This window comes from Sus scrofa, chromosome 1, assembly GCF_000003025.6.
Source record: "Sus scrofa isolate TJ Tabasco breed Duroc chromosome 1, Sscrofa11.1, whole genome shotgun sequence".
In the NCBI taxonomy this organism is placed as follows: domain Eukaryota; kingdom Metazoa; phylum Chordata; class Mammalia; order Artiodactyla; family Suidae; genus Sus; species Sus scrofa.
Window position 1 is genome coordinate 92,513,348 of NC_010443.5, and position 72,089 is coordinate 92,585,436.

Here is a 72,089-nt window from a genome sequence, read left to right on the forward strand (position 1 = left end):
ATTTTTTGAAATAGTTCCAGAAGGGTAAGTGCTAGCTCTTGTCTAAATGTTTGATAGAATTCACCTGTGAAGCCATCTGGTCCTGGACTTTTGTTTGTTGGAAGTTTTTTAATCACAGTTTCAATTTAAGTTCTTGTGATTGGTCCATTCATCTTTTCTATTTCATCTTGGTTTAGTCTTGGAAGATTGTACTTTTCTAAGAATTTTTCCATTTCTTCTAGGTTTTTCATTTTATTGGTGTATAGTTGCATTAGTAGTCTCTTATGATCCTTTATATTTCTGTGATGTCCTTTGTTACTTCTCCTTTTCATTTCTAATTTTATTGATTTGGGTCCTCTCTCTTTTTTGCCTAATTAGTCTGGCTAGGGGTTTATCAATTTTGTTGATCTTTTCAGAGAACCAGCTTTTCATTTCATTGATCTTATGGTTTTCTTTTTTTTCTATTTCATTGATTTCTTCTCTGATATTTCTGATTTCTTTCCTTATGCTAACTTTAGGTCTTGTTTGTTCTTCCCTCTCTAGTTGATGTAGATGTAACATTAGGTTGTTTTTTTAAGGTGTTTCTTATATCCTGAGGTAGGCTTGTATTGCTGTAAACTTCCCTCTTAGAACTACTTTTGCTGCATCCCATAGGTTTTGGGTTGTTGTGTATTTTGTTTTCATTTGTTTCTAGGAATTTTTAATTTTCCTCTGATTTCTTCAGTGATCCATTGGTTGTTTAGTAGCATGTTGTTTAGTCTCCACGTGTTTGTGTTTTTTGCAATTTTTCATTGTTGATTTCCAATTATATAGCATTTTCGTCAGAGAAGATGCTTGGTATGATTTACATTTTCTTAAAATTACCAAACCTTGATTTGTAGCCCAGAATGTGATCAATCCTAGAGGATGTTCCATGTGCACTTGAGAAGAATGTGTATTCTGCTACTTTTGGGTGGAATGTCCTATGAATGTCTATTAAGTCCACTGCTCTAATATATCAGTTATGGCCTGTGTTTCCTTGTTAATTTTCTGTCTGGAAGATCCATCCATTTTTGTAAGTGGGGTGTTAATGTCCCCCACTATGATTGTGTTATTGTTGATTTGTCCTTTTAATGTTGTTAGCAGTTGCCTTATATGTTTAGGTGATCCTATGTGCGTGCATATATATTTACAATTGTTATATCATTTTCTTCGATTGATCCTTTGATCATTAAGGAATATCCTTCTTCGTCTCCTATAATATTCTTTATTTTAAGGTCTATTTTGTCTGATATAGGTGTTGCTATTCCATCTTTCTTTTTATTTCCATTTGTACGGAATATTTTCTTCCACCCTCTCACTTTCAATTTCTATGTGTCCTTAGAAGTGAAGTGGGTCTCTTGAAGACAGCATATACATGGTTCTTATTTTTTTATCCGTGCAGCCAGCCTATGTCTTTTGGTTGGGGTATTTAGTCCATTTACATTTAAGGTAATTATTGTTATGTATGTTCTCATTGCCATTTTATTATCTGTTTTGGATTTGTTTTTGTTGCTCTTTTTTCTTCCCTTCTTCCCTTGTATTTTGATGACTATCTTTAGTGTTGTATTTTAGTTGCTTTTTCTTATTTGTATGTGTTTCTATCATAGATTTTTGGTTTACAGTTACCCTGAAGTTTTGACATTGGAGTCTGTGTACATACAATATTGTTATAAGCTGTTGTCTCTTAATTGCAAGTGCATCTTCAGTATCTTGCATTTGTAGTCCTATCTTCTCCTGATTCCCGATTTTGGTAACATACTCATATGCAGATGTTTTCCTACTTTTCCTATATGCATGCCTTTACTGGTGAGTCCTGTCGTTTGTAATATTTTCATTTCTAGTTGTGGTCTTTTCTTTTCCACCTAGAGAAGTTCCTTTAGTATTTGTTTAGTGGTTGTTTAGCTGGTTTACTGTTGCTGAATTCTCTTAGCTTTTGATTGTCTGTAAAGCTTTTGATTTCTCCTCCAAATCTGAATGAGAGTCTTGCTGGGTAGAGTAATCTTTGTTGGAGTTTTTTTTCCTTTCATCACTTTGAGTATATCATGCCTCTCCTTCTGGCCTGCAGAGTTTCTGCTGAAAAATCTGCTGATAACCTTATTTGGGTTCCCTGTATGTTATTTGTTTCTTTTCTTCTGGCTGCTTTCAGTATTTTTTCTTTGTCTTTAATTTTGGTCATTTGATTAATTAAATCGATTGAAAGTATTCTTCCTTGGGTTTATTATATATAGTACTTGTGCTTCCTGGATTTGAGTGAATGAGTCCTTTCCCTCTTAGGGAAGTTTTCAGCTATTATCTCTTCAAATATTTTTTTCTGGCCCTTTCTGTCTCTCTTCTCCTTCTGACACCCCTATAATATGGATGCTGGTGTGTTTAACATTGTCCCAGAATTATCTTAGACTGTCTTTTCAATCTTTTTTTCTCTTTTCTGTTCTGCATCAGTGATTTCCACTACTTTGTCCTCCACTTCACTTATTTGTTCTTTTGCCTCCTGTATACTGCTGTTGGTTGCTTCTAATGAATTTTTTTTTTTTTTTTTTTTTTTTTTTTTTTTTCTAATTAGTTTCCACCACAGTTCTTTGACAATTTGCAATCCCAGGTTTTTTTTGTTTTGTCTTTTTGCTATTTCTTTGGCCGCTCCCGTGGCATATGGAGGTTCCCAGGCTAGGGTTGAATCGGAGCTGTAGCCACCGGCCTACGCCAGAGCCACAGCAACTCGGATCCGAGCCGCGTCTGCAACCTACACCACAGCTCACAGCAACGCTGGACCGTTACCACTGAGCAAGGCAGGACCGAACCCGCAACCTCATGGTTCCTAGTCAGATTCGTTAACCACTGCGCCACGATGGGAACTCCTGCTTCTAATGAATTTTTAAATTCAGTTAGTGTATTTTTCATCTCTGCTTGCTTAATCCTTAACTCTTGTATTTCTTTGCTCATTGTTTCTTGTAATTTATCAGTCTTTTCCTCCAGCTTATTTCCAATGTCTTGAATCATCTTCACTATCATCAGTATAAAGTCTTTTTCATGGAGGATGGTAATCACCATATCACTTAGCTGTTTTTCTGGGGATTTTTCTTGCTCCCTTATCCTAGTCATAATTCTCTGCCTTTTCATTTTGTGTAGATTTTTGGTATGGGCTCCTTTTTGCAGACAATAGAGTTGTAGTCTCTCTTGCTTCTGATGTCCGCCCCCCTTGTGGCTGAGGTCGGTACAGGGGCTTGCTGTAGGCTTCCTGATGGGAAGTGGTAGGTGAAGCTCATTCTTATCCCTCTGGTGGGTGGGGCTTTGTCTGGGTGAGATTAGAGGTGGCTGTGCACCTGGGGGGTCTTTAGACAGCCTGTTTGCTGGTGGGTGGGGCTGCAATCCCACCTGGATTATTGTTTGGCCTGGGGCTTCTCAGCCCTGATGGGTTGGGATTGATTTTTCCAAAATGGCCACCTCTAGAAGAGAGCATGCTGATGATTATTTCAGAGAACTTTACCTCCAATGTCCTTCCCCCACAATGAGCCACATTCACTCCCTGGTTTCCCAGGAGATCCTCCAAGAACTGCAGTCAGGTCCAACTCAGTTTTCTATGGAGTCTCTGCTTTGCCCTGGGCCCCAGTGCACATGAAAGCCTGTGTGTGCCTTTCAATAATGGGGTCTCCAATTCCCCCATCCCATGGAGCTCCTGCCCATAAGCCCTACTTGCCTTCAATGTCAAATGCTCTGGGGGCTCCTTCTCCCAATGCCAGATCCCCAGGTGTGGGGACCTGCCATGGGGCTCAGAACTTTCATGCCCATAGGTGAGTCTCTGTGAAACAGTTACTTTCCAGTCTGTGGGCTGCCCATCTGTTGGGTATAGGGTTGCTTATATCATGTAATTGCCCCTCCAGCTGTCTCAATGTGCCCTCCTCTTTGTCTTCTGGAGTAGGAGATCTTTTTTGATAGTCTGCAATCTATTTGGTTTAAAGTTGTTCAGCAGTTGGTTGTAATTTTGTTGCTTTGATGATAGAAGGTGAGCTCCAGTCCTTCTGTGCTATCTTAATCCCAGCTCTAGCCCCCAGAACTCTATTTTCTAATTTATTAATTTCTGCTTTTACCTTTCTTTCCTTTCTGGTCTATTATTACAAAAATGAATAATGTAAAATTAGGTAATGAGAGCCTAAATATATACAAATACGTAAATATAAGGAACAGAAAACTGCACACAAAGCTATAAGGGAAATTAGGAGAATGTGATTTGTCAAAGAAGGATTCATGGAAATGAATTTACCTATGATTTATATTCGCATGAAAGCATAGCCTAAAATGTAAAAAGCTGTTGCATATTTTAGACCCATGAAATCCTTTTATATTTCAAAGTAGGTTAAGTATTAATTAAATATACTCTGTTAAAAATAAGGAATTTTAAAAAAGAAAATTACCAGATAAAGGGCTATTGAGAAAGATCAGCTTGTCCGTTTTTTTTTTTTTTGATCTTTTTTAGGGCGGCACCTGCTGAATATGGAGGTTCCCATGCTAGGGCCTGTAGATGCTGGCCTACACCACAGCCACAGCAATGCTAGATCCAAGCCACATCTGTGACTTACATCCAGCTCATGGCAATGCGGATCCTTAACCCATTGAGGAAGGCCAGGGATCAAACCTGTGTCCTCATTGATATTAGATTTGCCATGATGGGAACTCCCCAGCTTGTCTTCTTTATCATAGGAAAAGATTTATTGTGTTAACAGCATCTTTTTCACTGCCAAGACAACACTGCACAAGACTTTTTTTTTTTTTTTTTTTTTTTTTTTTTTAAGGACTGCACCTGTAGCCTAGGTTAGGGGTCAAATTGGAATTGCAGTTGCCAGCCTATACCACAGCCACAGAAAGTCCAGATCCAAGCCTTATCTGCCACCTTCATTGAATGCTTGCCTCATTGCCAGGTCCTTAACACACTGAATGAGGCTAGGGATCAAACTGACATCCTCATGGAAACTAGTCAGGTTCTTAATCCACTGAGCCACAACAGGAATTCCCACAAATAACTTTAAACCCTTTAAAGACTGACTTTGGTACAGCAACATTAGAGGAGACAAAAAAATTGCTTTTGTTTCTTTAAATAAAAAGAGTAAAAAGAGAAAATTTAATGCTATAATCCTTAAGATCTATACAAAAGATAGCATGTATGGGAAGTTCTTTAGAAAGTATTGGTTAGAGTTTTCTGGTGGCCTAGCAGTTAAGGATTTAGTATTGTCACTGCTGTGGCTTGGGACTGATCCCTGGCCTGGGACACTCCACATGCTATGGGCACGGCCAGAAGAAGAAAAAAGTGTTGGCTGGGAAGGAAGTAGAAAAATGGGCAAGTGTGGGAAGGCAGAAGATGCAGTATCAAAGGAGATGTTTTATTTATTTATTTATTTATTTATTTATTTATTTATTTATTTTATTTTGCCATGCCTGGGGATGTGGACATTCCTGGGCCAGGGACTGAACCTGCAGCACAGCTGTAACAAGAGTCATGGCAGTGACAACACCAGATCCTTAAACAGTTGAGCCACAAAATAACCTTGTAGGTGTCCTGTAGACAGAGACACTACATCCCTTTTTGTGTAGATAGGAGTGATCCAGGGAGAGGGGGACTACTGATGCAGGAGAGGGAATGACTGAAAGAGAAAGGTGCCTGAGAAGGTGAGCAGGAAGGGATCCAGGGACCATGTGCAGGGGTGGCCTTTGAAAGGGGGGGGAGGATGTGACCTAGGTGGCAATAAAATGAAAGGAAAAGATGATGGATAGGAGGTGGGTGGGTATGTGGATTTAGTGACAAGAAAGTGAGGGTATGCTTTAGGATTTTCTCCACGGTGCTCTGTCTTCTCTCTCATGATGTTTCCTTCTAGAAGTCTTATCTGGGAGGGGTCTTTAACTCCTGCTTGTACACCCTAAATCTCAAAGCCAGTATCTCTCATCTAGAGGCCTTTCCCAAGTTTCTTTTTTTAAATTTTAAGCATAGTGATTTACAATGTCATGTTAGTACAGCAAAGTGATTCAGTTATATATGTATACATATATATATGTATAAAATCTTTATCACATTATTTACCATTGTTTATCACAGGATATTGAATATAGCTCCCTGTCCAATACTGATTTATTGTATATGTAGTAGTTTGCTAATCCCAAACTCCCTTCTCAACTCCCTTTCTGCTCTGGTAGTGTAACCAAGCAGGGCCCTGTGAGGCTCCTGGGCATGCAAACCTTTCTGTGTCCTCCATTTCTTGTTTTTAGGGAATAGCCTCAGCCTCCAAGAAATTCCCTGAGCCCCAAAGGGCAGGTGCTAATCAGGGAGGCGAAAGGATGCAGAGACCAGGGAGGAGTAGTCAAGAGACAAGACTGCAGTCTTGGGAAGGGTCCTGGTTCTTCCTCAGGAAATATACATAACAATATCTTTGAGCATTTCTGAAGAACTGAAACCCCCAACAAATGGAAGAACTACTTGATGAAGGATTCTTCATTCTGGGAAGAAGGGGGACCATCAGAACCAGTCCCGGGGACACTAGAGACTCTCATACTAAGTGAGTTAAGTCAGAAGAAGAAAGACAAATATCATATAATACCATATATCTGGAATCTAATACATGGCACAAATGAACCTTTCCACAGAAAAGAAAATCATGGACTTGGAGAATAGACTTGTGGTTGCCAAGGGGGAGGGGGAAGAAGTGGGATAAATTGGGAGCTTGGGGTTAATAGATACAGACTACTGCCTTTGGAATGGATTAGCAATGAGATCCTACTGTGTAGCACAGGAAACACTGTCTAGTCACTTATGATGGACCATGATAATGTGAGAAAAAAGAATGTATACATGTATGTGTAAATGGGTTACCATACTGTACAGTAGGAAAAAAAATGAGAGGGAGGCAAGATGGTGGAAGAGTAAGAGGACACACTCACCTTCTCCCACAAACACATCAAAAAACCACATCTACATGTGAAACAACTCACACAGGACATCAGAAGAACTTAAACCTCCAAAGAGGGCAAGAAACTATTGACATAATGGGATAGAACAAAAGAAGGAGAGAGAGAGAAGGAATCAGGATGGGACTAGCATTACCGAGAGGGAGCTGTGAAGGAGAAAGGGAACCCACACCCTGGGAAGCCTCAGAAGCTGCATAACTGATGGAAAGAGCAGCCAAGCGAGAGGGACCTCCAAGGCATGGAGAAAAGCACAACAGCAGGTCTGAGAATGGAAAAGCAGAGTGAGAGATGCACAGATCATCTGAGCTACTGGCACAGACACCACAGCCTGAGGCACTCAGATTGGGGCTGGGTGCTGAGACATAGGCTCTGGAGGTCTTTGCTTCTATTGACAGCCCAATGATCAGGCACTGACTGCTGGCCCTACCCATTGCCTCCTTCTCCCTGAAAACACACTGAACATTCTGGGGTAACAGCCTGCTCACACCAAAGAAAGAGACAACAAAGACTCAAACTCCCACACCAAAAATAAAGAGTAACCCCCCCAAAAAATACAAAGGGGTATTCTTGCATAGAAATAGACTTACAAGACTACAGTTTGTCCTTCCCAAACTCACAGAAGAAACACAAGCAAGATGAAGAAGCTCAGAAACCATTCCCAGTTAAAGCAACAGGAGAATTCACCTAAAGCAGTCAACGATGAAACAGACCTCTGCAGTCTGGCAGGCTTTGAGTTCAAAGGGAGATAGTGAAAATACTGAAGGAATTAAGAAAGGATTTGAACAGTAATGCAGATTCCCTCAGAAAGGAACTAGAAAACATAAGGAGGAGCCAAGATAAACTCGAAAATTCATTTGCAGAGATACAAACTGAGCTAAAGGCAATAAAGACCAGAGTAAGTGAATTAGGGACACGGAAGATAGAATAGTGGAAATCACCCAAACAGGACAGCAGACACAAAACCAAATGAAAAAATATGAAAGCAATATAAGAGATCCGTGCGATAATATAAAGCAGGGCAATCTATGCAAAATAAGAATTCCAGAAGGAGAAGAAAAACAAAAGGGGATTGAAAATATATTTGAAGAAATTATGGCTCAAAACTTTCCCTATCTAAAGGATACCGACATCACAATACAGGAAGCACAGAGGGCTCCAAACAAGTTGAACCCAAACAGACCCACACCAAGACATATTATAATAAAAATGGCAAAAGCTGATAAAGAGAGGATTCTAAAGGCAGCGAGAGAAAAGCAAAGCATTAATTATAAGGGAATCCCAATAAGGCTTATCAGCCGATTTCTCTACAGAAACACTACAGGCCAGGAGGGAGTGACAAGATATATTTAAAGCACTGAAAGGAAAAAAAATATGCAACCTAGACTACTCTATCCAGCAAGAATATCATTTAAAATAGAAGGGGAAGTAAAGAATGTCTCCAACAAACAAAAGCTGAAAGACTACAGCAATATGAAACCCATTCTAAAAGAAATATTGAAAGGGCTTCTCTAAATTAAAAAAAAAAAAAAAGAAGGAAAAACTAGGATGGAGGAAACCACAATTGGAAAGCAATCACTTAAATAAGCCAGCATGCAGATCTAAACATGAAGATGTTATAAGAAAAAAGACTTCAAACTCATGCAATGTGGGCAAGGGAAGTAAGAAAAAAATAGATTCTTCTGTTAACGTTAATGATGTGTTTGAGCCTATGGGACTATCAGGCTAAAGCAAGCAGATATAGGAAGGAGTTAACATACTTAAAAAACAGGGCAGCCGCACATCAAAACCAAACATCGCATTCACAAAAACTGAAAAGAAATATACTCAAGTATAAATTAAATGGAAACCATCCAACCAAAAAAAGAAAAGAAGATAAGAGAAACAAAGAGTCAACTGGAAAACAAGATTTATAGTGGCAATGAATAAACATCTATCAATAATCACCTTAAATGTCAATGGACTGGATGCCCCAGTCAAAAGACACTGAGCGGCAGATGGGATAAAAAAGCAAAAACCTTCAATCTTCTGCCTGCAAGAAACTCACCTTAGGACAAAGGACACTTATAGATTGAAAGTGAGGGGATGTGAAAAGGTATTTCATGCCAGTGGACCAGACAGGAAAGCAGGAGTTCCAATACTCATATCAGACAATATAGACTTTAAAACGAAGGCCATAAAGAAAGACAAGGACACTATTTAATGGTTAAAGGATCCATTTAAGAAGAGGATATTACAATAATCAATGTATAAACCCCTAATATAGGAGCACCCGGATACCTACAACAAATACTAACAGACATAAAAAGAGAAATTGACGGGAATACAATCATAGGAGGAGACTTTAACACCCCACTCACACCAATGGACAGGTCCTCAATAAAGCATCAGAGATCCTAAAGGACGCAATAGAAAAGTTATACTTAATGAACATTTTCAGGACATTACATCCCCAAAAATCAGAATATGCATTCTTCTCAAGTGCACATGGAACATTCTCAAGAATTGACCACATATTGGGGCACGAAGCTAACCTCAACAAATTTAAGAGTATAGAAATTATTTCAAGTATCTTCTCTGACCACAATGGCATGAAACTAGAAATCAACCACAGGAAAAGAAATGAAAAGAAAATGACTACATGGAGATTAAACAACATGCTACTGAAAAACAAATGGGTCAATGAGGAAATCAAGAAGGAAATTAAAAAAATACGCCAAGACAAATGATAATGAAGACACAACCACTCAAAATCTATGGGACAATGCAAAAGCAGTGCTCAGAGGGAAGTTTGTAGCAATACAGGCCTTCCTCAAAAAAAAAAAAAAAAAAAAAAAAGAGAGAGAAGAAAAAGAAAAATCTCAAACAAACAAACAAAAAGCTAAAGTCAGCAGAAGGAAGGAAATCATAAAGATCAAAGAGGAAATCAATGAAACAGAGATTCAAAAAACAATAGACAAAATCAATCAAACCAAGAGCTGGCTCTTTGAAAAGGTAAACAAAATTGACAAACCTCTGATTAGACTCACCAAGAAGAGGAGAGAAAAAACCCAAATAAACAAAATAAGAAATGAAAAAGGAGAAGTCACAACAGATCTGACCGAAATTCAAAAAACTATGAGAGAACACTATCAACAATTATATACCAACAAATTTGACAACCTAGAAGACATGGACATCTTTCTAGAGACCTACAGCCTGTCAAAACTGAAACAAGAAGAAATAGATCAACTGAACAGACTGATCACTAAAAATGAAATTGAATATCTCATAAAAACACTCCCTACAAATAAAAGTCCAGGACCAGAGGGCTTCACAGGTGAGTTCTACCAAACATTCAAAGAAGAACATATACCTCTCCTCCTTTAAATTTTCCAAAAGGTTGAAGAAGAAGGAACACTCCCAAAGACATTCTATGATGCCACCATCACCCTAATTCCAAAACCAGACAAAGATACCAGGAAAAAAGAAAACTATAGACCAATGTCTTTGATGAACATAGATGCAAAAATTCTCAACAAAATTTTAGCCAACCGAATCCATCATCATGTCAAAAAGATCATACACCACGACCAGGTGGGATCCATCCCAGGTACACAAGGATGGTTCAATATAACCAAATCAATCAACGTCGTACACCACATTAACCAAAGAAAAGTCAAAAACCACATGATCATCTCGATAGATGCAGAGAAAGCATTTGACAAAGTCCAACATCCCTTCATGAACAAAACTCTTACCAAAGTGGGTACAGAGGGAACATTCCTTAACATAATCAAAGCCACTTATGACAAACCCACAGCAAATATAATACTCAATGGAGAAAAGCTGAAAGCCTTCCCACTAAAATCTGGAATGAGACAGGGATGCCCACTCTCACCACTGTTATTCAACATAGTATTGGAAGTCCTAGCCACAGCAATCAGACAAACAAAAGAAATAAAAGGCATCCACATAGGAAGAGAAGTGATAAAACTGTCACTGTATGCAGATAACATGATACTATACATAGAAAACCCTAAGGACTCAATCCAAAAACTCCTTGAACTGATCAACAAATTCAGCCAAGTAGCAGGATATTAGATTAACATTCAGAAATCAGTCACATTTCTGTATACTAACAATGAAATATTAGAAAAGGAATATAAAAATACAATACTTTTTAAAATTGCACCCCAAAAAATCAAATACCTGGGCATACACCTGACCAAGGAAGTAAAGGACTTATATGCCAAGAACTATTAAACATTAATCAAGGAAATTAAAGAAGATGTAAAGAAATGGAAAGATATTCCATGTTCCTGGGTTGGAAAAATTAACTTTGTAAAAATGGCCATCCTACCCAAAGCAAGCTACAGATTCAATGCAATCCCTATCAAATTACCCACGACATTTTCCTCAGAACTAGAACAAACAATCCAAACATTTATATGGAACCACAAAAGACCCAGAATTGCCAAAGCAATTCTGAGGAGCAAAAACCAAGCAGGAGGCACAACTTTCCCAGACTTCAGGCAATATTACAAAGCCACAGTCATCAAGACAGTGTGGTACTGGTACTAAAACAGACAGACCAATGGAACAGAATAGAGAACCTGGAAATAAACCCTGACACCTATGGTCAATTAATCTTTGACAAAGGAGGCCAGAACCTAAAATGGGAAAAAGACAGTCTTTTCAGCAAGCGGTGCTGGGAAACCTGGACAGCAGCATGCAAATCAATGAAACCAGAACACACCCTTACACCATGCACAAAAATAAATGCAAAATCTCTGAAAGACTTAAACATAAGACAAGACACCATCAAACTCCTGGAAGAGAACACAGGCAAAACATTCTCTGACATCAACCTTAAGAATATCTTCTCAGGTCAGTCTCCCAAAGCAACAGAAATAAAAGCAAAAATAAATCACACTGACAAGCTCCTGCACAGCAAAGGAAACCAAGAAGAAACCAAAAGGACAACTTACAGAATGGGAGAAAATAGTGTCAAATGATGCAACTGACAAGGGCCTAATCTCTAGAATATACAAACAACATATACAACTCCACAGCAAAAAAGCCAACAACCCAATGGACAAATGGGCAAAAGGCCTGAATAGACATTTTTCCAAGGAAGACGTACAGATGGCCAACAAGCACATGAAAAAAAAATGCTAAACATCCCTGATTATTGGAGAAATGCCATTCAAAACTACCATGAGTTACCACCTCATACCAGTCAGAATGGCCATCCTTAATCAGTCCACAAATAACAAGTGCTGGAAAGGGTGTGGAGAAAAGCGAACCCTCCTGCACTGTTGGTGGGAATGTAAACTGGTACAACCACTATGGAGAACTGTATGGAGATACCTTAGAACTACCATATGATTCAGCAGTCCCACTCTTGGGCATATATCCAGACAAAACTTCCCTTAAAAAAGACACATGCACCCACATGTTCATTGCAGCACTATTCACAATAGCCAAGACATGGAAATAACCCAAATATCCATCAACAGACGATTGGATTAGGAAGATGTGGTATATATACACAATGGAATACTACTCAGTCATAAAAAATAACAAAATAATGCCATTTGCAGCAACATGGATGGAACTAGAGACTCTTGTATGGAGTGAAGTATGTCAGAAAGAGAAAGACAAACACTATATGATATCACTTATTCCTGGAAGCTAATATAGGGCACCAATGAACCTGTCCACGGAAAAGAAAATCATGGACTTGAGAATAGACTTGTGGTTGCCAAGGGGGAAGGAGAGAGAGTGGGATGGACTGGGAGCTTGGGGTTAATAGATGTAAACTATTGCCTTTGAAGGGTTAGCCATGAGATCCTGCTGTGTAGCACTAGAAACTCTGTCTAGTTCAATGCATAGTTTTCTAAGGCACCTCCATACAGTTCTCCGTAGTGGTTGTACTTATGATGGAGCATGATAATGTGAGAAAAAAGAATGTATACATGTATGTGTAACTGGGTCACCATGCTGTACAGTAGGAAAAAAAATAAAAGGTAAAAATAAATAAATAAATAAATAAATAAATAAAGGAAAAAATGTATTGGGGAAATTAAAAAAAGAAAAAAGAGAAAAAGAACCAGTCCTGGGGATATGAAACACCAGCTTTGAAAGACAATGCAAGCCTGCCTCTACTTTGATCCTTCTCTGGTCCCTATTTTCCACTCCCTAAACTATAAAACCACCTCCAAATCTCTTCCAAGGGGGGCACCATCTTTAAGGCATTAGCCTCCCGTGGCCCCCTGTGCCTGGCAAAGTAATAAAGCCATCTTGCAGGGGGCCGAGGAGATGCAGGAGGCCGAGGAAGGGAACTAGCCTGATGGCACAGTTCCGAAGGCAGGGTTCCTAACCGAGGAAAAAAAGCCTACCCGCCGGCACAGTTCCGAGGGCAGGTTTTAAAAATAGGGAAAAGGGCTTACCCTGCGGCACAGTTCTGAGGGCAAGTTCTAAAAACAATGAGGCTCACCTGTTAACCCGACAACAACGGCAACAACAACAAAATGGAGGCTTTGCACAACAGTGCAGGAATAAAATCGCTTCTTGGAAAAATCAGTCTTTCTTGTTATTTACTTATTATTCAATCTTTCCTGTTATTTGTTTGTTATTCTTTGTTATTTTCCTATATTGTTTTGTGACTCAATAAAATTGGAACAACAAAAAGTTGGAACAGTAATAAAATAATAAGAGTTTCACTTTGGTTGAATTCCCCCTATTCCGATCCAATGTAGGTACAAACAAAGTATTCATTAGTTTGTTACAAGTAAGAATAGGTTTTAGAGTTAGGTAATTGTGTTATGTACAATAGGTTAAGAATAGGTTAGACATACATGGAAAAACATAATAACAATCTTGCTTTTAATGAATTTTGTAAAAAGCTTTTAAGTTTTAGGAAATTAAGTTGCTTCGATATAAAAATATTTTCTCATACTGTCCCCTGACCATAACGCTTTGAAGTTAGTACCCCAAGCTTTAATCTAAAAGATGAATTTTTGTAAATGTCAAATTCTTGTGCTTGTGACCTTTCTAGTTGTTAAAGATTAGCTTAAAACAATAACGGGTGGTGTTTGCTAAAAGTAACCACAAAACATTTTGTACCGAATCGCCTTATTTTCATACAATGTTTTTTCTACATGATGTTTTGTACCCATTATAGTTTTACATGATGTATTGTATCCATTGGTTTTAATTAAAATCCTTAGAACACAATGTATATCTACTGTACCATGTAATCTAAAAGTTTAACCTTTAAAAATATGACCTAAGCACTGTAATGTAAGTTACAATTAAGCTGTCTATATATATGTATATGTCTGTACTGCTACTTATGCTAATAAAATTTGAGCAGTCTAGCGCCCTGAAAGAAGGGACAAAGAGGCTGTCTCCCTTTACATCTGCTGACATTGTCCATCCCCATAGGGACACCCTGGCTGCTGGAGCTGGACTCCGGCACCATCTTTTCCTCCTTCACCCCAAATTCTGTTTCCATATTTCTATTCAGCAATGACGGACAGAGGCTGAGTTTCAGCAACAGTGACCTCAGGTTTGTATTCTATGTCTGTGAGTCTGTTTCTGTTTCCTAAATTAGCCCATTTGGGTAATAGTTTAGATTCTACATATAAGTGGTACATACAATATTTGTCTTTCTCTGTCTGATTTTCTTCACGTAGTATGATAATCCCTAGGTCCCTCCCTGTGGCTGCAAATGGCATTATTGCATCTTAGCACTAGGGTTATAAACCTTTTAAGAAAAGCCACTCGCTGGAGCCTTTGTCTGTGAAGGTCCTTCCAGGGCAGCAACACATGTGGGTACAAGAGTTCCGACACTGAGCTTTCTAGGAACAACACTCTGAGTAATTGGGACACGAGACATTACCCGTAGGATAAAAGAACAACCCTTATCTAAGTGGATTTGAGTAGCCTGCACACAGCATAAACCTTCTCCATGGGGGTGATAGGGATGGAGTAGGACAGTTTACACCTCGGTAATTGTAGAAGTCCCAATATGGGCCATAGACAGAGGGGGAAAGCTTAGGGAGCTTTGGGGGGACCCTGTAAGTTAATAATCATTCAAGACAGCCATCAGAACAAGGCAGGTCTTCTTGACTAGTGGAGACATGAGATGTGCCTCAGGTCATTGGGTGGGGGATGTGGTGGGGCCTGCATTCAGGTTCAGATCAAGGGCAGGAGGTTTGAGGACCACCATTCTGCTGATTTGAATAAGCACCAGGACAGTCCTAGTTTGACCTTATAGTGTCAAATACTCTCTTACAGGATACCAAGGAGGAGCTGCTACTCCAAGAAAGAGGAAGAGGCAGTCTTTTCCCACCCCCCACTCCCCTTGGATAGTAAGTCTAGCCCACCTGATCCTGGGGCAGAGTCTCCCTGCCTGCCCGCTTGCATCTCTTACAAGCATCCTATCCAAATAAATCTATTTCTTGCCTATCACTTTGTCTCTTGCTGGGTGGAGGCATAAAGAACCTAAGCCTCAGTGAGCCCAGACACAAGGTGAGTGATTGATTCTAATTTTAAAACTGTGGTTTCGAGTCCCAACCTGGGTTCTGGCTGGGTTCAAGCCATCAACGCTGTCAGTTACAGGGACAGAACCTGATTTCATAGTGGAAGTGCAAGCAATGCTTGTGAGGTCTAGTATTAAAGGAGCACATCTTTCTCTCTAGGAAACCACCCCTAGGCCTGGTGTGCTTTGAGGGATGGGCATACACACTGCACATAGGAAGCACGAAGCCTCTTGTTTGAGACCTCTCTGAGAGGGTTCTCATGAGAGGAGTGGGTTAGCTAAGATAAGGCCTGGGTTCACACTTGAGTGGGAGAGACTACCTCTCCACTAGGAAATCGGGCTTTCACCCATAGAGACGGCACTTGTGCTGTGCTACAGGCTGCTTGAATCCACTTTTATCTAAGAGTGTACTTTTGGCCTGTGGGACATGTCTTGTGCACTCACTCAGGGTATATTTTCTGGCAAGCTAGGTGAGAGAAATCTTCCACCCCTGTGTCTCTGTCCTTGAAGGATCTTCCTTGAATAAGGTTCCAATGCTTTTTTACAAGTTCTTCTTCTTCTTCTTTTTTTTTTTTGTCATTTTGCCTTTTCTAGGGCTGCATCCGCAGCAATATGGAGGGTCCCAGCCTAGGGGTCTAATCAGAGCTGTAGCTGCCAAGCCTATGCCAGAGCCACAGCAACGCAGGATCCGAGCCACATCTGCAACCTACACCACAGCTCACGGCAACGCTGGATCCTTAACCCACTGAACAAGGCCAGGGATCAAACCCGCAACCTCATGGTTCCTAGTCGGATTCGTTAACCACTGAGGCACGACGGGAACTCCTTTTTTACAAATCTCATAACCTTATTGCTTGTACATGCCTTGTGCACATGCACCTGCTTAGAAGTGATGTAATGCTGAGATGGCAGCCCGAGGCTTGTTTCGCCATACCAAGAAGCATTTTTGGCAGTACCCAGAAGCACTCCCCACTGGGCTACCAGCAAACTTTTCCAAAGTGTGTTCTTCTGTGACCTATCATCTGCTCTGTGAGTGAAATCGTAGTGATGGTTCCATCACCCTGAACCGCTCACCGTGGGAGTGGGTGAGCTGTGTCGAGCTGAAATTAGCCTGCAGAGAGCATATGGGAGGTGAGCCTATTAGGAAGCTGAGTTGAACATGTGAGGCCTAGGAGGAAAACGGCAAGCATTGCAAGCTGTGGAAAAGGACCACTCAGCTTTGAGTGGTGACATACAGATGGCAAGAAGGAAGCCCAAAGTCTTTAGATGGAGACATCTGTCTGAGTGGTGAATTGAGGGGAGTTGCCTAAGCCCTGTGTCCACACTTGAGCTTGAGAGACTGCCCTTCCACTATTAAATTGGTCTTCTTCCCCATTCAGAACATGTTTGTGCTGTCCTGCTGGTGACTTGATATTTCTTTTGACCTGTGGGGAGTGTCTTGTGTCCCACTACGCAGTGTCCTGTTTCTTGAAAGCTCAGTGAAGGAACTCTTGCCACGTGTCCTTCCCTGGAAGGACCTTCCTGGAAAAAGGCTTGAGTGGATAGCTTTTTCTTATAAGGTGCTGGTAGAGGCGTCATGCACTTTCACCAGTTACTAGGACGTGGCAACACCAGATCCTTAACCCACTGAGGGAGGCCAGGGGTCAAACCTGCATCCTCATGGATACTAGTTGGATTTGTTTCCACTGCACCACAACAGGAAATCTCCAAGCATGTTTGTCTTTGACCAAAGATCTGCCAGGTGCATGAGGTCTGTTTTAATTGCACTCATCACCTTGGACAGCTTTGCCCTGTGTTGAGATGAATTCAGCATTAACAGAGCCTTTGAGAGGTGAGCCTGTCAGACAACTTTGCTAAACCCGTGGGGTCTAGTAGGAAAGTGGGTGAGCCTTGCTTGCCATTGGAAATGACAAAGTAGGTCTGGGCTGCTTTGTCTGGCGTGCATGTTGCAGTCAGCAAGCATGAAGTCTCTAGTGTGAGAGTCCTGATAAGAGAGGAGCCCAGGGTTCACACTTGAGATGGAGAGAGTGTCCTTCCATTATAGAGTCTTCCCCATGGAGAATACATTGAGACTGTGCTGCAGGCTGCTTGAACCCACTTGCACATAGATTGTTCTTTTGGCCTGTGGGGAATGTCTTGCATCCCACTGACTCAACATTGGGTCTCAGGCAAGCTCGCTGAAGGAACTCTTGTAGCCCTGTGTGTCCCTGCCCTGGATGGATCCACCTGCCTCCCTCACCTGAGCCTGCATACCAGTACCTAACTGAGATTACAAGCCAAGGCCAGATTTGCCCTTGTACCTCCAAGAGTAAACAGACACCTCCTGTACTGAGCTATCAGCACAGTTTCTCTAAGCATGTTCTTCCTTCAGCTATGATCTACTCTGTGCATGAGGTCTGTACTGATTGCTTTCATCACCTTGGAGACTGGGTACTTTATGCTGTGCTGAACTCAGCCTGCACAAGGCCTTTGGTAGGTGAGCCTGTCAGAATGCACAGTTTATCTTATTTTTAAATTTTATTTTATGTTTACTTTTTCATTTTTAGGGCTGTACCCTAGGCATGTGGAAGTTCCCAGGCTAGGGGTCAAGTTGGAGCTGCAGCTGCTGGCCTACACCATAGCCACAGCAACACCAGATCTGCACCCCATCTGTGATCTACACCACAGCTCATGGCAACACCAGATCCTTAACCAACTAGGTGAGGCCAGGGACTGAACCCACATCCTCATCGATACTAGTCAGATTCGATTCAGCCGTACCCCAATGGGAACTCCAGACAGTGTGGTTTAAATGCGTGAGGTCTGGTGGGAAGTGGGCAGATGTTGCTCAATCTAGGAAACCGACACTAGGCCCGGGGTGCTTTGTGTGACCCGCATAGAATTTGCAAGCTGGGAGCACCCTTAGCCTGGGAACCTCCATGTGCCACAGGTGTGGCCCTAAAAAGACCAAGGCTCTAGCACCTGTAAGGGTGTACCTAAGTGTGAGAAACTGCCCTTCCAAGATGACACGGCTTTTTTTTCTTCCCCCATGGAGAACATGTCTGTGCCATTCTGCAGGCCAGGTGAAACTGCTGGACGCAGATTGTTCATCAGGCCCGTGAGGAATCGCATGGGTGCTCTCACTCAGTGTGCTGTTTTTGGCAAAGTAGGTGAGGGAACTTGGCTCCTCCATGTATCATGCCCTGGAAGGACCTTCCTGGGAAAAGTTCCCAGTGGGAAGCTTTTCTTACAAGCTTTATCACCCTAGTGCTGGTACAGGTCTTTGCACTGGAGCCTGCTTACTGGCACCTAGTGGAGATTACAGGTCGTATGCTTGGCATATGTATGTTTCACCCATATACAAAAGTACCTTCCTGAACCTAACCAGAAGCCCTCCGCACTGAGATATCAACACAGTTTTTCTAAGCATTTTCTTCCCTGACCCAGGATCTGCCCCCTGTGCAAGCTCTATACTGATAGGTTTCATGACCTTGGACAGCCCACCCTGGATTGGGTAGGCCCTGCAGAGCTGAGCTCACTGTGCATAGAGCATTTGGTAGGTGAGACTCTTGGAAAGCATGTTAAGTAAGTGGGGACTAGCAAGATGGCGGGCAAGCGTTGCTCACCTTTAAAAGCCACCACAAGGTGTTCTTTGAGTTACTGCATACACATTGCTTTCAGGAGCCATAGCTTCTGCTCCCATACCTTCGAGAGGCCTCAAATGGGAGGTGCAGCCTTCCTCCGCGGAGCCCTGTGTTCGCCCTAGAGTGGGTGAGACTCCACGTCCCCTGAGAAATCAGTCATTTCCCCCATGGGGAACTTTCCCCCTTTGTGCTGTCCTGTAGGCTAGTTGAGAGCACTTGATACAGATTGTTTTTTGGGTCTGGGGGAACATCTTTGGTCTACTAATCTAGGATACGTTTTCTGGCAAGCTTGGTGAAGGAACTCTTGCACTACCCTATGTCCCTGCACTGGAACTTCTTTCCTGGGATAAGGACTGAGTGGGAGTCTTTTCTTAAAATGTTTGTAACCCTAGTGCTGGTAACTGGCTTCTTGCACTTGCCTCTGTCACCAGTACCTAACTGAGATTACAAGCCAAGGCCTGTTTCACCCTTATATCAAGACGTCTATCAGAGAGTAATCAGAATCATTTTCTAATACTAACCACAAGCCCTCCTCATCGAGCTACCAGCAGTTTTTTTTTGTAATTATAGTTGTTTTACAATGTTGTACCAATCTGTACAGCAAAGGGACCCAGTCCAGTTATATATATATATTCCTTTGCTTATATTATCTTCCATCACGGTCTATCCCACGAGACTGGATATAGTTCCCTGTGCTGTATAGTAAGACCTCACTGCTTATCCATTCTAAACGTAAAAGTTTGCATCTACTAACCCCAAACTCCCAGTCCATCCCACTGTCTCCCTCCTCGCCCTTGGCAACCACAAATCTGTTCTCTATGCATCTCAGTCTGTTTCTATTTTGTAGATAAATCCATTTTTGCCACATTTTAGATTCTACATATAAGTGATAGCATATGGTATTTGTCTCCATCACTTAGAGAATCTCATGAGTTGCATCCATGCTGCTGCAAATGGAATTATTTCATTCTTTTTTATGGCTGAGGTTATATATGTACCATATCTTCTTAATTCATTCTTCTGTTGTTGGATGTGTAGGCTGTTTCCATGTCTTGGCTATTGTGAATAGTGCTGCAATGAACATAGGTACAAAAAGGTACATGCATCTTTTTGAATAAAAGTTTTGTCTGGATATTTGCCCAGAAGTGGGATTGCTGGATCATATGGTAGTTCTATATTGGGTTTTCTGAGGTACCTCCATACTATAGTCCATAGTGGCTCTACCAATTTACATTCCCAGCAAGAGTGTAGGAGGGTTCCCTTTTCTCCACACCCTCTCCAGCATTTGTTATTTGTTGACTTGTTAGCGGTGGCTATTCTGACAAGTGTGAGCTGGTACCTCACTGTAGTTTTGATTTGCATTTCTCTAATAATTAGTGAGATTGAAATTTTTTTCATGTGCCTATTGGCCATTTGTGTGCCTTATTTGGGGAAATGGCTATTTGGGTATTCTGATCATTTTTTTTATTGGGTTGTTTGGTTTTTGTTGTTGTTGTTTTCTTGGATGAGTTGTTCGTATATTTTGGAGATTAAGCTCTTGTCAGTTACATGTTTTGCAGCAATTTTGTCCTATTCTGTAGGTCGTCTTTTTTTTATGGTTTCCTTTGCAGTGCAAAAGCTTATGAGTTTGATTAGGTTCAATTTATTTATTTTTGTTTTTATCTCTATTGCCTTGGGGGACTGACCTGAGGAAACATTTCTATGGCTGAGGTCAGAGAATGTTTTGCCTATGTTCTCTTAGGAGTTTTATGGTGTCATATCCTATGTTTAAGTCTTTAAGCCATTTTGCATTTATTTTTGTGCATGGTGTGAGGGTGTGTTCTCGTTTCATTGATTTATACACAGTTGTTGTTGAATCATCCTTATGAATTTGGGACGAATTCCTTTGGTCGTGGTATATGACTTTTCTGGATTTGATTGGCTGGAATTTTGTTGAGAATTTTTGCATCTATAATTCGTCAAAGATATTGGCCTATAATTTTCTTTTTTTTGGTAGTATCTTTGTCTGCTTTTGGTACTAGGATGATTGTGGCTTTGTAAAATGCCTTTAGGAGTGTTCCTTCTCCTTCAATATTTTGGAAAAGTTTAAGAAGAATGGGTATAAGTTCTTTTATGTTTGGTAGAATTCACCTGTGAAACCATCTGGTCCTGGGCTTTGTTTGTAGGGAATGTTTTTTTTTATTACATATTCAATTGCATTTCTACTGATCAGTCTGTCAAAATGATTTATTTCTTCTTGACTCTGTTTTGGTGGGCTGTATGTTTCTAGAAAGTTGTCCATTTCTTCTAGGTTATCAAATTTCTTGGCATATAGTTATTCATAGTATTCTCTTTTATTTTTTTGATCTTTTCTGTGGTATCAGCTGAGATTTTTCCCTTTTCATTTCTTATTTGGTGTATTTGGGTTCTCTCTCTCTCTTCTTCTTGGTGAGTCTGGCCAGAGGTTTGTCAATCTTGTTTACCTTTTCAAAGAACCAGCTCTTGGTTTTATTGATTTTTTTTCTGTTGTCTTTTAATCTCTATCTTATTGATTTCCTCTCTGATCTTCATGATCTCCTTCCTTCTGCAGACTTTAGGTTTTGTTTGTTCTTCTTTTTCTTATACTTTTAGGTGGTAGGTTAGTTGGTTGATTTGAGGGTTTTTTTTTTCTGTTTTGAGGAAGGCCTGTATTGCTATGAACTTCCCTCTAAGAACTGCTTTTGCAACATCCCATCGATTTGTGGCATATGGAAGTTCCCAGGTTAGGAGTTGAGTAGGAGCTATAGCTGCCAGCCTACCCCACAGCCACAGCAATGCAGGGTCCAAGCTGCATTTGGCACCTACCCCACAACTCACAGCAGTGCCAGATTCCTTAACCCACTAAGCAAGGCCAGGGATTGAACCTGCGTCTCATGGATACCAGTCAGTTTCATTATCCGGAGCCACAATGGGAGTTCCCATTCCATAGATTTTGAATGGTTTTATTTCCATTGTTATTTGCCTCAAGGCATTTTTAAATTTCCTTTTTGAGTTCCTTACTGACCTATTTTTTTTTCTTTTTAGTAGCATGTTGTTTAGTCTCTATTTAGTCAGTTTTTTCTTATCTCTTTTCCTGTGGTTCATTTTTAGCTTCACGCCATTTTGGTCAGAGAAGATGCTTGGACTAATTCATATGTTCAAATTTGTTGAGGCTACTTTGTGCCTTGGTCAGTCCTAGAGAATGCTCCAATGTACTTGGAAAGAATGTGTATTCTGGCTTTTTTGGAGGTAATGTCCTGAAAATATCAATTAAGTCGAACTGTTCTATTGTATCATTTAGGATTTCTTTTGCCTTATTGATTCTCTGTCTAGAGGATTTGTGCATTGATGTGAGTGGAGTGTTAAAGTATCCTGCTATCATTGCATTCTCATCAATTTCTCCTGTTATATCTGTTAGTATTTGTTGTAGGTATCTGGGTGCTCCTATATTAGGGGCATATATATTGATGATTGTAATATCCTCTTCTTGAATGGATCCTTTTATCATTAAATAGTGTCCTTCTTTGTCTTTCTTTATATCATTTGTTTTAAAGTTTATTTTGTCTGATATGAGTATTGCAACTCCCATGTTCCTGTCATTTCCATTTGCATGAAATATCTCCCTCCCCCCATTTTCAACTTTTATGTATCCTTTGCCCTAAGGCGTAGGCTCTTGTTTTTTTATCCAGTCTGCCACTCTAGGTCTTTTGATTGGAGCATCCAGTCCATTTATATTAAAAGTAATTACTGACAAGTATGTATTCATTGCCATTTTAAACTTTGTTTCCCAGTTGATTCTATGTCTTTCCTTTGTTCCTTTCTTTGTCTTTTTTTTTGTTGGATAATTTCCTTTTATTTTATTATTGTGTTCTCTTCTTTTTAGTTTTTGTGAATGTGTTGTTGGGTTTTGATTTGTGGTTGCCCTATTTTTCAAGTATGTTAACCCCTTCCTATATCTGCTTGCTCTAGACCGATAGTCATACAGGCTCAAACACATTCTAAAAAAAAAAAAAAAAAAAAAAAAAAGAGTCTAGGTTTTCTTACTCTTTGTCCTCACATTTTATGATTTTGATGTGCTTTATTATTTTTATTACTTTAAAAAAATTTATTACTCAATGAATTTATAGCATTTATAATTGCACAATGATCGTCACAATCCAGTTTTATAGGATTTCCCTCCCACAACCCCAGTGCACCCCCCCACCCCCCAACTGTCTCCTTTGGAAACCATAGGTTTTTCAAAGTCTGTCAGTCAGTATCTGTTCTGCCAATAGGTTCAGTCTGTCCTTTTTTTCAGATTCCACATGTCGGTGAAAACATTTGATGTTTCTGTCTCATTGGCTGACTGACCTCACTTAGCATGATGACTTCTAGGTCCATCCATGTTGCTAAAAATGTCAGTATTTCATTCCTTTTAATGACTGAATAATATTCCATTGAGTATAGGTACCACATCTTCTTTATCCACTCCTCCGTCGATGGACATATAGGTTGTTTCCATGTCTTGGCTATTGCAAATAGTGCTGCAAAGAACATTGGAATACATGTGTCTTTGTGAGTCATGGTTTTCTCTGGGTAGATGCCCAGGAGTGGGATTGCTGGATCAAATGGGAGTTCTGTGTTTAGTTTTCTGAGGAACCTCCATACTGTTTTCCACAGTGGTTGCACCAATTTACAGTCCCACCAACAGCATGATAGGATTCCTTGTATTTTTATTACATTTTAAAATTTTCATTTAAAAGTGAAAAAATCAATAGTAACACAGATTACTTTAAAAAAAAAAACCAAGAGGAGGAGCCAAGAAAAATTAGAAAATACATTTGCAGAGACAAATGTCTCTGCATTTGTCTGTCCCACAGCATATGTTGTTCTTGGGCCAAGGATCAGGTCCAAGCCACAGTTTTGACCTAAGCTGAAGTTGCCACAGTGCTGAATCCTCAACCCACTGCTCAGAGATTGAACCCAGGCCAGAGATTGAACCTTTGTCCCAGAGCTCTCAAGATGCCACTGATCCCATTGTGCCACAGCAGGAACTCTTGATGTGCTTTTTTACATCTTTACTTTTATCATTCTTTGTGCTTATTGTTGCCTTCACAAGTAAGTTTTTTTCCCCCCCTTTAGATCTGTAGACTGGCTTATTTAAGTGATTACTTTCCACTTGTGATTTCCTCCATCCTATATCCTCGTACTTCTTTCATCTTTAAAGGAGATGTTTTAATAATTTTTCTACAGTGGGTTTGGTATTGCTGTGTTCTTTTATTTTTGCCTGAGAAATACTTTATATCCCCTATTTTAGGTGACAATCTTGCTGGGTTCAGTATTCTAGGCTGCAGGTTTTTCCCTTTTAGGGCTTTGAATATATCTTGCCACTCTCTTCTGGCCTGTAGTGTTTCTGTAGAGAAATCAGCTGATATCCTTATGGGTGTTCCCTTATGATTAACTCTGTCCTTTTCTTGCTGCATTTAGAATCCTTTCCTTATCTTTAACTTTTGCCCTTTTTCATTTTATTTATTTATTTACTTATTTATTTTTGCTTTTTTAGGGCTGCACCTGTGGCATATGTAACTTCCCAGGCTAGTGTCTAATTGGAGATACAGCTGCTGGCCTACACCACAGCTACAGCAATGCCAGATCCTTAACCCACTGAGCAAGGCCAGGGATTGAACCCACATCCTCATGGATACTAGTCAGATTCATTTCTGCCAAGCCATGACAGGAACTCTGCCATTTTTATTACAACATGTCTTGGTGTGGTTCTGTTTGGGTTCAACTTATTTGGGGCCCTCTGTGCTTCCTGTACCTTGATATCTGTTTCCTTTAGATTTGGAAAGTTTTCAGCCATAATTTCTTCAAATAGTTTTTCAATCCACTCTTATTTTTCTTCTCCTTCTGGAATCCCTGTGATGTGTAGATTGGCCCACTTTATATTATCCCAAAGATCTCTTATATTGCTTTCACATTTTCTTCATTCGGTTTTCTGTCTGCTTTCCTGATTGGGTGGTTTCCATTATTCTTTCTTCCAAGTCCCTCATTCATTCCTCTGCATTCTGCTGTTCAAATCCTTTAACTCAGCTTTGTCTCTGCAAATGTATTTTCTAATTTTTCTTGGCTCCTCACTATAGTTTCTGGTTCTTTTTAAAAAGTAATCTGTGTTACTATTGATATTTATTCTTAATTCTTTCTGTATTTTCATTACCTCCTTTTTGAACTCAGTGTCTGTTAGACTGCAGAGGTCTGTTTCAGTGTTTGCTCTTTCAGGGGAATTCTTCTGTCTTAACTGGGAATGGTTGCTGTGGTTCATTTTGCTTATATTCTTAGTATTCTGTGAGTTTAGGGAAAACAATTACCTACTGGGATCTCAGAGGGCTATTCATTTGTGGTAGTGCCCCTCACTAGCTTGTAAGATCTTACGCTTTATTTTTTATTTATTTATTTATTTTACTTGAGGGCTGCTCTTGGTTTGGATGTTTGCTCTCTCTTTTGTCAGTGTGTACGGGCCATTATGCCCTTGATAGGTGGTATGCAGGTATAGGGCCTGTGTGTGCCTCCAGGGAGGTGGTGGCAATAAGCAGCACCCATAGGTGGCACCAGGTTGCCAGGCCCTTGGGGGCGTGTGGACCCATGGGGAGGTGGGGTGCAGGCTGATCCTGGTTTCAGGTACTTGGGCAGTGGGAGTGACCCTCTGGTGGGATTCTCAGAGCCCTTGGCAGTGGCAATGGCAGAATGTGTATATTCCCCAGGGAGGAGGTGATGGTGGTGAGAGCAATGAGTGAGGTTCGGTTGCAGGGCCCTCCACTGTGGCAACCACCCCTGAGGTGACTTGGGGCCACAAAGTGTGCCTGTTCATGGGACCTTTAGTGGTGGGGTGCAAACACTTCAGGAGTCCAAGATGGATGCAGTCATTTGCAATCACCCTCATAGCCCATGCAGAGGAGCACTGCCTCCAGAGAGCCTGGGAGTATACAGCCCAGGTGGAAGTATTCTTGCTCTCCTATGTATCACTGCCCTGGAAAAACCTTCCTGGAGAAAGGCTTCAGCTGGTAGCTATTCTTACAATGTGTGTAACCCTAGTGCTGTTACAAGACTTTGACTTGAACCTGCCTACCAGTAGGCAACTGAGATTACAGCCCTGGCACATTTCATCCGTGTAGCAAGCAGGCTTTCAGTGATTAACCAGAAGCCATCCATGCCAAGCTGCCAGCGTAGTTTTTCTGAGCATGTTCTTCCTTGACCAGCGATATGCCCTGTGCACATGGTCTAAAGGGATTTGTTTCATCAACTGGGAAAGTTCAGTCTTGGGGTGGGCATGACATGCTGAGCTGAACTCTGTGTGCACAGAGCATTTGGTAGGTGAGCCTGGCATAAAGCATAGTTAAAAATGTGAGCCCTAGTAGTAAATGGGGCAAACTCTGCTTGCCACAGGAAACTACCAATAGGCCTTTTGTGCTCTGAGTGACCAACACATATGTTGCAAGTAGGAAGCATGTAGTCTCTAGTTTGTGACATCTGTAAGAGTGCTCAAGTGAGAGGAGTGGCCTAGTTAAGCTAAGCCCTGTGTTCAAACTTGCGCAGGAAATTTACCCTACCACTATGAAATCAAGCTTTCCCCTGCTGAAGAACACATTTGTGCTTTCCTGCAGGGTAGTCGAACCCACGTGGATACAGATGGTTCTTTCAGTCTGCGGGAAGTCTTGTGTCCCATTTACTTAGTGTACAGTTTCTAAGAGACTGGTGAAAGGTCTCTTGTGACCTTGTGTGTCTCTTCCCTGTTAAGACCCTCCTGGATAAAGCCTCTAGTGGGTAGCTTTTCTTGCAAGTTCTGTAATTCTAGTGCTGGTACAGGCCTTATGCTCTCAATGAGGCATAACATGTGAGAACACAAGCTGAAGCCTGTTTCACCTGTAGACCAAGAAGCCTTTCAAAGTGTAACCAGAAGCCATCTACACTGAGCTACCAGCACAGTTTCCCTAACTTTACCAAAGCTCTGCCTGTGCATGCAGTCTGTCATGATGGGCATCATCACCTTGGACAGCTCACCCTGGGCATGGGAATGCCAGGCTGAGTTGAATTCAGTATGATCAAAGCTACTTTTAGATGAGCCTGACCACAAGAGGCCTAGTGGGCAAGTGTGCAAGCATTAATGACCCTAAGAAATACCAGTAGGCCTGGTGTGCTCTGAGTGACTGGCATACACATTGCAAATAGAAGGCACAGAGTCTCTACACAAGAGTGCCTCTTGAGAGGCATCTGTAAGAGTGCTCAACTGATGGACTAGCCTGGCTAAGCAAAGCCCTATGTTCATCCTTGAGAGGGTGAAACTGCCCTTCCACTGTGAAATCAGGCTGTTCTCATGGAGGACACATTTGTGCTAAGCTGTGGCTACTTGAACCCACTTGGGTACAAATTGTTCTTTTGGCCAGCAAGGAACAACCTTGTGTCCCAAACATCCCTTGCCTGGTTTTTGGCAAGCTAGGTGAAAGAGCCGTTGCACCCCCATGTGTCACTGCCCTGGAAGGACCTTTCTGAAAAAGCCTCCAATAGGTAGCTTTTCATTCAAGGTCTGTAACCCTAGTGCTTGCAGAGACTTCTGGCACAGCAATCTGCTTGCCTGTACCTAACCGAGATTACAAGACAAGGCTATGTCACCTGTAAACCAAGGTAATGAATCCAATCACCACAGGTCACACACAAAGGGCAGGTCATTGGTCAAGGGAAAACACGCTTAGAAAAACTGCGTGGGTAGCTCAGTGGGAAGGGCTTCTGTTTACGCTTAGAAACCCCAGTCTTGTATAGGCCCTTGCACTCGCAAATGATTACACTAACCCTAATTCTAATCCTAACCCTCACACTAAACCTAAACCTTACCCATACCCTAATCCCAACCCTAACTCTGACCCTAACCCTAAACCTTACCAGAACTGTAACCCTAAACCTAACACTTGACCTAACACTAACCCTAAATCTTAACCTAAACCTAAACATAACACTAAACCTAAAATTAATCACAACCATGACCTGGAAGGACCCTCCTTGAAGAAGGCTCCAGTGGTAGATTTTCTTAGAAAATTTGTAACCCCAGTCTGGTACCTACCCGTTGCAGTCACACATGCTTACACTAACCCTAACCCTAACCCTAAACCTAGCCAAAAACCTAACCCTAAGCCTTACCCTATTCTTAAATTTAACCCTCACTCTAATGATAACTCTTGCACCATCTGCTGTCCCTCCTCATGAAGGATGTTCCTGGAAAAAGGCTCCAGTGATATACTGTCTTAGAAAATTTTTAACGCCAGTCTAGTACATGCACCTTGCACTCACACAGTTATACTAACTCTCACTCCAACCCTAACCCTTGCACTAACACACATTTATGCTAAACCTAACCTTAACCTAAGCCTAATACTTATCCTAACCTTAACCCTAACTGTAACCCTAATACTAACACTTACACTAAATCTAACCTGACCATTACTCTAACACCAAACATAACCCTAACCAGTTAATAACATTAACCCTAACACTGGCCTGGAAGGACCCTAAGAGAAAAAGGCTCCAGTGGTAGATTTTCTTAGAAAACTTGTCACCCCAGTCTGGCACATGCCAATTGCTACCGCATATGCTTACCCTAACCATGAACCTAAGCATAAACCTTACCCTTAAACTTACTCTGACCCTAAACCTAGCCCTATCCCTTAACCTAACTTTTACCCTAACCCTAAACCTAACCCAATCTGGTACATGGAACTTGCACTCACACATGCTTACACAAACCCTAAGTCTAAACCTAACCCTCACCCTAACCATACTCTACCCTTACCCTAAACCTAACCCTAACCCTAACACTTACCCTAACCCTAACACTAAACCTATCATAAATATAACCCTAACATTAAACCTATCTTAAATATAACCCTAAAACTAACCCTTACCCCAACCCTCACCCTTAACCTAAATTTAAACATAATCCTAAAACTAGCCTTAATCCTAACCTTACCCTAACCCTTACCCTAACAATTCCACTTACCAAAAACCTAAAGGTAAATTAACCTTACCTTATACCTAACCATAATTATTACCCTAAGCCTAACACTAGCCTTAACACAACCCTAACTCATGCACAACCATGTGTCACTGCCCTGGAAGGACCCTCTTAGAAAAAGGCTCCAAGGTAGATTTGGTTAGAAACGTTGTAACGCCAGTCTTGTACATGTCCCTTGCCCTCACACATGCTGACATTAAGCCTAAAACGTACCCTAACTCTAATCCAAACCCTTACTCTTACTGTAATTCTAACCCTAAGCCTAACCCTTATCCTAACCCTAATAATAACCCTAAACCAAACCCTAACCCTAACCATTAACACGACCTGGAAGGACCCTCCTTGCAAAGGGCTCCAGTGGTAGATTTTCTTAGAAACTTTGTAACCCCAGTCTATTACCTGCCCATTGCCATCACACATGCTTACCCTAACACTATACCTAACCCTAAACTTATCCCTTATCCTAACCCTAACCCTAAAACTAACCCTAAACCTAACACTTACTGTAACACTAACCCTAACCCTAAGCCTTAACCTAACACTACCCTAACCCTAATTGTAACACTCACCCTAACCATAACACTAACTTTTACACTGCCCTGGGAGTATCCTCCTTAAAAACGGCTCCAGTGGTAGATTTCCTTAGAAAATTTATAACCCCAGTCTGATATATCCCTATTCTACTCACACATGCTTACTCTAAACCTAACCCTAAACCTAACCCTTACACTAACACTTACCCTTAACCAAAACCTACCTTAACCCTTATTCCTACCTTAACTTTTACCCTATTCCTAATACTGCCTTAACACAACCCTTAGTCTTGCAGCACTGTGTGTCTCTGCCCTGGAAGGACCCTCCTTGTAAAAGGGTCCAGTGCTAGATCTGGTTAAAAATTTGTAAGGCTAGTCTGGTACATGCCCCTTCCCTCACACATGCTTACATTAACACTAAACCTTACCAAACCCTAAACCTAACATTATTTTACCCTTACCCTTACCCCAACTCTAACCCTTACACTAATCCTAACCCTTACCATAACCATAACACTAACCCTAACCCTATTCATAATCTTTATACTGCCCTGGAATGACCCTACTTGAAAAAAATCTACAGCAGTAGATTTTCTTCAAAAATTTGTAACCCCAGTCTGGCACATAACCCTTGTACACACACGTGTTTACACTAACTTAACTCTAACTGTAACCTCACCCTAACCCTAACTCTTACCTTTACCCTTACCCTAACCCTAACCTTACCCTAATCCTAACCCTAACCTTTTACCCTGCCCTGAAACTACCCTCTTTGACAAGAGTCCCAGTGGTAGATTTTCTTTAAAATTTTGTAACCTCAGTCTGGCACATGCCTAATGTAGTCATACACGCTTACCCTAAACCTAAACCTAACACTTACCCTAACCATAACCCTAACCCTTGCCCTAACATTTACCCTAATAATAACCCTAACCCTAACCTAGTCTGGTACAGATGTTTCAATCTAGAGACTTCGTGCTTCCTACAATCATTTTATGCCAGTCACTGAAAGCAAAATAGCATGTCCCCCCTGCGAGTCACAAGCAGCCTCTTCACCATTCCTTGCTGAGCCCCCATCTACACAAGGATGGTGCCAAGTCAATGTAGGGACAGAGGCACAGGGAGGACCCCTGTCATCTCTGACTCACCATGATGTTACAATGGCCCAAAACTCTGTGCAGAGTCCCTGGGTGGAGCCCTGGGAGGCAGTTATATGCTGTGGCTATGCTGAGGACTAAGACATTGGGGTGGGCTGCTGCTCTAACTGCCCTGGAGGCAGCAGGATGAGACAGGCTGCCATCTCCCCTCCCTGACTCAGGACCGGAGGTGGATAGAGAGACTCCAGCAGACGTGAGGGCCAAGAAGATCAGATGAGGATGTTTGAAAGTGTGAAAGGAGGGACATTAAAAACCAGCAGGCAGAAATGCCAGTACTGCACAGAAGATGGTGGAGGCGTCAGAGGCTCACTAGGACTCTAGTGTAAGGAAAGCAGTAATGATGACAGAGAAGTTTTTGTTGTTCCTGACATTAAAAGTTTATAAATTTCACCTTCTTTTATGGTTACAGGATTCAGTTTTTGTGTATGTCGAAATACACACAACATAAAATTTACACGTATCTTTTTCTTTTTTTTTTTTGTCTTTTTTTTGGCTGCACCTGCAGCATATGGAAGTTACCAGGCTAGGGGTCTAATTGGAGCAGCAGCTCCCAGCCTATGCCACAGCCAAGGCATAGCCACACCAGATCTGAGACTTGTGTGGGAACTACACCACAGTCCATGGCAACACCGGATCCTTAATCCACTGAGTGAGACCAGAGAGCAAACCTGCATCCTCATGGATACCAGACAGGTTTGTTACTGCTGAGCCATGATGGAAACACCTACATGTACATTTTCAAGTGTAAAGTTCTATGGTATTAAGAACACTTGCAGTTGTGTAACCATCACCACATCACCACACACAAGACACCAATTGTTGACTTGGTGGTGAAAATTTTTCACCAAGTTAAGGACTGTCCTTCTACTCATAGTTTTCTCACCAGGTTTCAGCAACAGTGTTTGTTAAGGAGTGGCATCATTGGAAATGGAGTAAGGAACTCCAAAAAGCAGCAAAGCAGCAAATGAACAATCAAAATAAACAACAGCAAATAAATAATCAAAAGCTATCATAAATAACTTTTTGGGGAGGCTTTTAACCCAATGGATTTTATTTATGGTTGTACAACAATCATCACAACCCAATTTTACAGCATTTCCGTCCCAAACCCCTAGCCCATTACCCCTCCACTATCTATCTCCTTTGGAAACCACACTGTATTTCAAAGTCTGTGAGTCAGTATCTGTTCTGTAAATAAGTTCTTTGTATCCTTTTTTAAAATATTGCACATATAAGTGATAGCCTATGACTTTGTGTCTCATTTTCTAACTTCACTTAGCATCATAATTTCTAAGTTCCTCCATGTTGATACAAATGCCATTATTTCATTCCCTTTTATGGCTGAGTAATATTCCCTTCTGTATATATACCACATATTCTTGATCCACTCCCCTGTCTATGGACATTTACATTGTTTCCATGTCTTGGCTATTGTATATAGTGTTGCTTTGAACATTGGAGTACATGTATCTTTTTGAGTCATGGTTTTCTCTGGATATATGCCAAGGAGTGGGATTACTGGATCAAATGGTAAATCTATTTTTAGTTTTCTGAGGAAATTCCATAATGTTTTCCACAGTTGTTGCACCAATTTACATTCCCAGCAAAGTGTATGGTTCCCTTTTCACCACACCCTCTCCAGCATTTATTGTTTGTAGACTTTTTGATGAAGGCCACTCTGGCTTGTATAAGGTGGCACCCCATAGTGGTTTTGAAATGTATTTCTCTAATAATGAGTGATGTTGAACATCTTTTCATGTGTTTTTTGGCCATCTATCTGTCTTCCTTGGAGACTTGTCTGCTTATGTCTTCTGCCCATTTTTTGATTTTTTTTTATGTTGAACTGTCGGAGGTATTTATATATTTTGGAGATCAACCCATTGTCAGTCACTTAATTTGCAAATATTTTCTCCCTTTCTGTAAATTCTCTTTCCATTTTGTTTAGGGTTTCATTTGCTGTGCAAAACATTTTAAACTTAACTGTCCCATTTGTTTATTGTTGTTTTTATTGTCTTTATTCTAGGGGGTGGATCTGAGAAGATATTGGTGTGGTTTATGTCAGAGAGTGTTGGGCCTGTGTTTTCCTCTAAGAATTTTAGAGTATCCAGTCTTATATTTAGTAAATAAAAGATAAAATCAAATCAAATCAAATAAAATACAGGAGTTCCATGATGGCCTAGTGGGTTGAGGACCTGGTTTGTCCCTGTCCTTTTATTTTTTTTTAATGAAAGTATAGTTGATTTACAATGTTCTGTCAATTTCCGCTATAGAGCAAATTGACCCAGCCATTCATATATATATATATATATATATATATAATTATTTTCTCATATTATCTTCTATCATGTTCTGTCACATGTGACTAACTATAGTTCCTCATTGGTTATCCATTCTTTTTTTTTTTTTTTCTTTTTGTCTTTTTGTCTTTTCTAGGGCTGCACTCAAGGCATATGGAGGTTTCCAGGCTAGGGGTCTAATCGGAGCTGTAGCCTCCAGCCTACACCAGAGCCACAGCAATGCAGGACCAAGTCACGTCTTCAACCTGCACCACAGCTCATGGCAATGCTGGATTCTTAACCCACTGAGCGAGGCCAGGGATCGAACTCAAAACCTTATGGTTCCTAGTCAGATTCGTTAATCACTGAGCCATGACGGGAACTCCTATCCATTCTAAATGTACCTTTTATCTTAAGTACAAAAAGAACTGCAAAGAAATCCTATGCAAATAAATATGCTCTTGGTAATAATACTATATTACTATTTGGTATAGGTAGATTGGTAGATTATAAAAATTTGAAAATTTTAATTAAAAATCAAATTTTAACCCTTACACCTACAGTCAACTATTCTATGACAAAGGAGGCAGGAATATACAGTGGAGAAAAGACAGCCCCTGCAATAAGTGGTATTGGGAAAACTGGACAGCCACATGTAAAAGAATGAAATTAGAACACTTCCTAACACCATACAAAAATATAAACTCAAAATAGATTATCATAAATAACTTTATTGGCAGTTCATATTGTGGCTCAGTGGTAATGAACTTGACTAGTATCCATGAGCACTCGGGTTCGATCCCTGCCCTAGCTCAGTGAGTCAAGGATCTGGCATTGCCTTGAGCTTCAGTGTAGGTTGCAGAAGTGGCTCTGATCTGGCATTGCTGTGACTGTGGTGTAGGCTGGCAGGTGTAACTCCAATTTGGCCACTATCCTGGGAACTCCCAAATGCCACAAGTGTGGCCGTAAAAAGAAAAAAGAAAAACTGGGAAAATAGTCAAAGATTTTTTTAAAGGAACAGAATGAATGCTTAATCAATAAAAAGGCAGCTCATGCTCAGCATGAGGGCTGTGGGCATTCTTCCTGACCTTGGCATTCCCCCATCCCCGGCCTGGCAGTCTTGAAAGTGGCAGGGGTGGGTACCTGGTGCCAGAGGGACCAGAAAGGGCCTTGGTCTCAAGGAATCATGGTTCTTTTTTTTTAATACTCAAATGAGTTTATGACATCTGTAGTTGCATAGTGGTCATAACAATGTGATTTCACAGGGGTTCCATCCCACAGCCCAAGCACATCCCCCCACCCCCCAAACTGTCTCCTCTGGAGACCATGAGTTTTTCAATGTCTCTGAGTCAGCATCTGTTCTGTAAAGAAGTTCAGTCCCTCCTTTTTTTCAGATCCCAATGTCAGTGAAAGCATTTGATGTTGGCGTCTCATTGTATGGCTGACTTCACTTAGCATGACAATTTCTAGGTCCATTCAAGTTGCTAAAAATGCCAGTATTTCATTCTTTTAAAAAGCTGAGTAATATTCCATTGTGTATATGCACCACATCTTCTGGATCCACTCCTCTGTCGATGGACATGTAGGTTGTTTCCATGTTTTGGCTATTGCAAATAGTGCTACAATGAACATAGGAGTACATGTGTCTTTGCAAGTCATGGTTTCCTCTGGATAGATGCCCAGGAGTGGGATTGCTGGGTCAAATGGGAGTTCTGTTGCAGGGAGCTGAGAAAATGCAGGGACTCATTGGCAGAAAAACCTGAAGGCAGGTTTTCAACCAAGAAAGGGAACTCACCTGAATGGTACAAGCCGAAGGTGGGCTTTTGGTCAGGAAAAAAGCTCACCTGAACGGTGCATGCCAAAGGTGGGCCTCTGGTCAGGATGAAAGCCTGCCTGCACAGTACAAGCCAAGGGCAGGTCTCAGTTTACACAGATCTCATTTTGATGTTGATGAGGAAGATTTGGGGCTTTCCTGGGAAAATAATTTCCATGTTTGCACCAGAGAACATGGATTGTTTCTCAGGTAACCTAGTCTTTCCTGCTGTTTTATTTGCTATTCAGTTTTCCTCAGTCTTCCCTGATTATTTACTTATTATTCTTATTTCCCTGTGGTGATTTGTGACATAACAAAATTACAACAATAGAATAATAAAAATTTCATCCTGAAGGACTTTTCCCCTATTATCTATTAACTAGTTATATAGTAAACTTTAGAGTTAGGATTTTAATGAGGTCCATAGAAGTTAGCCATATCTTATCCAAAAAAACTAGCTGTGAGTTTTGTCTTTGATTTTAAAAGCTTTTTAGTGATAGCTCAAACTAGCTAGTTTAATTAAGTTGGTTTATATTTACTTACACTGTCTCCCTGCCATAACGCTTTGAAGATAAGCACCAGTCTACAAACAAAGTTTGTTAATGATAAATTCTTGTGTTTTATGGCCTCTTCAAAGTATTCACTAAGTTTAGTTAAGATAGAGATATTAAAACAGGATGCATAGCTGCTATACCATGTAATAGTTAACCAATGTACTTTTAACACTGTAATGTAATCTGTAGTGAAAAACGGTCTATATAATCAACCACTGTTGCCAATAAAGTTTGAGCAGTCCAGCGCCCTGAAAGAAGGGACAAAGAGGCTGTCTCCATGTTGTACATTTGCCGACACCACATCCCTCTCTGATCGAGAAGTACACGCTCCCTGGCTGCTGGAGCAGGCCTCTGGCATTCTATGTTTAGTTTCCTGAGGAATCTCCATACTGTTTTCCACAGAGGTTGCACCAATTTACAATCCCACCAACAGTGTCATAGGGTTCCTTTTTCTCCACACCTTCTCTCGCACTTATTGTTTGTAGACTTTTGGATGATGGCCATTCTGGCTGGTGTAAGGTGGTACCACAGAGTAGTTTCTGGCTGGTGAAAGGTGGTAACTCCTGGTGGTTTTGAGTTGCATTTCTCTAAGAATGAGTGATGTTTGAACATATTTTCCTGTGTTTTTTGGCCATCTGTATGCCTTCTTTGGAGAACTGTCTGTTTAGATCTGCCCATTTTTGGATGGGGTTGTTTGTTTTTTTGGTATGGAGCTGCAGAAAGTGTTTATAAATTTTGGAGATGAATCCCTTGTCAGTAGTGGTGAGAGCGGACATCCTTGTTCCTGATCTCAGCGGGAATTCTTTCAGCTTTTCACCATTGAGAATGATGTTTGCTGTGGGTTTGTCATATATGGCCTTTATTATGTTGAGGTAGGTTCCCTCTCTACCCACTTTCTGAAGGGTTTTTATCAGAAATGGGTGTTGGATTTTATCAAAAGCCTTTTCTGCATCAATTGAGAGGATCATATGGTTTTTCTTCTTCAGTTTGTTAACGTGGTGTATCACACTGATGGATTAGCGGTTATTGAAGAACTCTTGCATCCCTGGGATAAATTCCACTTGATCATGATGTACAATCCTTTTAATGTATTGTCGGATGCGGTTTGCTAGGATTTTGTTGAGGATTTTTGCATCAATGTTCATCAGTGAAATTGGCCTGTAGTTTTCTTTTTTTGTGGTGTCTTTATCTAGTTTTGGTATCAGGGTGATGGTGACCTCATAGAATGAGTTTGGGAGTGTCCCTTCCTCTGCAATTTTTTGAAATAGTTTCAGAAGGATAAGTGCTAGCTCTTCTCAAAATGTTTGATAGAATTTGCCTGTGGAAATTCCCATCATGGCTCAGTGGTTAACGAATCTGACTAGGAACCATGAGGTTGTGGGTTCAATCCCTGGAATTGCTCAGTGGGTTAAGGATCCGGTGTTGCTGTGAGCTGTGGTGTAGGTCACAGACATGGCTTGGATCCCATGTTGCTGTGGCTGTGGCGTAGGCCAGTGGCTACAGTTCTGGTTCAACCCCTAGCCTGGGAATCTCCATATGCCGTGGGAGCAGACCCAGAAAAGGCAAAAGGACAAAAAGACAAAAAAAAAAAAAAAAAAAGAATTTGCCTGTGAAGCCATCTGGTCTGGACTTTTGTTTGTTGGAAGTTTTTTAATCACAGTTTCAATTTAAGTTCTTGTGATTGGTCCATTCATCTTTTCTATTTCATCTTGGTTTAGTCTTGGAAGATTGTACTTTTCTAAGAATTTGTCCATTTCTTCTAGGTTTTCCATTTTATTGTCATATAGTTGCATATAGTAGTCTCTTACGTTTCTTTGTATTTCTGTGATGTCCGTTGTTACTTCTCCTTTTTAATTTCTAATTTTATTGATTTGAGTCCTCTCTCTTTTTTGCTTGATAAGTATGGCTAGGGGTTTATCAATTTTGTTGATCTTTTCAGAGAACCAGCTTTTCATTTCATTGATCTTTTCTATGGTTTTCTTTTTTTTCCTATTTCATTGATTTCTTCTCTGATCTTTATGATTTCTTTCCTTCTACTAACTTTAGGTCTTGTCTGTTCTTCTCTCTCTGGCTGCTTTAGATGTAAAGTTAGCTTGTTTATGTGATCTTTTTCTTGTTTCCTGAGGTGGGCTTGTATTGCTCTAAACTTTCCTCTTAGAATGGCTTTTGCTGCATCCCATAGGTTTTGGGGTGTTGTATCTTTGTTGTCATTTGCTTCTAGGTATGTTTTAATTTCCTCTTGGATTTCTTCAGTGATCCATTGGTTGTTTAGTAGCATGTTGTTGAGTCTCCACGTGTTTGTGTTTTTTGCAGTGTTTTTCCTGTTGTTGATTTCCAGTCGTTAGCGTTGTGGTAGGAAAAGATGCTTGATATGATTTCAATTTTCTTAAAGTTACCGAGGTTGGATTTTTAGCCCAGGATGTGATCAATCTTAGAGAATGTTCCATGTGCACTTGAGAAGAATGTGTATTCTGTTGCTTTTGGATGAAATGTCCTATAAATATCTATTAAGTCCATCTGGTTTAATGCATCATTCAGGGCCTGTGTTTCCTTATTGATTTTCTGTCTGGATGATCTGTCCATTGCTGTAAGTGGGGTGTTAAAGTCCCCCACTATGATTGTGTTATTGTTGATTTGTCCTTTTAAGGTTGTTAGCAGTTGCCTTATATATTGTGGTGAACCTATGTTGGGTGCATAGATATTTAAAATTGTTATATCTTCTTCTTGGATTGATCCATTGATCATTATGTAATGTCCTTCTTTGTCCCTGAAAATATTCTTCATTTTAAAGTCTATTTTGTCTGATATGAGTATTGCTATTCCAGCTTTATTTTCATCCCCGTTTGCGTGTAATATTTTCTTCCATCCTCTCACTTTCAATTTGTATGTGTCCTTAGAAGCGAAGTGGGTCTCTTGAGGACAGCATATATATGGGTCTTGTTTTTGTATGCATTCATCCAGTGTATGTCTTTTGGTTGGGGTGTTTAGTCCATTAACATTTAAGGTAATGATTGATATGTGTGTTCTTATTGCCATTCTATTAATTGCTTTGTATTTGTTTTTGTTGCTCTTTTTTCTTTCCTTCTTCTCTTGTTCTTTTCTGTCTGGAGAAGTTCCTTTAGTATTTGTCATAAGGCTGGTTTGTGTTGCTGAATTCTCTCAGCTTTTGCTTATCTGTGAAGCTTTTGATTTCTCCTTCAAATCTGAACGAGAGCCTTGCTAGGTAGAGTAATCTTGGTTGGAGGTTTTTTCCTTTCATCACGTTAAGTATATCATGACACTTCCTTCTGACCTGCAGAGTTTCTGCTGAAAAATCTGCTGATAACCTTATTGGGGTTCCCTTGTATGTTATTTGTTTCTTTTCCCTAGCTGCTTTCAAGATTTTCTCTTTGTCTTTTATTTAGATCCGTTTGATTAATATATGTCTTGGGGTGTTCCTCCTTGGGTTTGTTTTATATGGTACTCGTTGTGCTTCCTGGATTTGAGTGAGTGATTCCTTTCACATATCAGGGAAGTTTTCAGCTATTATCGTTTGGAAAATTTTTTTCTGTCCACTTCTCTCTCTCTTCTCCTTCTGGCATCCCTACAATACGGATGTTGGTGCATTTAACGTTTTCCCAGAGGTCTCTGAGACTCTCTTCATTTGTTTTCAATCTTTATTCTCTTTTCTCTTCTGCATCCATAACTTCCACTAATCTGTCCTCTACCTCACTTATTCGTTCTTCTGCCTCCTGTATTCTGCTGTAAGCTGCTTCTAGTGAATTTTTTATTTCAGTTATTGTATTTTGCATCTCTTCTTGTTGAAGTTTTATATCTTGTATCTCTTTGCTCAGGGTTTCCCCTAAGTTATCCATCTTTGCCTCCAGTTTATTTCCAATGCCTTGCATCATCTTCAGCATCAACAGTCTAAAGTCTTTTTCCTGGAAGCTGAGAATCTCCGCCTCACTTAGCTGTTTTTCTGCAGTTTTTCTTTCTCCCTCATCTGAGGTATAGTTCTCTGTCTTTTCATTTTTGTAGGTTTTTGGTGTGGTGACCTTTTTACAGATAATAGAGTTGTAGCCTCTCTTCCTTCTGGTGTCTGCCCCCCTTGTGGCTGAGGTTGGTAGGGGGACTTGCTGTAGGCTTCCAGATGGGAGGGGCTGATGCCTGCCTACTGGTAGGTGGAGCTGATTCCTATCCCTCTGGTGGGTGGGGTTTGGTCTCTGGATGGGATTAGAGGCAGCTGTGTATCTGAGGGGTCTTTAGGTAGCCTGTTTACTGAGGGGTGGGGCTGTGATCCCACCTGGGTTGTTGTTTGCCCTGGGGCTTCTCAGTGCTGATGGATGGGTGGGGCCAGATTTTCCCAAAATGGCCACCTCCAGAGAAAGGCAACTGTTGAATATTCCCGAGAGCTTTGCCTGCAATGTCCCTCCCTCATAACAAGCCACATTCACCCCTGTTTTCCCATGCTGTCCTCCAAGAACTGCAGTCAGGTTTGACCTAGGTTCCTGTGGAGACCTTGCTCTGCCCTGGGACCCAGTGCACGTGAAAGCCTGTGTGCGCCTTTTAAGAATGGGGTCTCTGTTTCCCCCAGTCCCCTGGAGCTCCTGCGCACAAGCCCCACTGGCCTTCAATGCCAGATATTCCAGGGGCTCTTTCTCTCAGTGCCATATCCCCACAGGTGAGAGTTTGATGTGGGGCTCAGAACTCTCACTCCTGTAGATGAATCTCTGAGAACCAGTTAGTTTCCAGTCTGTGGGGCTTCCCACCCAGGAGGTATGGTGTTGTTTATATCACAAAATCACCCCTCCTATCCCTTGATGTGGCCTCCTCTTTGTCTTCTGGAGTAGGATATCTTTTTTAAGGTTTCTAGTCCATTCAAGTGAAGATTGCTCAGACTTTAATTGTGAGTTTTGTTGTTTTTAGGAGAGAAGTTGAGCTCCAGTCCTTCTATTCTGCCATCTTAATCCCATCTCTACCACCTTTCTTCAAGAAGAGATAAAATGTTATCAACACCACTAGCTCTTACAGGAGGCATCCTCTCAGGCCCTCTTGGCCAGAACAAGATCAAAGGCCCACCAACATCCAACCCAGCAAAGAGGAAAGTGACGACCATGACTGATTTCCTCCAGTCATGACACACTCCCAGGGAGCCCATTGCATCAAGAGACCAGGACAATTTACATTTTATTCATTAGTATTACTGTTGTTCAAGGTAGAAGAAATGGCTGCTTAGAAAATAACATGATCAGTCCATATAAGTGCTCAACCCAGACACCTGCCCTCCATAGGCCCCCACTCAACCCAGAAGCAAGCACTGCTACAGTATGGACATATCTGCTTCTCTCCATCCCAACCACCCACCCCACTCCCATTCAGTTACCACTACCTTCACCTCATTTTCTTTCCAGTCTCATTTGCCTTTTTATAATATCTTCTCCACAGAAGCCAAAGAAAATTTTTTTAAATACAAAGCCAATCATATTACTCTCCAAATAAGCCCTGGCTTCTCAATTAACATGGCATAAAATCTGAAATTCGCTCCAGGATTTACAAGTCCTCCCAGAACCTCTGGCTACTTCTTCAGCTTCATCTCATGTCACTCTTTCCCTTATCCACAGGATTTCTTTTTGCTCCTTGAGCTTATACAGCTCTCTTCTGCCTCAGGGTCTTCCTCCACCACCCACCCCAAAGGTCACCACTTCTCCCACCTCACTCCCTTCACAGCAAGCACTGCAATCTGTGTTTACAAGCTTCAAGCTACAAGAGGGGATCTGACCAAATTTATTCACACACCACTCAATTTTATTTAGTGGAGGACCAAAATAGAGCCAATCACTGTTTAGGAACAATACCAAAAAATCTGGTAGGCTGAAATCAAGAGCAAAGAGCTGTTTCTAGGAGACAGTAGTCAACTGTTTGCTAAGAGAGATCAAGAAAGATCAGGAGAGAAGTGGACATTGAGAATCAAAAGTCAAAAATCTTACCTTTGATATTTTTAATTTCTTCCTTAATAATTTTCCTAAACTTGGACAGCATCTTAGCAGCTGATAACATTTCCTTTTCTAGAAACTTTTCCAGAGGATTTCTTGCAGGATTTCTTTTGAACTTCACAAAATAATGAGCACAACTGCTACACTATTATTCTAGCTAAATTCGGGGGACTTCCAGTTTGAACATAACATCGAATTCATTGGGAACAGACATCTAAGAAATAGTAGAGGCAGCACTGAAATATTTGCCTGTGAATATTTCCCAAGCACCTACAATTTCTTCCTTAAATTTTCACTTGAAATCTTACTTTGTAAAGGCGGATTCCAGAGTTCCCATTGTGGCTCAGCATTTAACCAATCTGTCCATGAGGACACAGGTTCAATCTTTGGCCTCGCTCAGTGGGTTAAGGATCCGGCATTGTCATGAGCTGTGGTGGAGTTCACAGACTAGGTTCAGATCCTGCATTGCTATGGTTATGGCATAGGCCAGTGGCTACAGCTCTGAATGTACTCCCAGCCTGGGAACCTCCATATGCTGCAGGTGTGGCCCTAAAAGACAAATAGTCAAAATGATAAAGAAGGAAGGAAGGAAGGAAGAAAGAAAGAAATTAAGAAATTAAGAAAGAAAGAAAGAAAGAAAGAAAGAAATAAGAAAGAAAGAAAGAAAGAAAGAAAGAAAGAAAGAAAGAAAGGAAGAAAGAAAGAGAAAGAAAGAGGGAAGGAAGGAAAGGTGGGAAATTAAGAAAGAAAGAAAGAAAGAAAGAAAGAAAGAAAGAAAGAAAGGAAGGAAGGAAGAAAGAAAGAGAGAAAGGAAGGAAGAAAGAGGGAAGGAAGGAAAGGCGGGAAAGAAAGAAAAAGAAAGAAAAAGAAAGAAAAAGAAAGAAAGAAAGAAAGAAAGAAAGAAAGAAAGAAAGGAAGGAAGGAAGAAAGAAAAAGAAAGAAAGAAAGAAAGAAAAAGAAAGAAAGAAAGAAAGAAAGAAAGAAAGAAAGAAAGAAAGAAAGAAAGAAAGAAAGGAAGGAAGGAAGGAAGGAAGGAAGGAAAAGAAAAGCAGGATTCCTAACATTTATAGTCTCTGGGAGTGAGAGGAGTGGTGCTGGAAGAATATTATTGATTTCAGTTTGTAGATTAAATACTTGTTTTTTAAATTTTATTAGCATTTAAGTGACTTACAATGTTGTGTTAGGTTCAGGTGTACAGCAAAGGAAATCAGTTATACACATACATGTGTTCATTCCTTTTAAGGCTCTTTTCTCATATAGGTTATTACACAGTAGTGTGCATATATATTTCCCTGTGCTATAAAATAGGTCCTTGTTACTCAGCCATTCCACATAGAGTAGATAGTAGTGTGTATGTGTCAATCCTAACCTCCAATATCAGGTTCCCCTTTATAGGGTCTATACTCATTTTTTAAAACCACTTTAAAATAATATTGAAGCTTTAAAAATCTGAACCAAATTTTCTGGAGTTTAGAGCCTAATAAAATTAAAGACCTTTAAGGTGTCGCCTTTTATGTCACACCTACACACTGAGCCACCCTCCTGTCACGGGTCTCAAAGATGTGTGTACTCGCCTCCAGGCTAGTTAAGCAAGGGCTTTCTCTTTATAGCTGCCAGTCACCCATATGAGTATGAGCTCTAAGTTATGCACTAACTACCTTAGTGTCTTTGAACCACAGCATTTTAAGAGCTTTAAAGAATCTTCTTCATCACCACAGTAATTACAGCCATTATAATAAATGCTTATTTTTCTTATATTAAAAATGCATATGGAGTTCCCTAATGGCTCAGTAGGTTCAGGATCTGGCATTGTTACTGCTGGGCCTCTGGTTACTGCTGTGGGATGGGTTCGATCCCTACCCCAGGAACATCCACAAGCCCCAGGTGCAACCAAAAAAAAAAAAAAAAAACGCACAAGTCTTTCACTCATTAGGAGTATGTTTCACATACAGTTGTTAGACTATACTGAGACACACTGTGCTGTGTACTCAACTGTGTCCTCTCAAAATTCCTATCATATACTGGGGCCCTAAGCCCCACTGTTACTATACAGGGATTATAGGAGGTGAGAAAGGTTAAATGAGATCATGAGGAAAGGTCCCAGCTGATAGCATCGGTGGACTTATGAGACTGATCACTTTCTCTGCACACATGCACCAAAGAGCACAGCAAGAATACAGGAAGAAGGTGGCTGTCTGCAAACCAAGATGAGTGCCCCCCCAGAACTTACCCTTCTGGCACCCTAGTCAGGTACTGCCAGCCTCTAGAACTGTGAGAAAATTAATGGCTGCTGTTCACAACTCTCAGTCTATGATATTTTGCTATGAGAGCCCAAGCTGCCTAGGACATACTATGAGGGCAAAACAAACACTTGCAGTGCCATCAGCGGGAATGAACTAAATGCCTCAGAAAATCCACTCTTCCATAAAAGTAAAAAGAACATGGGCAGAAATTGTCAAATATCAATGTTTCAGATCAGATTTTTTTTTCTTTTCTTTCTTTCTTTTTTTTTTTTTTCGCTTTTTAGTGGTGCACCCCTGGCAAATGGAGGTTCCCAGGCTAGGAGTCAAATCAGAGCTATAGCCATGGCCTACACCACAACCACAGCAGCACAGGATCTGAACCTCGTCTACAACCTACACCACAGCTCACAGTGACCCCACATGCTTAACCTTTGGAGCATGGACAGGGATAGAACCTGGGTCCTCATGGATGCTAGTCACATTCATTTCTGCTGAGCCATGATATGGGAACTTCCAGATCTTTCTAAATTAACCAAAGGCTTGCAAGAATCCCAGAAGCATTTGTTAAAGGAAAATGGTTGAATCCAAGAACACTGAGCTTTGCGGCCTTCAAAATTTCCCTATTCCTGGGAGTTCCTATTATGGCTCAGTGGGTTATGGATCCAACTAGTACCCATGAGGATGTAAGTTCCATCCCTGGCCTTGCTCAGTGGGCTAATGATCCAGAATTGCCATGAGCTGTGGTGTAGGTAACAGATGCGGCTTGGATCTGGTGTTGCTGAGACTGTGGCTGGCAGCCACAGCTCTAATTCAACCCCTAGCCTGGGAACTTCCATATGCCATGACACAGCTGTAAGAAAAATAAATAAAACAAAATAAAATAAAAAATAAATTGACCTATTCCCTTATCCAGCAGAATTCCCACTCCTAATTAGAAAACCTCCATCAAGAGTAGCCACTCTTCTGACTTCTAACACCATATGTCAGGTTTGCCTGCTGGGGAACATCATATACACTAAATCAAATAGAAATTTCTCTTTATATCTGATTTCTTGCATTCAACATTGTTTGTAGGATTCATCCATATCATTATGTCTATTCGTATTGTGTTCTTTTTCATCTTGTGTAATATTCCTCTGAATTAATGGAATATACAAAAATAGTTTTACTTGTTCTGTTGCTGAGTATTCGGGTTTTTTCCAGTTTTTAACCACCACAAATAGTCCTGAGTTGAACTATTACAAAGCTGTTCAGAGCATTCTTATGTCTTCAGGTGACCATGAGCATTCATTTCTACTGGACAAACACCCGGGAGTAGGACTGGTGGACCACAGGACAAGCACATCTTTAACTTTAGTACCAACTTATCCTCCCATCATCCGTGTAGAGGAGTTTGAGTTGCTCCACATCTTCTCCAAACTTAGAACTGTCAAGTCTTTTAAAGTTTTGGCTCAAAGAGCAACAATCAGTCCATGCGCACAATGACATGAAATGAAGCTGAAGAAATATCCAGAGGCCAAATTCAGGCAGGACTTGTGAGTCCTAGAAAGGAGTTCAGATTTTATGTCATGTTCACTGAGAAGCCAGGTTGTTATTTTTTTATTTCCCAATACATTATTTTTTTTACTCTAGAGAGTGGTACCCAGTTACACATACATGAATACCTTCTTTTTTCTCATATTATCATGCTGCATCATAAGTGACTAGACATAGTTCCCAGGGCTACACAGCAAGATCTCATTGATAATCCACTCCAAAAGCAGTAGTCTGCATCTATTAACCCCAAGCTCCCAATCCATTCCACTCCCTCCCTCTCCCCCTTGGCAACCACAAGTCTATTCTCCAAGTCCAAGGAAGATATACAGATGGCCAAAAAGCACATGAAAGATTGCTCAACATCACTGATTATTGGATAATGCAAATCAAAACTACCATGAGATACTATCTCACACCAGTCAGGATGACCATCATTAATAAGTCCACAAATAACAAATGATGGTGGGGGTCTGGAGAAAAGGGAATCCTCCTGCACTGTTGGTGGGAATGTAAGCTGGAGAATAGTATGGAGGTATCTTAGAAAACTATACATACAACTACCATATGACTCAGCAATCCCACTTTTGGACATATATCCAGACAAAATTTTCCTTAAAAAAGACCATTCACCCGCATGTTCATTGCAGCACTATTCACAATAGCCAAGTCATGGAAACAACCCAAATGTCCATGACAGATGATTGGATTAGGGACATGTGGTAATATACCACAATGGAATACTGCTCGGCCATGAAAAAGAACAAAATAATGCCATTTGCAGCAACATGGATGGAACTAGAGACTCTCATCCTGAGTAAAGTAAATCAGAAAGACAAATACCATATGATATCACTTATATCTGGAATCTAATATAAAGCACAAATGAACCTTTCCACAGAAGAGAAGCCAGGTTCTAAGGGAAGAGTAATGACTGGCTTTGTTTTTTAAAAAATTTACTCTGGCTTCTGTGGTAAAGCTATTGTAAGAAAGCAAGTAAGGAGTTTAGAGGTGGAATAGTTCAAGTGAAAGATGGTGGTGGCTTAGATGGGGGTGGGGGTGATATGCTGGGGAGAGACAGAACATTATGGTCCGGGAAATTCACAAGAACTTTCCATAAGAAAACTTCCATATTTTCACCTAGAATGTGATCATATCACAATAACACACCTGAACGGAAGGGGGTCAATATGAATCCAAGTAAAATAATTACTGAGAAGTGTCTTTTCACCAATTATAAAGTTTGGAATCCAATACTGAAACACAAGTGTATGCACAGCAGATGAAAATACACCAAAATAACCATGAATAAAATAAACAGGAATTACTGTTTTTCTATACGCTTTTCTGAATTCCAGAGACATCAACATGGAGCAAGGATAAAGACTGGAGAGGCTGAGGAAGGAGGTAAGGAGGGGTGGTTCTGTTGCTCTGCAGGAGCCTACTGGAGGGGAGACAAATGAAACAACTCAACAATGAACAAGTATGCCTTTCATAATCAGTTTTTAATATCAATAAATATTTTAGATAAAACAAATTTCATTTCCTTGCTATCAGCGTGATTTTAAAAAGAAGAGTGAACAGACAGTTCTCCAAAAAAGACATACAGATGGCCGAGAAACACATGAAAGGATGTTCAACATCACTCATTATTAGAGAGATGCAACTCAAAACCACTCTGAGGTACCACCTTACACCAGCCAGAATGGCCATCATCCAAAAGTCTACAAACAATAAGTGCTGGAGAGGGTGTGGAGAAAAAGGAACCCTCTTACACTGTTGGTGGGATTGTAAATTGGTGCAACCACTGTGGAAAGCAGTATGGAGATGCCTCAGAAAACTCAACATAGAACTACCATTTGACCCAGCAATCCCACTCCTGGGCATCTACCCAGAGAAAACCATGACTCGCAAAGACACATGTACTCCAATGTTCACTGAAGCACTATTTACAATAGCCAAGACATGGAAACAACCTACATGTCCATCGACAGAGGAGTGGATCCAGAAGATGTGGTACATATACACAATGGAATATTACTCAGCCATCAAAAAGAACGAAATACCAGCATTTTTAGCAACATGGATGGACCTAGAAACTATCATGCTAAGTGAAGTCAGCCATACAATGAGACGCCAACATCAAATGCTTTCACTTACATGTGGAATCTGAAAAATAGGACAGACGGAACTTCTGTGCAGAACAGATGCTGACTCACAGACAATGAAAAACTTATCGTCTCCAGAGGAGACAGTTTGGGGGGTGGGGGGATGTGCTTGGGCTATGGGATGGAAATCCTGTGAAATCAGATTGTTATGATCATTATACAACTACAGATGTGATAAATTCATTTGAGTAATAAAAAAAATGGGAAAAAAATCACTGTTGCTAAATAACAAAAAAAGAAGAAGAAGAAGAGTGGTTCTGGGAGTTCCTGTTATGGTTCAGCGGTAAGGAACCCAACTAGGATCCATGAGGATGTGAGTTCCATCCTTAACCTTGATCATTAGGTTAAGGATCCATCATTGCCCTGGGCTGTGATGTAGGTTGCAGACAAGGCTCGGAAACTAGAATTGCTGTGACTGTGGCATAGGCCAGCAGCTGCAGCTCCAATTTGACCCCTAGCCTAAGAACTTCCATATACTGCAAGTGCAGCCCTAAAAAGCAAAAAGAAAACCACTTCTAATTGGATATTGTTCTCTAGTTCTAACTGGTAACTTTCTCCTTTGGACCCTTCATACAATCCAACTGATTGATACTTAGGTAATATGCTCAAGACATACAGAGTCTCATGGAAGTTTTGCTCACTTGACTTTTGAGATGCGTAAGAGGGAATTATGAGTGGTCTTCAGTGCTAAAAGAGTTTAAGATCCAAAGACACACACACACACACACACACACACACACACAGTCTTCCTACAATAAACAAACATCACTGAGTCCACACCAATAAAATGAGCAACTGTACAGGGTTCAAAGTTTCGTAAAATATTCCATGCCAAGGGGGCTTAGAATCCAGAAGGGAAGCCAAAACAAAACAGCATTGCTGTTTTTTAATTTCTTTTAATTAACGAATAGTTGGTTTATAATGTGGTGTCAACTTACAAAACAGCGTTTTAATTAGAACTGTTGTCACAAGCCACAAAAGAACAATTAGGAGTAATGCCCAGTCTCCTGGCCCTGCAGCCTCCACAGCGGGTGGTCCACGACCCTGTTCACCACCTCCACCCCTTCTGAAATTTCCTGGCTGTTCAGCACCATCTGGAACTTGAAGGCACCTGGTGCAGCCTCCCTCCGCACAGCGGCTGAGACCTCCGTGGGCCCGGCGTCCCCTCGCGGTGAGATCCAGCCCTGGAAAGTGGAGGCCTCAGGGCCACAGGAGGCTCTACATCTTCCGTCGGAGCCTGTGAGGCCACAGCTTGTCCTTGGCGAGAGCCATCCGCGCATGTACCTGCGGTTTCTCAGGGATCGGGGCTGCTCTTTACCGCAGGGATCTCGACGTTACGTGCTGGAGGGGCCACCCCTCAGTGCGCGGTGCCTGGCTGCACCCCGGGGAACCGCCGGGGACTAGTTGGGCTCCGTAGGGGCGCCATTCACACTCGGAGCCAAGGCCAGCGGCTCCAACCTCAAAAGCTGTCGGCGTAGATTTTCCATCCCAGGCAGCCGTCGCTGGTCCTCTCTACGCCCTGGAGGGAGGGAGACTGGCTTCTGGGAAGGTGGCGAGAGGACCCAGTAGATGCCCCCAGGAAATAATATTTAAAAATCCTGCACTAACGCAGCAGTGCAAGCGAGCGCAGGTAAGGAAAGGGCATAGGACGCCCTCAGGAAGCTGGCTCTCTGGGAGCCACGCCCCTTCGTGGGACCAGCCCACGCGCTCGCACCCCACCCACTTTCTCTCCTGCCAGTTGTGCGGTGCAGCCCTTGGAACCATGCAAATCACAACCTGGAAAAAACAGCTTTGAGAGCTCGGAAAGGGAGCCGCCTTTGCTGGCCTGTTGCCTAAGTTTTCTCCAAAACTATAGACCTTCTCCCACATTGAAATTGCCAGAGAAACTTTTCCAGCGTAAGTTTAAATAGTTATTTAAATTAAAGGGACATAGAAACTGTTCGGTTTTTACCTAATGGAATGAGATTTGATTGCCTGTAATTGGAATATTTCTTACTATTTGACTTTTTAAAAGCATGTACAATCTTGGAGTTCCCATCGTGGCTCAGTGATAATGATCCAGACTCGTATCCTTGAGGATAAGTGTTCAATCCCTGGCCTTGCTCAGTGGGTTAAGGATCCAGCAGTTGCTGTGGTGTAGTTGCATCCAGCTTGCATCCTGTGGTGTATGTGTTGCATCCAGCTTGCATCCTGTGGTGTATGCAGACAGCTGTAGTTCCGATTGGACCCCCTAGCCTGGGAACTTCCATATGCCCAGGGTGGGACCCTAGAAAGACAAAAAAAAATTTTTAAATAAAATAAAATAAAAGCATGGACAATCTTAAACCATATTGGGTTTTCTCAGTTTTTGTTTGTGGCCACATCCATGACATATGGAAGTTCCCAGGATAGGGGTTGAATTGGCACAGCTGCTGCAGGCCTGCACCACAGCCACAGCAACACTGGACCCTGTGGTGTCTGCAACCTACCCCATAGCTTGTAGCAGTGCTCGATCCTTAACCCACTGACTGATGCCAGGGATCTAACCGCATCCTCACAGAGACTATGTTGTGTGCTAAACCTACTGTGCCACAAGGGGAACTCCATAATTTTTTTTTTTAATTTTTGGATGCACATGTGGCGTATGTAAATTCTCTGGAACTTAAGCCACCGCAGTGTGCCGATTCCTTATCCATTAGGCCACCAGGGGGCTCCTCAACTGTCAAGTTCTTATAGGAGAAGTTTATCCATTGGTTCTCAAAAACCTATCCAAAAATGGCACTTATATTTAAATAATCCAAACTACTTCCACCATTGTGATTCCCGAGTTTCAAAGTACAGACTTCAAGAATCTATTTCTGGAGTTCCCGTCGTGGCGCAGTGGTTAGTGAATCCGACTAGGAACCATGAGGTTGCGGGTTTGGTCCCTGCCCTTGCTCAGTGGGTTAACCATCCGGCGTTGCCGTGAGCTGTGGTGTAGATTGCAGATGCGGCTCGGATCCCGAGTTGCTGTGGCTCTGGCGTAGGCTGGTGGCTACAGCTCCAATTAGACCCCTAGCCTGGGAACCTCCATATGCCGCGGGAGCGGCCCAAGAAATAGCAAAAAAAAAAAAAAAAAAGAATCTATTTCTTTTTTCTTTTTCTTTTTTTTTTTTTTTTTTTGGTCTTTTGTCTTTTTAGGGCCACACTCACGGCATATGGAGGTTCCCAGGCTAGGGGTCCAGTAGGAGCCACGGCTGCAACCTATACCACAGCTCATGGCAACGGTGGATCCTTAACCCACTGAGCAAGGCCAAGGATCGAACCTGAAGCCTCATGGTTCCTAGTCGGATTTGTTTCCACCGCACTCCAAGAATCTATTTCTAAAGCCACGCCCTTTACAGAAATATATCTTAGATAGGAACTCTCTGGTTTAGCATGCCTTGATCCTTTTTTTAGCCATCCTAACCATTGCTAAGTGTAAATGTTACAGTGACAGTAAATACATTCACATTGTTGTGAAACCATCACCCCATCCATTTCAGAACTCTTCATCTTACAAAACTGAAACTACCCATTAAACCATAATGTCCTCTCCCCCTGCTCTCTCTGGCTTCTGGTAACCACCATTCTACTGTCTCTATGCTCTACCACTCCAGGTATCTCATTTGAGTGGAATCATACAAGATTTGTCCTTTTGTGATGGGCTTATTCACTAAAGAAAATGTCTCTATTGATGTTGTAGCATGTGTCAGACTTCCTTTTTAAGGCTGGATAATTTCCTTATATGCATGTACCATATTTTGTTTATCCATTCATCTGTCAATGCACAAAAATACCTTGATTACATGTTAAAAATTTTTCTCTGAAACTAGTTTTTTGTTTCGGGTTGTTTTTCGTTTTTGTGGACACACCCATTGCATAAGGAAGTTCCTGGGCCAGGTATCAAATCTGAGCCACAGCTGCTACATTTTCTTTGTGGCAACACCAGATCCTTAACCCACTGCACCAGAGTGTGAGCTCCTGAAACTAGTATTTTGATCTTCTCTTTGAATTGTAAAGAGACATTTTTCTTTTGTAAGATGAAAGGAGGACTGTTGTGTCATTAGGCTTGTTCTCAAGTAGGCCAATTTCAGGGAAGAGTTAAATGGAATTTCAAATGTGGAAAGCCATTTCCTTACAACTGTGGGTGCCCTTGGCCATCTGTCTTCCAGGCTATACAGGAGTATGTCTGTTCCATGATGAAGACCTTTGTTCTGTAGTTCCAGTTTTGTCCTCCAAGGGCTCCAGTGCCTGTCATTGAATCCTGTAATTGATTCTATAGCTGCCTTCATGCTGCAGTCCAAGTAGGAGCCTCTCCCACCAGAGCCCACATCCAAATAAAATCCTTGGAAAGTGCTCTCCTCTGCACATTCCCACTTCACCAGGAGGTCTTTAAAATTGTGACTTCCAATATCTGACCCCATTCTCCGCTCCTAGGTTTTGCTAAGATAAACTCCTGCTTCCTTTTCCAGATGATTATTAGACACTTTTGACAGCACATCTGTTCATTTTCTCAAGTCGTACAGAGAATTTTGTCATCAAGAGTTTGTGGAATGTGGGTTCCAGAGCTCATGCGAGGTTGGGATATAGAGCCTCCACTTCCAAGCTCTGTGCCCATGGCAAGGAGCTCATCTCCTCTGAGCCTGCTTTACCTCACTTGGCAGATGGAGACTGACAACACCTTCCTCATGGGCAGCTGGACACTAAGAGAATTGATGTAAACTGAAGACTATGCCCTGCCTTCCCCATGGATATTGAGAGGGGGGAATAAGACCAATTTAACATAAGACTATGATATGATTTCCCCATGGGTGATTAGGAGGGGGATCTCAGTAGGTGGAAAGTGGAGATTATGAGTCTCTTCCCTTAGATCACAGGGAGAGCACACCAGATGAATGGAAAATGAGAAGATTGCAGTGGCTTCCCTTGGGGAATGGGAGGGGGAGATGGGTTGATGAACCCCTGAGATTGTGGTGTAACTGCCCTGTGTGGGGCTGACAGGTTAAATAATCAGACTGATGGGATAATGGGATTAGGACTTGCCATCCCCTTGGGAGGTTTGATGATGTATGTTGAGGGAAAGTGGAGATGATGACATCATTCTCCAGGGTTGTTGGGAGGATGAACATAGTTGAGAGAACATGATTATTTGACAACGCCTCCTTTTGGTTGGTTGAAAGGTTGAAGTGGGTTGATGGGCAACAGAGCACCTGACAGCTTTCCCCACATGGGGAGGGTGAAATTGTTGTTGGAAAACAACGGTTATGACAACACTGACACCTGGAGATTTGGTAGACAATGCTTTCCTCTTGGGTGAACGAGAGTGTGGGGGGCTGAAGGAAAATGGAGATTATGGCCCCTGCCTCTCCCCAGACAGCCAGGATATGGAGGTTCTGAAGAGAATGTCCTGATTTGACCCCACAAAGTCATGCTTGGAAGGTAGAGCATTGGGAGGGTGGGGAGGAGGGCTGCCAGCATTGGGATTGGAAATATCAGCAGAGTTTTGACAGGACAGACTTGGAAAGGGGTTAATATTGAGAGACCCACAAATACCCTGAAGGATTGGCCCTTCAGGTCGCCCTTCTTCTGCCTTTTGTACCATCCTAGCTGAACCACAGGGTTCATTATCCATTATCATTATTCATTATCCACCTCAACCCCTCCTGTGACTTTCCATTCCCTCTCTAGGGTGCACCCACACCAGCAGCATCTAGAGTCCACCTACCAATCTCTGATGCCCCCACAACTGGCTGGCTAGGGGTGAGCCAAAAAGGGCAAAGCTCAGACCCCTCATGAAACCCCTGGGTCTGTGGCTGCTCAAATTCTGCCTACAGTTTGTCCCACTCAGGAAGGAAGTGCTTCCTTGCTACTTCATCTTTGTCATCTCTATCCATACCAAATTTTGCTGATTAGAAAGTGGAATCAGCACAAGAGATATTTAATAAGATATTTAGATTATTCTGGGGATGAAATGGATCAACTCAAGTGCCTTCAATTTCCTATAACAGACATTCTGCCATGACGTGGCTTCAGGTCAGGTGGTTAGGATCTCACCAACAAGGAGTCCAGAGTCATAAGGATTTACTCATCCACTCAGCAAGGCAGGTCTTTGAATCAGCTCCTCTGGGATTCTCTCTACCTGTTTCCTCATGGTCTCACTTTGACTTCTAAAATCTCTCTGTTGTTTTCTTGTTTGTTTGTTTTGATGGTGATGCACCTGCAGTATAGGGAGGTTCCCAGGCCAGGGGTTGAATAAGAGGTGCAGCTGCCAACATACATCACAGCCACAGCAATGCAGGATCCAAGCCAGGTCTGCACCCTGCACCACATCTCACAGTAATGCCAGATGCTTAACCTACCAAGCAAGGCCAGGGATCAAACTCACATCCTCATGGCTACTAGTCAGGTTCTTTACCACTGAGCCACAGTGGGAATTTCTGATTGCTACAGCTCTTAAACTCACCTGTTCACCAGATCGGTATGTGATGACTGGGTTCTACAAAATGCCTTTCTTCAGGAAGTGACAAAATATTCCCAACACAACCAGCTTCTACAGCAGGTGTCCTCTCAGACCCTTTTGGCCAGAAAAGGGCAAAATGCTCTTCCCAGCACCAGCCAATCCTAGCAAAGAGAAAGGGGAGGACCGTGACTGATTTCCTCCAGTCAGGATTCATTTACTGGTAGCCCATTGCATCAGGAGACCAGAACAGTTTACATTTTATTTATTAGCTTTCCTGTTGTTCAGGGTAGAAGAAATGGCTGCTGGGAAAATACCAACAATGTTTGTAAGGACAGTCACAGACCAAAAGTCCACAGAAGGTATGGATTGTGCTTGCAGCTGAAGAAGTTATGGAAAATAGGGAGTTCCCATTGTGGGACAACAGAAGTGAATCCAAACATTATCCATGAGAATTGGGGTTTGATCCCTGGCCTCACCAGTGGGTCAGGGATCCAGCATTGATGTGAGCTGTGGAGTAGGTCACAGATGCAGCTTGGATCCTGCATTGCTGGCCCTGTGGCATAGGCTGAATGCTTCAGCTCCGTTTTGACCTCTCACCTGGGACCTTCCATATGCCATGGCTGTGGCCTAAAAAAAGTTACAGAAGATAAAGACAGGAGTGAAGTGGTGCCGGCAGCCCATGGGACTAATGTCTTCAGTGATGAGCATAATGACAGAGAAGGGACAAATGACTACCCAGGAGAAGTGATGAGGCTGTATCTAGGAAGGACACAACCACCTTACCATATGGGTCGCCTTCTCCCGCTGTTGCCCTGGACCCTCAGGTGTGAGGGCTGGTCCTCTTCTCAGAGTCTAGCCTCCTCTGTCTTTGCCTCATGCTACAGGAAGCCCATCCATGCTGCATTTGATCTGCCTTTCTTTGGGAAGCTCTCCTCTGTATAGGCTATCAGCTGTGAGAATCTGTGGAACCAAAAGGAGCTATTGCACCGGCAGGGACTAGGCAGACTTTGGGTCACCATGGAAACCTCTGGGTGGAGGTTAAGCAAGAGGTGGGGAGGGAGGACCCACACCACATAACAAATACCCACCCCTACCAGCTCTCAGATCCTCGAGGGTTGTGGGAGCACTGAGATGTTCCAACTGGGAAATGAAGACTGTGATAGGGCAGAGTGAGACCCAAGATGCTAGTGGCAATGGAGGCATGAGCACCTGTTCAGCTGCCAGAAGATGAGGGTTGGCATCTTACCAGAACGTTAGGAGGGATATGATGAGAGGGGCCTGGCCATTGGCCAGAAGCATGTGGTGGGGGAGGGGGATGTGGAAGCTGCCTGGTGATTGGCCAGGGGCACGGGGATGTCACAGGGAGGCATTGTGACTTGAGTGCAAGGCAGTTATAAAAGCCCTGTGCCTCCATGGCCTCCCAGAGGGAGGATATGGCTTTTCAGCTGTGCCTGCCCTTGCTCGTCACAGAGGTGCCCTTCTCTGCACCTGCACATGGCGTGCCCCAGGCCCACTTGTCCTGCCCCAGGCCTCTCACCCACACACTGTGCACCACATTCCTGTTCAGGTCCAGCTTAGAGCCCCTTTGTGGGCAAGTGAGCCCACGCAACCGCACCCGGTGCCTCCTCCACCCACACCCCCCTTCAGGCCTGGCTCAGCTCCTTGCCCTTGTGTTTGTGTTCCACAGCAGGGGCTTGGCCTCCTGCAACCAGAGGCCAGCAGACCCCCATGCAGATAGGAAGCACCTCTCACAGCCCTGTTGGCCAAGAGCCCTGGACATGTGCCACGCCTCCAACTCCACACTGACCAGAAGGCAGCTGCCAACCCCTCCTTAGACACCCATGGACCCCAGATCCAAGATGTCTACCTTGGCCTTCCTGCTACACAAAGGACAGTCGCAGACTAATAGGGAGAGTTCCTGTGCCCACTGCTGCTCATCTCCATGCAACCTCTCAATTGGCTCTCCATCACATGTGGGACCACCAGCCTGGGCATGGCAACCAGTCCAGGCAGGGCCACCAGTCCTGACAGAGCCAAAAGCCCAGGTGAGGCGACCAGACCAGAGAAGGCCACCAGCCCAGGTGGGACCACCAGCTCAGGTGAGGACACCAGCCCAGGAAAGACCAGCAGCCCAGATGGGACCAATAGCCCTGGTGGTGCCACCAGCCCAGGTGGGGACACCAGCCAAGGCAGGACCAAAAGCCCAGGTAGGGCCATCAACCCAATCAGGGCCACTAGCCCAGGGAGGAATAACAGCCCAGGCAAGGCCACCAACTGAGGCAAGACTCCAAGGTGAGGCTGGGACACCAGCACAGGTGGAACCAACAGCCCATGCGGGAACATTTTCCCAGGCAGGAGCAACGGCCCAGGGAGGGCCACCAGCGCAGATCAGGACACTAACCCTGGCAGGACCAATAACCCAGGTAGGGACAGCAGCCCAGGTGGGGCCACTAGACCAGGCCACAACTCCAGCTGATGCCAGGCTACCAGCCCAGGCAGGACCAACAGACCAGGTGGGGCCACCACTCCAGTCAAGTCCACCAGCCCAGGTGAGGCTAGCAACCCAGGTGGGGACACCAGCCCATCTGGTGCCACCAGCCCAGGTGGGGCCAACACCCCAGGCAAGGCCAGCATCCCAGTCATATCCATCAGCCCAGGTGGGGCCAACACCCCAGGCAAGGCCACCAACCCAGGTGGAGCCACCAGCCCAGGCAGGGACACCAGGACCACCAAGGTCACCAGCCCAGGCAGAACCAACATGCCAGGCCAGAACACCAGCCCAGGTGGGGACACCAACCCAGCTGGGGCCAGTAGCCCAATCGAGTCCACCAGCCCAGGTGGAGACACCAGGACCAGCAAGGACACAAGACCAGGCAGAACCAACATGCCAGGCCAGGACACCAGCCCAGGCCAGGACACCAGAACAGCCAGGGCCACCACCCCTGGCAATGCCACCAGCCCAGGCGAGGCCACCAGCCCAGGATAGGCCACCAGCCCAGGCCCTTCCACAAGGCCTGGCATGGCCATCAGGTCAGGTGAGGCCAGCAGCCCAGGTACATACAAGAGACCAGGCACGGCCACTAGCCCAAGCTGTACCAAGAGCCCAGGCAGGGCCACCAGCTTAGGCGGGACCAATAGCTCAGGTGGGGCCACAAGGACAGGTGAGACAAACAGCCCAGGCAAGGCCACCAGCCCAAGCCAGACCAATAGCCCAGGCGGGGTCACCAGCCCACACAGGGACGCCAGCCCAGGCAGAACCAACAGCCCAGGCAGGATCAATACCCCAGCTAAGGCCACCACCGCAAGCAATGCCTCCGGCCCAGGCAGAACCAACAGCCCAAGTGGGACTAACAGTCTGGATGCGGCCATCAGCCCTGATGGAACCAAGAGCCTGGGAGAGGCCACCAGCTCAGATGGAACCAACAGCCCAGGCAGGACGAACAGCCCAGTTGGGGCCAGCACCCCAGGTGGAGACACAAGCCAAGATGAGGCCTCCAGCCCATGCAGGACAAACAGCCCAGTCCAGGCCAGCACCCCAGGTGGGGACACAATCCAAGGTGAGGCCACCAGCCCAGGCAATGCCAGTGAAACAGGCCACACCAACAGCCCATGAAGGACATAAAGCCCAGGAAAGGTGGGACCAACAGCCCAGGAGAGACCTCCAGCTCAGGCGGGACAAGCAGCCCAGGTGGGGACAAGAGCCCAAGCAAGGAAAACAGCCCAGGCATGTCCACCAGCCCATGCTGGACCAACAGCCCAAGTGGGACCAAGAGCCCAGGCCTGGCCACCAGCACAGGTGGGACCAACAGCCCAACAGGCAGAGACACCAGCCATAATAGGAACTCAAGGTTCACAGCCAGGCTTTGGAAACATTCAGAGTTTGTTCCCTCTGTTGACTCACTGTGCTCTGGTGCTGCTCCTTTCCTTCTGGGCATTGATCTCATGCAGAGGGATAAAGGGCTGCCATGGGTTCCAACAAGAGCAGCTGGCAGAGATGGGCACAGGATTGAAGATAATGGGTAAAGCCCTGGGAGAACTGGAGAGGACGCTAAATATAGAAAGGGAACTTAATAAACATCTTTCCAAGTAACTGAGCTAAAGGCAGAGCTCGGAATTTCTGAAAAGGAAACAGAAAGATGGAAAAAGCTGTTTTTTCTATTGTCCCTGGCAAAATTCCTTTTAAAGGACTTCCCAGAAGATGTGGAGGGGGGCCGTGAGCAGGAGGAGCAGGGCCCTTGGAGGCAGGCCCAGGCCCGGGAGCTGGAGAGCTTCTTCCTTCCTGTGCATGCCCCCTAGAGGGGGAGGAAGGAGGAGTGGGGAGGGAGGGCATAAGGGAGAGGGTGCCCGGGGCGGGGACGAGGCCTGAGTTGTATGATGTATATAAGTTTTGAATAAATAATTGAATATTGGAAGGCAAAGAAGTGTCCCCAGGAGATTGTGCCACCTGGTATGATGGTCATAAGTCCATGCATCCTCCACCTGGTTGGGTCTCAGAGCCCATGCAGAGCTGGGCGCCGTTCCCATGGAAGGTAACCAGGCAGAGGAGTGGCCCAAGACCTCACAGATATTTTGTGGCAGAACCAGGGCTTAGACTTGCCATTATGGCTCCAGCTCTGGCTTTTGTTCCTGTCTGATGCAGGCATTTGATGAGCAAAGTTGAGGGGTGAGAGCAGGCAGGGTAAGGGAGGCCAGAAGCATGGGCTGTATACCTTGTCTCTGGAGAGGGGCTGGCAGGGTGGGCTGTGCACTCAGAGACCCCAGAGCTCTACAGGAAGGGGGCAGGTGCTATGGCTGCTCTGGGTTGGAGGCATGGGGGTGGGTGGACAGCACAAGGCAGAGCAGAGACAAGTGGCAACAGGTGCCTCTGAAAGACTGGAGGGAGGCTCCCACTTCCAAGAGGCAGAGTTGGGTATATCAGAAGCTCAGGGGAACTTGGCCCCAGGGCAGTGCTATGCCCCACCTGGTCACAGCCCATCACCTGCATCCCCAAGACCCTGCCTGCAACCTCTGCTGCTGCTCAGCCCCCAACATCAGGGCCCTGAGACCCACAGGGAAGCCCTGAACTCCAGGGAGCCAGGCAGACAAATATGGCATGGGATAGATGTATATTTATACTTAGAGGTTCACAGGAAGGCCCCAAGCCCCCTCCACCCATTTTTCCCCAGTAGTGACATCTTACATCACTAAGGACAACATTCCACCAGAGACATCAGTGTGGCATGTGCATTTGGATCTACCCGTCTATTACCTGGTACCCACGTGACCAGAGCCCAAGTGCCAAGTTGCCCCATCAGACTAAGAACACCCTCAAGCCAGCCAACCTGCCCCCACTGCTCCTGCCCACAGTAGCCACCACTCCGCTCTCCACTGTGGGAGTTCTGCCTTCTCTAGAGTGTGGATGAGTAGAATCAGAGCTGTGGCCTTTTGAGGTATTACTCATGATTTTCCCATTCAGCAGGGTGCCCAGACGTCCACCCAAGTTGTGGTCCCATGTTCTTTCCTCTCTGTGGCTTGGTGGGCTGCATGGTTCCAGGTTTTGGAGACTCCCATAAACCTGCAAAGAGCATAAGCTTTCATTCTCTGGGTTGTGTGGTTTATGCTCAGATTTTTAAGGACCTGTCACAGTGGGTAGTGCCAGCCTTCAGGTTCTCCTTTGCACTTTGCTCAAGACTAGTGACTGTGATTTTAGTTTCATAGACTTCTTTCCACCTTTGTATCCTGCATGGTGAATGTTAGTGTCTTTTACGTATTTTCTATTGGGATGGCTTGCGGGGGGGGGTTGCTTTTTTTTTTTTTTGGTCTTTCTTATGGCTGCACCCATGGCATATGAAAGATCTGAGGCTAGGGCTCCAATTGGAGCTGTAGCTTCCAGCCTACACCACAGCCACAGCAACATGGGATCTGAGCTGAGTCTGCAACCTACAACACAATTCAGGGCAATGTTGGATACTTAACCCCCTGAGCGAGGACAGGGATCAAACCCACGTCCTCATGGATGCTAGTCAGGAGTCTTAACCACTGAGCCACAATGGGAACTCCACATGCCTTGGTTTTTACTGTTGAGTTTTGAGAGTTCTTTTGTCAGGTATGTGCTTCACAAACATGTTGTCCTAGTCTGTATCTTGTCTTTTCATCCTAATACAATATTGATCAGAGAAAAAAATTTTTAATTTTTTATCAAGTCCAATATTAACTGATTTATTTTATGGTTGGTGCTTTTAGTGTCATGTCTAAGAACTCTTCACCAAGCTAAGCCGTGAAGTTTTCTCCTGTGCTTCCTTCTGAAAGTATTACAGTTTGACATTTTGCTTTTAAATCTATACTGTGTTCAATTTGAGTTCACTTTTTTATAAGTGCTAGAGCTCAGGTCAGGTGTTTTTGTTCACTTGTTTTCTCTTTGTTGCTAGGCCTGTAGGTGTTCACTTGCTCTGGGGCTATTTGTTGCATGGACCATCCTTCTCCATTAAATCGATGTTTCACCTTTTTCAGGAATCAGTCATATGAGTGTAGATCCTGTGCCCTTTCCTCCACCACCACCAGAGTGTACAGGTTTTACTCTCCCTGGCCTCATGGAGGCACAGTGGCTGGCATGGGAAATTCTCTTCAGACAACCCACAGCCCCATGGAGATGCATCAGACCCCAGAGAGCCCTTGGAGACCTGGCAGGTGGAGTGTGTGCATGTGTTGGTGGCACCTGAGAGCCCTCCTCCCAGAGGACCTTGCCCCAGAGCAAGTGAACATGTACAGGCCAAGTGGCAGGAAGAGGGGTGACACAGGTTGGATTTCATTGAGCACCAAACACAGCAGGTGGCCTGGTGACATGTTGACCATGACTGCTGAGGAGCCAACTGGGTCTTGGCCCCCTCTGTCCCATCCCCCACATCTCAGGCCAGAGAGACCTGGAAACCCTGCCAGACACAGGCTTTTGCTAAGTGCAGGAACAGCTCCCAAAGGTGAGGACAGGGCAGAGTGTGGTAAAGGACAACCCACAGATGGGTAAGCCGGTGCCAGGCACGAGAAAGTCTGACAGGTCCCAGTTTCTTCTGTGAACATGTGTCCTCATGGCCAAGATATTAACAGCCAGTGGCTACAACAGAAATCAGACCCAGCTCAGCCGCGGATTGGCTGGCTCACCCACCACAAGAGTAGCCTGACCCCGGAAGCAGCCTGCCCTTTCTTATCATCAAACTCACAAGACATGAGAGAGGACAAGATGGCGGAGGAGTAGGGGGACACGCTCGCCCTCTCCCACAAACACAACAAAAAAAGCACATCTACAGAATAAATGACTCGCACAGAACAGCAACCAATCGCTGGCAGAGGAACCTAAACTCCAATAATGGCAAGAAGTTCGTGACATTATTGGGCAGAACGGGAGAAAAGAGGAGAGTGAGAGAAGGTGAATCCAAGAGGGACGGGCGCTCCTGAAAGGGAACTGCGGAGGAGAAAGGGATCCCGCACCCTGGAAAGTCACCTACCGGGGGAAAGATCAAATGAACTGGAGGAATCTCCAGATGCAGAGAAGAGTGTAGCAGAAAGTTGGAGTACGGAAAAGCCGATCAAGAACCCAAGGGACCATCTGAACTATGGCCACAGTCACCAAAAATGGAGACGCCTGAGTGGGGGCTGAGCACCGAATCCTCGGCTCCAGAGGTTAGTCCCCGGGAAAGGGCCAGGGGACGCCTGGGTTGGGGCTGGGCACCGAGACCTCGCCGCCGAAGGTTAGTCCCTGAGAGGGGGCCGGGGGACGCCTGGGTGGGGTCTGGGCACTGAGACCTCGGCTCCAGAGATTAGTCCCCGGGCTAGGGGGGCAGGGCAGAGCGGAAACTGCTTGGGAGGTCTAGAAACCATTTGACAGGGCAGAGACTGCCTGGGAGACTAGAAAACAAAGCTGTCACAGAGGAAGGGAGCAATACTCTAGGAGCGGGGAAGTGGAAAGCCACATCAGAGGGAACCTGGGAGAAGAGCCTGGTCTGCGCTCGTGCTGGGGAGGGGAGAAAAGAAGGGGTGGGTCCCCATAGAATACCCCACACGCCACAGCAAGCTTACAGGCCCGCTAGCTAGCTGAAAGCTGTGCTTCCCAGTGCATCCCCTCCCCCTACCCCCGCCACGCCCTATGCTCTCACGGGACCTGGGGCTGCCTGCCATCCAGGAGGGGTGGCCTCAACAATTGCCTGAAGCCTACCACCGCAGGGGCTGTCCCTGCACAGGCCTGCTTGCCCTTTGGAGGGGCTATACTTCTGCAGAGCAGCACCAAACACCACCAGCCCCCGAGAAAAGGCCTGAAGCCCAGAAAAGCTAGAACAAGCTTAGCCAGGCTGTGAATAGATTGGCCTAATTCTCGGACAGTTTTTCTGAGTAGGGTTGCCCTGGGGAGGAGCCTCTTAGGTTTCCAACGGCCCTGCTACCCGCCCAAGCCCCCTGGGGATGCTCTAGTGGACCAGCTGCATAGGACTGCCAGCTCCAGGCAGGACGCCCTGCAGCCCAGAAAAGCTGCAACAAGCCTGGCCGAGACGGGAAAAGATCTCAGATGGTTTTTCTGAGTTGGGCTGCCCTGGGGAGGAGCCTCTTGGGTCTCCAATGGGCCTGCTACCCGCCCAAGCCCCCAGGGGGTGCCCCACTCCCATGAAATAACTGCTCAGCACCACCAGACCCCGGAAGAGCCCCTGCAGCCCAGAAAAGCTGCAACAAGCTCGGCCAGACTGTGAAAAGATCCACCTACATTCGCAGGCTGTCCTTCGGAGTTGGGCTACCCTAGGGAAGAGCCTCTTAGGTTCTCAGTGACCCAGATAGCTGCTCCAGCCCCCAGGGGGTAATGCACCCCTGAAGAGCAGCTGCCCAACACCGCCAACCCCCTGCAAGAACCCCACAGCCTAAAAACACCAGAGCAAGCTCTGCATGACCAAGTGAAATCTGCTACCATCGTGGTGTGGACCTCCCAGTCCTGTCTGCCCTCAGGAAGTCCTCCTTTGCTTCAAAGAAACACTGTTAGCCCCATCAACACTCCAGAAAAGCCACACTACCTCAAAAATGATTGACCAATAACGCCAGCCCTCAGGAAATATTCCACAGCAGTGACAAGGCAAACACTGCCCGATAACGGAGAGTACAACTCCCTCAGGAGAAAGAAAACAACAAGCAAGATGAAGAAGCTGAGAAACCACCCCCAGTCAAACCAACAGGAGACCTCACCTAAAACAGTCAACAATGAAACAGATCTCTGCAGTCAGACAGACCTGGAGTTCAAAAGAGAAGTAGTGACACTACTGAAGGAATTAAGAGAAGATATGAACAGTAATGCAGATAACCTCAGAAAGGAGCTAGAAAATATAAGGAGGAGCCAGGAGAAACTAGAACATTCATTTGCAGAGATGCAAACTGAGCTAAGGGCAGTAAAAACCAGAATGAATAATGCAGAAGAACGAATCAGTGATATGGGAGATAGAATAATGGAAATCACCCAATCCGGTCAGCAGACAGAAAACCAAATCAAAAAGCTGGAAAGCAATATAAGAGACCTATGGGATAATATAAAGTGGGTCAATCTATGCATAGTAGGAATTCCAGAAGGAGTAGAAAAAGATAAGGGAATGGAAAATATATTTGAAGAAATTATCGATGGAAACTTCCCAAATCTAAAGGAGACTGGGTTCAAGATACAGGAAGCACAGAGGGCCCCAAACAAACTGAACCCAAACAGACCCACACCAAGACACAGCATAATAAAAATGGCAAAAGTTAGTGATAAGGAGAGGATCCTCAAGGCAGCAAGAGAAAAACAGAATGTTACCTACAAGGGAACCCCCATAAGAATATCAGCTGATTTCTCTACAGAAACATTACAGGCCAGGAGGGAATGGCAAGAGATATTTAAAGTGCTCAAAGGAAAAAATATGCAACCTAGAATACTCTATCCAGCAAGAATATCATTTCAAATAGAAGGGGAAATAAAAATTTTTCCCAACAAACAAAAACTTAAAGAATACAGCAACACAAAACCCAGGTTAAAGGAAATATTGAAAGGGCTTCTCTAAACCAAAAAGAAAGGAAGGAAAGGGAAGAAAAAAGAAAAGAAAAAAAAAAGAAGAAGAAGAAGAGGAAGAACTAGGACTGAGGAAACCACAATCAGAGCGCAGTCACTCAAATAAGCCAGCATACACATTTAATCATGAACATGCTTCAAACAAAATAAAATTAAAAAGAAAAAAATAAAAAAGAGTCATCAAAATCATAAAATGTGGGCAAGGTATGTTAGGAGGTAAATAACCCTTTTGTTTCTATGTATGTCTCTCTTCTTAATTTTAATATAGTAAAAAAGTGTTTGAACCTACAGGACCATCAGGCTAAAACAAACAATTATGGGAAGGGGTTAGCATACTTAAAATACAGGGCAACCACAAGCCAAAACCAAAGATTGCATTTGCAAAAAATGAAAAAAAAATACACTCAAGCAGATAATAACAGGAGACCATCCAACCAAAAAAAAAAAAAAAAAGAAAGGAAGAATTGAGAACCATAGAATCAAATGGAACACGAGGTTCAAAATGGCAATAAATAATCATCTATCAATTATCACCTTAAATATCAATGGACTGAAAGCCCCAATCAAAAGACACAGAGTGGCTGAGTGGATAAAAAGGCAAAAACCTTCAATAGGCTGCCTGCAAGAAACTCACCTTAGGACAAAAGATACATATAGATTGAAAGTGAAAGGGTGGGGAAAAATATTTCACGCCAATAGACATGACAGAAAAGCAGGAGTCGCAACGCTCATATCAGACAAAATAGACGTTAAAACAGAAGACAAAAAGAAAGACAAAGAAGGACACTATTTAATGATTAAGGGATCCATCCAAGGAGAGGATGTTTCTATCATCAACATATATGCCCCAAACATAGGAGCACCCAGATACATACAACAAATATTAACAGACATAAAGGGAGGTATTGATGAGAATACAATCATAGTAGGAGACCTAAATACCCCCCTCACATCAATGGACAGATCCTCTAGACAGAAAACCAATAAAGCAACAGAGAGCCTAAAGGAAACAATAGAAAAGTTAGACTTAATTGGTATCTTCAGGACACTACATCCAAAAAAATCAGAATACACATTCTTCTCAAATGCTCATGGAACATTCTCAAGAATCGACCACATATTGGGACACAAAGCGAATCTCAATAAATGTAGGAGCATAGAAATTATCTCAAGTATCTTCTCTGACCACAATGCCATGAAATTAGAAATCAACCATGGGAAAAGCAAAGAGAAAAAACCTACTACATGGAGACGAAACAACATGCTACTAAAAAACAAACGGGTCAATGAGGAAATCAAGAAGGAAATTAAAAACTACCTTGAAACAAATGATAATGAAGACACAACCTCTCAAATCTATGGGAGGCTGCGAAAGCAGTGCTCAGAGGGAAATTTATAGCAATCCAGGCCTTTCTCAAAAAAGAAGAAAGATCCCAAATGGACAACTTAACCCTCCGCCTAAATGACTTAGAAAAAGAAGAACAAAAAAGACCCAAAGTCAGCAGAAGGAAGGAAATTATAAAGATCAAAGAAGAAATCAATAAAATAGAGACTCAAAAAACAATAGAGAAAATTAATAAAACCAAGAGCTGGTTCTTTCAAAAGGTCAACAAAATTGACAACCCCCTGGCCAGACTCACTAAAAAGAGGAGAGAAAGAACCCAAATAACCAAAATTAGAAATGAAAACGGAGAAATCACAACGGATACAGCAGAAATACAAAAAACCATAAGAGAATACTATGAACAACTGTATGGCAACAAGTTTGACAATCTGGAAGAAATGGACAATTTTCTAGACTCTTACAGCCTGCCAAAACTGAATCAAGCAGAAACAGACCAACTGAACAGACCCATCACTAGAAATGAAATTGAAGAGGTCATAAAATCACTCCCTACAAATAAAAGTCCAGGACCAGATGGCTTCACAGGTGAATTTTCTCAAACATATAAAGAGGAATTGGTGCCCATCCTCCTTAAACTCTTTCAAAAGGTTGAAGAAGAAGGAATACTCCCAAAGACATTCTATGAGGCCAACATCACCCTCATTCCAAAACCAGACAGAGATACCACCAAAAAAGAAAACTATCGCCCAATATCACTGATGAATATAGATGCAAAAATTCTCAACAAAACCTTAGCCAACCGAATCCAACAACATACCAAAAAAATTATACACCATGACCAGGTTGGGTTCATCCCAGGTTCACAAGGATGGTTCAACATACGCAAATCAATCAGCATCATACACCACATTAACAAAAAAAAAAGTCAAAAATCATATGATCATCCCAATAGACGCAGAAAAAGCATTTGACAAAGTTCAACATCCATTCATGATCGAGACCCTCGCCAAACTGGGTATAGAGGGAACATTCCTGAATAGAATCAAAGCCATTTATGATAAACCCACAGCAGATATAATCCTCAATGGGGAAAAACTGAAAGCCTTCTCACTCAAATCTGGAACAAGACAGGGATGCCCACTCTCACCACTGCTCTTCAACATCGTTTTGGAAGTCTTAGCCACAGCAATTAGACAAACAAAAGAAATCAAAGGCATCCATATAGGAAGAGAAGAGATCAAACTGTCACTGTATGCAGATGACATGATTCTATACCTAGAAAACCCTAAGGACTCAACCCCAAAACTCCTTGAACTGATTAATAAATTCAGCAAAGTGGCAGGATATAAGATTAACATTCAGAAGTCAGTTGCATTTCTGTATACCAGCAATGAAACATTAGAAAAGGAGTACAAAAATACGATACCTTTTAAAATTGCACCTCACAAAATCAAATACCTCGGAATACACCTGACCAAAGAGGTAAAGGACCTATATGCCGAGAACTATAAAACCTTAATCAAAGAAATCAAAGAAGATGTAAAGAAATGGAAAGATATTCCATGTTCCTGGATTGCGAAAATCAATATTGTAAAAAGGGCCAAACTACCCAAAGCAATCTACAGATTCAATGCAATCCCTAGCAAATTACCCAGGACATTTTTCACAGAACTAGAACAAACCATCCAAACATTTATATGGAACCACAAAAGACCCAGAATCGCCAAAGCAATCCTGAGAAACAAAAACCAAGCAGGAGGCACAACTCTCCCAGACTTCAAGAAATACGACAAAGCCACAGTCATCAAAACAGTGTGGTACTGGTACCAAAACAGACAGACAGACCAATGGAGCAGAATAGAGAATCCGGAAATAAACCCTGACACCTATGGTCAATTAATCTTTGACAAGGGAGGCAAGAACATCAAATGGGAAAAGGAAAGTCTATTCAGCAAGCATTGCTGGGAAACCTGGACAGCTGCATGCAAAGCAACGAAACTAGAACACACCCTCACACCAGGCACCAAAATAAACTCCAAATGGCTGAAGGACTTAAATAGACGACAGGACACCATCAAACTCCTAGAAGAAAACATAGGCAAAACACTCTCTGACATCAACATCATGAATATTTTCTCCGGGCAGTCTCCCAGAGCAATAGAAATTAGAGCAAAAATAAACCCATGGGACCTCATCAAACTGAAAAGCTTTTGCACAGCAAAGGAAACCAAAAAGAAAACAAAAAGACAACTTACAGAATGGGAGAAAATAGTTTCAAATAATGCAACGGATAAGGGCTTATTAATCTCTAGAATATATAAGCAACTTATACAACTCAACAGCAAAAAAGCCAATCAATCAATGGAAAAATGGGCAAAAGACCTGAATAGACATTTCTCCAAAGAAGATATACAGATGGCCAACAAACACATGAAAAAATGCTCAACATCGCTGATCATAAGAGAAATGCAAATCAAAACTACCATGAGATACCACCTCACACCAGTCAGAATGGCCATCATTAATAAGTCCACAAATAACAAGTGCTGGAGGGGCTGTGGAGAAAAGGGAACCCTCCTGCACTGCTGGTGGGAATGTAAACTGGAACAGCCACTATGGAGAACAGTTTGGAGATACCTTAGAGATCTATCCATAGACCTTCCATATGACCCTGCAATCCCACTCTTGGGCATCTATCCGGACAAAGCTCTACTTAAAAGAGACACATGCACCCGCATGTTCATTGCAGCACTATTCACAATAGCCAGGACATGGAAACAATCCAAATGTCCATCGACAGAGGATTGGATTCGGAAGAGGTGGTATATATACACAATGGAATACTCCTCAGCCATAAAAAAGGATGACATAATGCCATTTGCAGCAACATGGATGGAACTAGAGAATCTCATCCTGAGTGAAATGAGCCAGAAAGACAAAGACAAATACCATATGATATCACTTATAACTGGAATCTAATATCCAGCACAAATGAACATCTCCTCAGAAAAGAAAATCATGGACTTGGAGAAGAGACTTGTGGTTGCCTGATGGAGGGGGAGGGAGTGGGAGGGATCGGGAGCTTGGGCTTATCAGACACAACCTAGAATAGATTTACAAGGAGATCCTGCTGAATAGCATTGAGAACTATGTCTAGATACTCATGTTGCAACAGAAGAAAGGGTGGGGGAAAAACTGTAATTGCAATGTATACATGTAAGGATAACCTGACCCCCTTGCTGTACAGTGGGAAAACAAAATAAAAAAAAAAAGTAAATGGAGCTGCAATGAAAATAGTTTCATATATCTTTTTCAAGGAAAGATTTGTCAGGATATATGCCAATGAGTGGAATTGTTGGGTCACACAATAGTTCTCTATTTAGTTTTCTGAGGTAGCTCCAAACTTTTTCCATAGTGGTTGTACCACCCTAAATTCCTATCTACAGTGTAGGAGGGTTCATTTACTCCATACCCTCTCCAACATTGTTATTTATGGATTATTAATGATGGCCATTCTGACTGCTGTGAAGTGGTTCCTCATAGAGATAATTTTGATTCATAGTGTCTTTTGATGCACACTTTAAAAAAAAATTTCTTGTAGTCCTGGAGTTCCCGTCATGGTGCAGTGGTTACCGACTCCGACTAAGAACCATGAGGTTGTGGGTTCGATCCTTGGCCTTGCTCAGTGGGTTAAGGATCCATCGTTGCCATGAGCTGTGGTGTGGGTTGCAGATGCAGCTCAGATCCCATGTTGCTGTGGCTCTGGCATAGGCCGGTGGCTACACTCCAATTAGACCCCTGGCTTGGGAACCTTCATATGCCACAGGAGCAGCTCAAGAAAAGGCAGAAAGACAAAAATAATTTTTCATGAAGTCCAATTTGACTCATTTTTCCTTTGTTCTCTGAGACTTTGGTGTTATTTCATGATGAGTATGTTAGAGAATGTAGTAGACGAGGTGGCCTATATGTATCAACAGGTGGGAAATGTTGGAAAAGAGATGACTACTATGTAAAAGAGCCAAGAGGAAATTCTAGAAGTAAAAAATATGTCTGAAATGAAGCTTGAATTGGATGAGCTTAATGCTAGAGGAAAGAATCTGTGAAATTGAAGCAGCAAAATGTAAATGACCCAAAACTGAAACATAGTGAGGAAAAATGCAGTTCATTTAACAATGAGGTTAAGAAAAGACACCTGAGATTTGTGGGACAATGTCAACAGGTCCATTGATTGTATGACAACTTTCAGAAACTGAGGAAAGAGGGAATAAAGTAACACTTGAAGTGATGAATGGTCAATAATTTTTCCCAAGATTTCCAGCACTGGTGGTCCTTGGAGAGGAGGATCCCCACCCCAAATGAGTGGCCTAGTAAGCCTATGAGAATTGTCTCTAGAAAGCAGCAGACCACGAGCTTGGCAGTTTCAAGTGCACTGAAGAAATGAGCTCCCTTCCTGGTCACAAGATGGCTGCAGGAGTTCCAGCTGTCACAGTCTTACACAAATGTCCAGCAATGTATGTCCTCCAGATCATGTCCCAATTTCTGTGTCTTCTTTACTCTGACAGACCATCTAGGGGCCACTGAAGCAAATTATTTGTTTACATGCTTCACAAAGGAATCTTCTCTTAGAAGGGAAGTCTTCTGATTTATAATTATATTTAATGATGAGTGAATTTAGAGATGGGATGGGATTAATATAGCAGAATAGAAGGACTGGAGCTCAACTTATCTCCTAAAAACAACAAAATTTACATCTAAATGCTAAGCAATCTTCAGCCAAATGGACTGGAAACTTTCAAAAAGATATTGTACTCCAGAAGACAAAGAGGAAGCCACATCAAGGGATAGGAGGGGCGATTACATGATATAAGCAACCCCATACTTCCTTGGTAGGAAGCCCCACAGACTGGAAACTAACTGGTTCTCAGAGATTCATCTACAGGAGTGAGAGTTCTGAGCCCCACATCAAACTCTCACCTGTGGGGATATGGCACTGAGAGAAAGAGCCCCTGGAGCATCTGGCATTGAAGGCCAGTGGGGCTTGTGTGCAGGAGCTCCAGGGGACTGGGGGAAACAGAGACCCCATTCTTAAAAGGCGCACACAGGCTTTCACGTGCACTGGGTCCCAGGGCAGAGCAAGGTCTCCACAGGAACCTAGGTCAAACCTGACTGCAGTTCTTGGAGGACAGCATGGGAAAACAGGGGTGAATGTGGCTTGTTATGAGGGAGGGACATTGCAGGCAAAGCTCTCGGGAATATTCAACAGTTGCCTTTCTCTGGAGGTGGCCATTTTGGGAAAATCTGGCCCCACCCATCCATCAGCACTGAGAAGCCCCAGGGCAAACAACAACCCAGGTGGGATCACAGCCCCACCCCTCAGTAAACAGGCTACCTAAAGACCCCTCAGATACACAGCTGCCTCTAATCCCATCCAGAGACCAAACCCCACCCACCAGAGGGATAGGAATCAGCTCCACCTACCAGTAGGCAGGCATCAGCCCCTCCCATCTGGAAGCCTACAGCAAGTCCCCCTACCAACCTCAGCCACAAGGGGGGCAGACACCAGAAGGAAGAGAGGCTACAACTCTATTATCTGTAAAAAGGTCACCACACCAAAAACCTACAAAAATGAAAAGACAGAGAACTATACCTCAGATGAGGGAGAAAGAAAAACTGCAGAAAAACAGCTAAGTGAGGCGGAGATTCTCAGCTTCCAGGAAAAAGACTTTAGACTGTTGATGCTGAAGATGATGCAAGGCATTGGAAATAAACTGGAGGCAAAGATGGATAACTTAGGGGAAACCCTGAGCAAAGAGATACAAGATATAAAACTTCAACAAGAAGAGATGCAAAATACAATAACTGAAATAAAAAATTCACTAGAAGCAGCTTACAGCAGAATACAGGAGGCAGAAGAACGAATAAGTGAGGTAGAGGACAGATTAGTGGAAGTTATGGATGCAGAAGAGAAAAGAGAATAAAGATTGAAAACAAATGAAGAGAGTCTCAGAGACCTCTGGGAAAACGTTAAATGCACCAACATCCGTATTGTAGGGATGCCAGAAGGAGAAGAGAGAGAGAAGTGGACAGAAAAAAATTTTCCAAACGATAATAGCTGAAAACTTCCCTGATATGTGAAAGGAATCACTCACTCAAATCCAGGAAGCACAACGAGTACCATATAAAACAAACCCAAGGAGGAACACCCCAAGACATATATTAATCAAACGGATCTAAATAAAAGACAAAGAGAAAATCTTGAAAGCAGCTAGGGAAAAGAAACAAATAACATACAAGGGAACCCCAATAAGGTTATCAGCAGATTTTTCAGCAGAAACTCTGCAGGTCAGAAGGAAGTGTCATGATATACTTAACGTGATGAAAGGAAAAAACCTCCAACCAAGATTACTCTACCTAGCAAGGCTCTCGTTCAGATTTGAAGGAGAAATCAAAAGCTTCACAGATAAGCAAAAGCTGAGAGAATTCAGCAACACAAACCAGCCTTATGACAAATACTAAAGGAACTTCTCCAGACAGAAAAGAACAAGAGAAGAAGGAAAGAAAAAAGAGCAACAAAAACAAATACAAAGCAATTAATAGAATGGCAATAAGAACACACATATCAATCATTACCTTAAATGTTAATGGACTAAACACCCCAACCAAAAGACATACACTGGATGAATGCATACAAAAACAAGACCCATATATATGCTGTCCTCAAGAGACCCACTTCGCTTCTAAGGACACATACAAATTGAAAGTGAGAGGATGGAAGAAAATATTACACGCAAACGGGGATGAAAATAAAGCTGGAATAGCAATACTCATATCAGACAAAATAGACTTTAAAATGAAGAATATT